Source organism: Ambystoma mexicanum, chromosome 5p (assembly GCF_040938575.1).
Source record: "Ambystoma mexicanum isolate Mex_15411 chromosome 5p, UKY_AmexF1_1, whole genome shotgun sequence".
Lineage (NCBI taxonomy): Eukaryota > Metazoa > Chordata > Amphibia > Caudata > Ambystomatidae > Ambystoma > Ambystoma mexicanum.
This window is the reverse complement of record NC_090930.1, coordinates 1,140,472,570-1,140,544,658: the sequence shown is the minus strand read 5'-3', so window position 1 is coordinate 1,140,544,658 and position 72,089 is coordinate 1,140,472,570.

The following is a 72,089-nucleotide window of genomic DNA, read 5'->3' as shown; positions in this document are numbered from 1 at the left end:
TACTTGTTTTTAAATGTTTGAGTACAAGCACTGCACATGCAGTCAAAAAGTCAGTGGGTACATTGTGGGGTAGAGGACGTTTGTTCAAGGTCTGATGCAGTATTTCAATAGCCTTATCTTGGAGAATATTCATATAAAGTGCCTCAATGTCCATGGTGACAAGTAACTGTTTAGTGGGGTCAAAGGGAAGACCCTCACATCTCTTGTGTAGAAATGTCAGAGTGGCTGACACTAATGGTTTAACAAAAAAGTCAGCACATTTGGATAACGGTTCCAGAATAGAGCCACAATTCGACACAATAGGACAACCGGAGTGACACATGACATTGTTATGCACTTTAGGAAGGATATAGAATAACGGCATGCAACTTTCTGAGGGGTTGATATGTTCATGTTCTTTACAGGCTAGTGTGTCTTCTTCCGGACCTTTGCCTGACAATTCCAAAATGTGGGATTTAACGTCATTAATGGGATTGCTCTGTAGTTTGGTACAATGACCTGTTATGGATAACAGTCTATAAGCTTCATTGTCATGTTTTTCTGCACCTAAAACCACGATTCCCCCCCTCCCCTTATCAGTGGCTTTAGTTACAATTGCAGGATCTTTGTACAGAGATTCTGTCTCTTGGAGTTCTGTACGTTTTAGATTAGGTGAAAAAGCCCTGAATCTATTCTTAGTAATTTTTTCCAAATCAGTCAATCATGTATATGGGTATGGTGGCAACTCCAGGTGTTAACTTTGCTGGTGTCCTAGATGATTCCCTTAATGGATACCAGTAGTGTTTGTCTCCATTCTGAATGTATAGACAATTAATTTATATTCAATGATACCATTGTTTGTACCATTTGCAACTATTGTATATTGAAGGTATGTTTTATTGGTTTTAGATACTGTAGTGTTCTTTGCATCATTTTTAGTAATCTGATCTTTATTCAGCAAACTTGCCATTTTCTTTTAATGTCCATATCCGTTCTCCTTCTGGTTTTGGAGAAGATGCTTCCGTGAGTACCCCTTGTGCTAATCCACTGATGGGGATGATATGCGGTGCACCGGGAACACTTTATTAATTACTTTTCCCTTGTTTTTTTCTATTTGTAGGCCACAATTAATTTTTGCCCGCTGTTTATTGTAAGTATTAATATAATGACGCTTTTATACAATTGGATGGTGTGTAATTTCTGGCAATATGTTTGTTGACATATATGGCCTTTTTGTTTTTCTTTCCCATGTTGTATTTAGTTTATATCTCCCTGACAAAGACGTGCAAAAAATGTGTATACCACGTCGAAAATGGTCGGTAATCCGAGTGGCTTGAGGATGGAAATATGTAACAATTGACCTTCTCACGTATTGAGGCACTTGTATTAGTAACATTAAGCTATTCTGTGGTGGATTCCTGCACACATGTATAGTGCTGCTTATTTAAACCAATTATTATGCCTCTAAGTTTTTCTCTTAAGTTGTTTTCATTATTGGGTGTTCACTGTGTGAGGTGTGGTTGTAATGATGTAATTGATGATTACTAAGTCATTCATGTTGTTATGTTTAATATGTTATGCAATTGTCATCTTGTTTTGTAATGTTCATGTTGCTTACTCTGTCTTTTTGTATAGAATGATTGTTTTAAGTGAATGGTTGAATGTTCTACTTAATTAATTAAATTAACTGTTTTCTAGTCATACCTCTAGTCCTCTCCTTTGTGTACGCAGTTCTATTTACTCTTCCCTAAGGTCGGGGCCGGGGGTTTGTAATCCCTGCTCTTCAGTTGCTCTTGAGGTCAAGAACACGAAGCAAAAATACACACGTGAATGCCATGACAGGAAGACCTGCTAAATTGGATAGAAAGTGGACGCCATTACATTCTGCAAATGCCCAGAGATGTCTTTATGGGAGGGCAAGGGGGGCATTTGCCCTGGGCCCCGAACTTGGGGTGCAGAGGGGTCTTAAGGCTGTCTAATTTAAAAAATTCAGTTCCCATTGTTCGCCAGACCTAAATAACACACGTCTGGATATTTTATGCCATGCTCCTGGGGCCAAACCTTTTGTCTGTCTGTTGTTGATAACATTCTGCTCTGATAAATTTACCCTATAATGCTTTCTGTGTTTACTGTGGTATAGATAGTTTGTGCATTCACTATGGCACAACTCCTGTATCATTCTCACCTTTCTTTGGGGATCATCTTGTTCATGTGCAATACCCACATTTTGAAATGCATATTGATAAATTCGAGTGCTGCGATGATTCAGAATATAGCTCAGAGTGTTAAGCACTTATTGAAGAGGTCATTGTTAATATGCAAGATTCCAAAACCAAATTCCAGCAAAGCCGACTCAACCTTTCATATGTCTGAAGTTGATGAACCTGCATGCAAATGTACTTTGTTTTGTAGCACATCAGGTGCTATTATCACCAATGTACCTGCACCAGATAACGGTAGCAATAAAAAAAAATCAATTTCTTGAAACCGGTGGTTGTAAAACCTAGGCAGCCACCCCTAATGATGAGCAGAAGTGTTAGTCTGAAGAAATTAATAGGTAACCAAATTCAAGACTGTAGTACCAAGGAGTTCTTTTTCATATCCTGGCTTTGCCGCAGACGGTACGGTGACCCTGCGCAAATGATCTTATATCACTGAAGGTGCTGTGCTGTCTTTTGTAAAAAGGTCTGCCTTCTCAAATCTTGCTGTCATTGCTTAGCCCATTACCTGATGTTTCTTTTTATCTATGCTATTTGAGTGGAAGGGGCTCTAGACAGAAGAAACAGACCGGATATCACAGGCCTCTGGCAAATTATATTTATGGTCTGCTCATTTGACACAAAAATGAGATACATATTTAGTACAATTCAAGATTTATCTGTACTTTTAAAAATACCAATTTTGAAAGCATGGATTTTGGGCATATTTAAAAATTTTCTTAAAATACAAAAATTAAACCCAGATAAAATGGGTCAAGATCACATCAATTAGATCCTGTTACTTATATAATTCCCTTCATGATGGAGGAAATGAATCTAGAAGCATTCCCATTTTAAATAATATGCTTCTAAAACACTTTGTATTTCAAAATTGTTATGATGGTTTATATGATTTGTGTGCATTCCTAGTCAGTTCTAAAAAAATTGATTTTTTTCTGCATTTATATTATGGCCAGTATATCTTCCTTGTGGCAGCTGCTGATGGAAAGTACCCTTTGTGGGATATATTGACCCACTCAGATGTGCTTTACCACATCACTTTGCTGCATTGGTGCATGAAACAGCAAAATAGTTGCACTAACTCCTGTGCATGCCAGGATCTAAAAATTGCGTTTTTACAACCACCAAAGAAAATGGCTGTATTACCCTGCCACACACATTTCAGGTGGGGAGGAACAGAGTACACACCACAAGATTGTGCCAGTGTGCTCTGCAATGTTTAACATTGAATTAAGTGAAATAGGCAACATTGCCTTGCTGAAAACCCCAAAATGCACTTTAAAATGATACCTTTTCTAACCTTTAAAAATGCTGTTTTGAGGCTAAATCCATCCATATACTATGAAATTGCTGTGATTGAAAAGGCCCGGCCATGCCCAAGAGAAGTCATTGTGCATTAGCAAAACCATGTTAGTTCCTGAATGACAGGCGCAGTCATCTTAGCTTGGTAAGAAATCAACCAGGGGTTTTGTTTTCAGTTTACACGGTAAACGCGTCTATTTGCTTTGCAAAAGTATCTAAAAATCAGCTGTTCAGAGAAAGACTCTAAATAGCTGAGCCATGCCTGTTTAAATGTATACATGCTGCAGAACTACTCCAGCATTCAAGAGAATAACCATAGCTGCATGACAGTGTATGAATTTGCTGGAGATGAAAATCAAATTTAGAAGAAAGAAATGTTAGCAGTTTTAAACACATGTGGTAAAATGGGCTTTGCTGATTGCCTATTTCAAAGTAAATTGTTGAGTGAAGGCTTGCTTACTTAGCTATGTAAAGGGATTATGTGGCTGGTGATAATACATGCATAGGCTATTTTTATTCCACAGGTTTTTTAAATCAAGACAAAGAAATCAGGGAATAAAGACTTTTAAATCAACTGAGCTAAATTGGCAAGCTCTAAAAAAAACCTGGTATTCCAGTTGTACAAGTTCCAGCCCTGTAACTTCCTTTAAGAAGTGAGGTACACCATAAACTTCCAGGACAACAAAAGTGCTAATTGCCAGCTTGAAACGCTTTGTATGGGACAGGGCAATGGGAGTTCACAAGCTTATCAGACATTCATCTGTGATCCAAGCTGGGACAATAGCACTCTTGGGACACTCACCGGTCAAGTGTGAAGGGCAATAAAACCTTCAATTAAGAGAGAGGTCCCCCATCCTGCTTGGAAGAAACTAAACTGCCAGTTGGTGTTAGCTGGGAAGAAAGAAACGACATATCTCAGCTGTCAAAATTGGTAAAAATGTGGCATTTTCAGAGCGGAAAAGTGGACTTGTGGGCTGTGTTTTAAAACATGTTAGAATGTCGTGACACACTCTGGACAGAAATGGTGATATATGTTTTTTTTTTAATTTATAAACAATACAACTAGAAATGGTGATATATGTTGTATTACCAGAAAAGCATCTATGCTGCAAATGTCAAATTTTGTACATACATCCCTGGGGACAATTCACATCTGTGTATAACATTGGGGAATTGTGGGCCAAATCTTTAATGTGTAAAATTACCAAAATGTTTCTGAAAGACGAAACAAGGATCCACAGACTGGAGGTTTGGACTAATCTGTGCTGCACAAAATATGTAACATGTGTATCTGATTTACTAAGAGGCGTAATAAATATCTGTTTTTGGCAAAATCGGATTTTCAGTAAAGTAAATGTGGGAGTCTCTAGATACAGTAAAAAATCACCTCAAAAACATGACATCCTTTTCCTGAAATCCAATCAGCGAAGAGCTAGGCAGAGACATCTACCCTTGCCCAATCCTGTTAGTAGAGGTTTGGGTAGTGAATCCTGTCGCTGTCATATACTATAATGATGTCATCTGGCATTATAAATACGGTCCCCTGACTAGCACTCAGACACACTGATTCCTGACTGATTCCTGATTTCCTGCCCGGCGTCCTGTCTGTTCCTGTCTTCTTGCAATTATCCATCTAGAATCCAGATCCCAACCACAAGACCAAACCTTGCTAATCTTGCTTCAGCTAAGCCTCATTTTTTTATTATCCCAATAACCAAAGGGAAGCTCTGGTGTTTTGGGAAAGCATCCTGAATTTAACCTGGCTTGCCACTCACTGCATGCTGCTTTCATCCTGCTCTCCTGATGCACTATCTTATCCAGTAACCAGAAGTGCTACCCGGTATCCAGTCCATGCTCTCCTGTGATCCAGAGTGCTGACTGTCCAAAATCCAAATTAAAAGTGGACTGTGAGTATCAATAGGAACCATAGAACAATAGCATAACTTGCCTTCCTTTGTCCTATCCCAATCTCTAAATCCTCCTATCCTTACGTTAATAACTTGTAACATTGTCAGACTACTTATTGCAACCCTGTCATTGATTTATCTTGCTAAACGCCATATCTTTAGTCATTTTTATCTTGTCTTGTAAATCCTAAGCTATCAATCCTATTTCAAGTGATCGGACTGGTTCCGCCACGGCGGGCGCTGTGGAGCTAGGGTTGAACTCATTAATCAACCCTGGAGCTTACTGTGTCCTTCTTTGGTATTCTAGCCTGAATGCTCTAGTATAGAGTAAAACTGTTCTTGTCCAAACTGAGTTTCTTTTCTGTTTTCACTACCCGATTTTTCTAAAAACGCCTCTTATTCTACATTGCATATCTCCTTCAGTTTAATAGCTAGAAACATAATTTCACTTCCTGATTGTACCTAAGATCTATAGCTGCACTGCACTCCAAATTAGTGAATTTGACCTGTTTTTTATCAAAAACGGCTTGGTTAATTTCAGGCGGGAATTAGCCTTTTTGCCAAGTTTTACACGTTATTTTTACTAACAATTGTTTTAAACCTTCCATTCATTTTCAAATTGTATGCTTTGCTCAACCTGTTGCTTATGATTGCTAGTATCTTTCCAATGTTGTTCCAGTAAAGATTTGTACTTATTTAAGGATTTTTGCACACATTCATTGTTTTATTCATCCATTTCCGATTGTCATTTTAACCTTGCAAGGTTTCAAATCTGTTTTTCTCTCTTGTTTGGGGAGGGAAGGTTGCATTAAAATGTTGTTCCTTATTCCTCATTCCTGATTACCTGCTGCTTCCTTATATCTATTTAGAATTGATTATTTGTGGGTTGAGGAATATTGCGGGGGGAAATCCTAACTTGAGAGCTATCTTTCCAAAAATTCAAAAGTATCTCTATTCTCTGGTGTTTTCTATCTGTGTTGCTGAAGGGTTAATTTAAGTGCCTTGTTCACTTTCCTATTTGTTATTGTCACCCCATTGGTGATTGCTGCTCCATATTAAAAGTGTATGAGTTCTTTGAATTTTAAATAAATAAATATTGCCTTTACCAACTAGCCTTGTTCCTGGATCCTTCGTGACCCAGGGTATTTGAAAAAGGTGTGTGATATCAGTGGTGTATTTCTCAAATATTGAATCCATATCTATAAAGAAATAGGCATTTCACTTTTGCGCTGCATACTAGGCTGAGACCAGGGTATATCGCCTGATTGAAATACTTAACACCTTATCGTGAACTAGAATACAAGTACCCTTTATCATGGACTGTGATGTTTTCCTTGAAATGCGACTTATCATTCTGATTACAGCAAGAATAAAGAAGGTAGGAGGACTGAAAGCCAGTACCCATGTTTGGCAGCATATCAAGCTATGGGTGTAAATTACAATGAAGTGGGCACTACTAGCTATTTGGATCCCTTAATTCCTTTGGTTCAGTGAAGGGGGGCCCAAAGGTGTCCGTGCCCTGGGCCCCAAAAGTGTTTAAGATAGCACAGCAAATGCCTGATAACTGCCCGTGAGCGATGGCCAATCAGGCGTGGTCATGATTTCGGACCAGCTCTGTCATGATTAGTAGAGTGGAGCCCAATGTTTGCAGCCCACACAGTGTGCATTTCTCTTGCCACCACTAACCTGCTTCTTGCCTTCAAGCTGTTTTAGAATGTTCCCTCAATGTTCCCTGAAGGCCATGAACATTTTTTGTTTCTTCATTTGTTCCTTTCACCTTTTCATCCAAAGTTGCCCACATGCCAACACATACCCACTGACTCCAAAGAGCTCATCTTCAGTTATGCACAGTGCTTTTAATGCCTTTAACCCACAACAACCCATCCAAATATTCTCCAATAGCTAATCAGAGCCCCAAATACCACGCCACCAAATTTCCATAATTTGTATCCGCTTGCAAGAATGCCTACTCTCCACCTCATTTTACACGTCACCTAGGGAAACATCCCACCAACATCGCTCAGCATCTTAAGTCATGATTCATAGCATATTTAAGAACACCACATATCATGCAGTAGAATGGCTTCTCAGAGTGCCACTAACCGACAGCCACTCCCCATTTGACACACTCTTTTCTACTTATAACATCATCCATACACAACAACATCTATCCACTGCACTGACAGCAAAAGTCATACACAACACCTGCACCCATCCCTGCCCTCGACCTCCACATAGCAAGTACTTTCGACAAGCATAGTACTGAGACCTCAACATTGTATCCCACAAAGAGTCAGGATCATCTCATAAACATCAGTACCCCAGCAATCAAAACCCCAATAAATAGAAAAACATCTCTTGCCTTTATTATAGTCTATAATAAACCCACTAACGCATAGTCAATGAAAGCACCATTCACTAAGCCACTCACAACGCTAACCTCCCCAACACCTAACCCCACAGCACCACCCATACACAGCATCCCTTGCCTCCAAAATTCAAGCACCATCAAACAGTGTTTACATCTTCACCTTTGTTTCAGATGATTCCCCATGATGGAAATGCTCATGCATATCATGGCTGTTTCCACATAGGGCTGACAAATGCAGGCAATGGCCCTCATTACAACCTTGGCGGAGGAAGATGGTGCTATTAGCACCATGGTCCATGCTGCTAAGGTTGCAATTCCGCCATGGTGGATGGTGGAATTACCGCCCCATTCCAAGGTGAGTGGGGCGGTAATTCCCCATTCACCAATGTCCCCCGTCCCCATTCCCATTTTCGCCCCATAGGGCATGATGGGAATGGGGAAAGGCGATAATTACGGCACCGTAAATTACGATGTCGTAATTATCGCCAAGGTCCCTTTGCGGCATGGCTTTTAACGCCTGCAAAAAGCAGGCGTTAAACAGCCATCCCGCAAAGGGAACCTTGTAATCAGGCGTTAAGGGTCGGCGCCATTTACGGCGCTGTAAACCCCATAACGCCTGAGTCGAAATGAGGCCCAATGTCTGTAATGCACTATTCTTTGCCCCTTGCTTCCAATGCAGGATATTATAGACATTGGAAGTAGCTACAGGCACTGCAGCAGTTCAGAGGACAACCAATCTTACAACAGGGATGTTCCCTGTGGTCGGTCCTGTGGCATGTTCCCTACCCACAAATCCAGCCGGTAGGAAGAATCTGCCGACACAAATCCATTTTTTCTGGGTTGATTCACTTTAATGAATCCCCCACGTACAGAATGAGAATATTGTGCTCACTCGCAAATGCTTGCAAATGATCTCCGAGGAACCTATTTTCATCCGATCATGAACTTCCTATTTCTCATAGCATTATTGATAGAAAAAAAAAACAAGATCACACTTGCTGAAGTAGTAATATATGTATCTGCCTTGAATTTAAGAGTGTGACTATATCAATGGGCAGATTAAAGTCATCACCCTGAAGATACAGAGGACTTGCCTTGTGCTACATTGGTCTCATTGTATTTCCAGCACTGCACACAGCTATGTGCTAGCCTCCATATAATGCCATTGCGTCCCGGGAGGATAGCTCATTGGCAACGTGCTCGCCTTGGAAGCAAGACGACAGGAAGGAACACAGGGTCGCTCCCCGGGTCTGCGCTTAAAAACCTCTGGGTATTTGAGCGCGTAATAAATACACAACTAAGACAAAAACAATTACGCAATGAAAAAAAAAATCCCGTAACAGCGCCTCGATGCCTGTGGGCTGTGTGAGCGCTTTAAAAATGCAAATACATAAATTGTGCATTTCACTCTGAAAGCTGCACACAAAGCCTCTGTTCTAAGGAGAATGGGACTACCATTGGAAATCCTTCTTTCAGTCGAAGGTGCAGATGTAGAGGGTTTAACGTTTGTAAATCTCCTACCATATTACTCAGACACATTTTACTTCCTAAAAGCACACCCCTCATCCGATTTTACACAGAGAATGCCAGACAACCTAATAAAGCAAAAAGCACCGAGGTCCACACACGTTTCTTCTCTCCCCCTAATATGAGAGTGTGCAATCTGTTTCCCCCTATTTAATTAGCAGGTTACCTGTAGATCCCTTGGTGCCAAATTGCCAGCCCTCCCCCGTTGTTAGCTTCCCGCTCCCTTGCATTGACCTCTTGTGATCTGCTTCCCTCTTTGTGTGCTTCCGGTCATGACTAGTAAGCGCTCCATTGCTTCCCGAATCTAGGTCATCATTCAATAATAATAATAATGATAATAATAATTATTATAAAAATCATGAGACACTGAAAACATGTGTTTTGGGTCACTTAGTATGATCGCTGATGCTCTTGTTTGTATCCTAGCTGCATATTGTAAGTACATTTCTCTGGCTCAGTTTGTAAATAAATCACTCTGTATAACTCATTCGCTACATACACAATTAAAACAATGATTAAATCACCCTCATTTTGTAAATAAATCACTATGTGGAAGGGTATAGGTGTAAATGGCTGCTTTGCATAAAATCAAAGAGCATTTTGGGAATATAAAATTGACATGGATTTTTATATTTTACACATTTGTCTGTGATAATGATGTAAGCATGAAACTATTTTGAGCACATATTGCATAGTGGGCTTGGTCTTCATCTGTCACAATACTCACCCTAACAACAAATTGTCTGCAAAATATGAGTCTTTTGGGTGGGAGAGGCTGGTGCACATCATCCTTTAGGATGGGGAAGCGCCTGCGTGGGTCCGCCCACGCCTCCGATAATTGAGAAGAAGATTGTGCTGAGTAAAAGGTGAATTCTTGTTTTGCTAGTGGCATTTGGTAGATACAGAAATCACCCTAATTCACGGGAGGACAGCTCAGGGGAAACGTGCTCCCCTTGGAAGCAAGATCACACGGAGCAACACAGGTTCGATCCCCGGATCGACGCTTAGGAACCTCTGGGTATTAAGCGAGTTATAAATAACCTATCATATCAAAGTCACTTTGCCCTGCAAAAATGACTCCACGGACTTTGCACTGACTCCAAAAATAAACTTTGCACAGTTCCATGAATCAGGGTGCATGTCTCTGGTGAAGATTCGTTAGAGAATGCCGCTTGTTACTGTAGTCCCACTGCTATGCAGTGGACATGGCACTGGGCAGTTTCTGTGACAAAGTGAGTGATATGGGACACATATCTAGACAGCATGACAGGGAACAAGGCGGTTCACATGTCAGAGGTAATGGGAAAATCCCAGGAATAACGTGACATGGTTTCAGGCAATTCAAGGGGTTTGTGTGAAGTAGCAGGAGTAATTATGGGGCTAATGTTAGTGTCATGAAAATGGGCAAAACCTGGGGTAATGTGAAAACGGAATGAGGCTATTGATATGTTATGTGAAATACGTGGCAATGTGAGTGACGTGTGGTGATTCTGTTGGGCAATTACATGAAGCAGTTCTAGGGCAATGTGTGTGTCACTGCAACATTGCATATTTATGGGGGCAATGCGAAGTGGCATGGAGAACCAGTGGGGCAATGTGAACGTGCAATGAGAATGCGACATGGTGTAACCCCCGGGGCAAGGGAAAGTGGAATGTGAAATGTGCTTAGGGCAAAGGCATGTGTTTTCTTCTGCAGGGCAGAGTGAAAATGATATGGTCATTTTCTGAGGGCAATGTAGTTAACCAGGGTACAACACACATGGAAATGTGGGGACTGTCATGTTTTGTGGGGATGAGGGTGGGTGTGGATGTTTTAACACAGCGCACTGAGCTAAATACTGATATTTTAGAGAATTCCAAGGTGTGGTTTAGCAGTCACTGCAGGATGTTGGCAAATTGAGCATCACAGTAATAGAAACGTATTTGCATATCGGGAGAGCACCCCGATATTATTGGGCACTCTTGATTGTTTGATCAATGCACTGCAGTCACCTGGCATCTGGGGGCAGCACCACTTTTAGCAAATCTGATTGTAATTTGCTCTTCCCATTCTGATTTGTATTCCGGATTCTTACATAGACACAGTAGCATGCATGCTGACTGCTGGCACAGTATTTAGAACCAGCAATGTGTAAAACAGTTATATTTTTACTGGCACATTATTTATGATTGGGATGCTTCCCTGTGGGATAGTGGCTCACCGTGTTTCAATCATAATTCACAAATATGGATCTGACATCCACTCGATGTTTCAAAAGACTGCACATATTTCTGAAAGGCATTTAAATCATCTGTTGCACTCAAATGATCGTGGGCCCAGTTGCACACCTGGCATCTTAGAATATGTTTTTATTTTACTTTTTAGAACCACCTGAAAATGTGATAACCTGTTACACAACTTCTTACACACTTGTGTCGAAAGCACAATTTTGTCCCATTTCTTAACATGCATGTTTGGGGAGAATCCGATAGATGGAGTCAAATGTGATTGTTCCAGGAACCCTGGACATAAATGGAAAGAAAGGTGTGTTCCTTGTTTTATTTTAGTTATATAAGGAGGAAATGTCTTAATGCAGAGGGCCAAATGTCTGTGGGATTTTAAAAAGGGCTTACATAATGCTTATGATCCAATAATATGGATATATAATAGTGAAACGTAAGGGAACCAACTCTGTGCGTATCAAATGGTAGCCATGTTCCTTGTTTGATAAGTATCTGTTTTTTCACTTCTAGCATGGTTTCATGTCTTGGTCCATTCCATAAATGGCCAGCTATTGTTTCACAGTATCGTCCTGATTTACTTACTAGCTGTTATATTGGTCGATGTAAGAATCACAAACCACGGTAGTGTGCAAACTAAAATTAAGGTCTGAATTCAGGAGGTGTGAATTTAGTCTAAAATGTATTCCCTGAATGTAGATATATATCTACAGTGGTCGCTGATGAATTTTTGGAAGTGGAGGGAGGAGAGTAAATGTTTGTGCTGAATATGCAGGTGCGACTGAGTGCAGCGAGGGAGCTCAAACCAAACAAGGACGTTTGTAAAACAAACATGATCAGCATTATTACATGGCTGGACTGGCCTACTTTCAATGTAGTCTAGCCACGTAATAACACTTATGTTTGGTTTACCCTTGATGTTACCATTCATCAATGATGAAGCAAACATGATAGTGTTGTAAAATGTCTAGACTGGCCTACAGTTAATGTGTGCCAGTCTAGCCACATAATATCACTTGACTTATCATGTTTACTTTACACTTGATGCACAGTTATTTATTATTACTAAAAAGGTCTGAATTCACAGTTTGCTAATTTAGTCTAAAATGTAGAGCCTGCACATGGAGATGTATCAATAGTGGCAGCTGTTGAAGTCTGAAGACCGTGGTGCCTACCGCTCAAGTGGGGGCTGTCACCTAGGCAAGGTGTTGGCACCCCCTGCCCATAGTGTCAGGCTGCCACTGTATATCAAGTTCCTAGAGAGATTACGCCTGCAATGAGGTGATTGTCTATGTGAAGCAGTTTAGAAGGGCAACAGGAATAACACATAATGTTTGACTGTGTGTTGAGATTTGGCTGTGTTTCAACCACCCTGTTGTACTGTGGTGGCTTGCTGGCCTGAAAATACCTTTACAATGATCTCAGAGGGTAAACTCTCAAAAAGTAGTTTGGGAAAGCAAGTCAGAGGCTAGTTGTGGCTCTGTCTTAGACTGAATAAAGGTGAAAATGGTTGGAGAACAAAAGGGTGGGACCGCTCATATGGATCTGTTGAGAAATTCTAGGCTACGTTACAGACCTGCCACTCATGAAGATGGCAGAATCCTTTGATATTCTGTTAACATATTGTCTGAGAGGGCAGTCACGACAGAGGTCGGGGTTCCTGAGCAGGGTGCTGCAGGCAGCCGAATCTAACACATTACTGTTATCATACAGCTATGGCATGTTTTGTTTTGTGCTTTATGTCACAGCACTCAGGAGTAGAGACACAGTATTTGAGTCTGCAAGCCAACAGCAGGAACACCAGTGTGTCCAGAGATATGCATTGAAGGGACCCGCAGCCAGCGAGCCCCCGAAAGTGCAGAGAATGGGCTTAAAGCAGAAGTGAGCATGCTCCAAAGAGTGATCTGAATAGCTGTTAGGAAGGATTTCTCTTTACTGCTCATTTCCTTCTATTTCTGTGGACCCCGAAAATTGTGCTTTTTTGTTGTTACCGAACTGCTCTTTTTGAAGTGCAGTGAAGCCTTAAGCTTCACTACACTGGCGTTTGGCTCATATGTCATGGGGAACCTGACGTGTCCTTCAGGATGTCAGTACTGGGAATCATTGTTTCTCTTAGTCCTGTTACTATGTTACTACTTTTGGCAACTTGTTATGACGTGTGGTAACTTTGATCATTGTACAATGCATCTTACAATGTAGTACACTTTTTGTTTTGCCGTAGACTAACACTGACAGGATTTTTGGTTACTCTCGGTGTGCTAAATGGACGTGCTGGTGGCAGCAGATACTTTTTACTACTTTTTGGTGCATTTTGTTTTAGCCGTACCGTGTTTACCGTGTTTGGGTACTAACAGCGGCTAGTGTTCAAACCAGGCCCTGCCACAATGTTTTTTACTTGTCCTTTGCCCATCTTGTGTTTTACCCTTCTTCCTGGCAGGAGCGGCCAGGAAATCCTTATTTGGACTTTCAGTGCCCAGGAAAGCAGAGGCTTTTGACGGGATATTGGAGGACTATGTGTGTTTGCTGCCAGGAAGTGGGTGGGGGCTGCCTGTTCCCAATCCACAAACTGGCTTCAGTGTGTCTGAGTGGTATGCATGAGTTTTGCCACCAGTGATCCTGATTGGACCACTGTTGGGGTGTGTGTGTGTGCCAGATCTGTCACTCGCTAGTGGGATTTTCAGCTCTTACCTAGCTTTTGGGATAATAAGAGAACCCTGCACCCACTCTAGAGAGATCTGGGAAGAAACCGAAGGAGCCATTACTCCTGTCCAGCTGCAAGAGTCGCAAGGAGACTGGAGACCCATTGGTAGAAGGCCTGGCAAACAATGTCTGCTGCTGTCTTGACAGAACCCTGTCTTGTAGGTGATCTTCAGTAGTCCTGTGACGGAGCCGCAACCGTTGGGTTGGTTGCAACATCCATTCTCGACATCAGCTCAGAGTACCATGAAGAAGAGTCTGTCGGAAGTGCCCCTGGACCGCCCAGTGGCTGACCAGCTCTGAGTTTCATCTAACGCGCTGCAGAAATTACCATTCCTAATTGAGGGCTAGATCTGAGGGGATCGTAAACTTGCGCAACAAGACTTACCTCTGTGAAATGTCATGGTCCAAGCATCAAGGGGATCGGAGAAAGGAGGCAAAGTGTGACCGCAGCAAACAAATCCTTTTGCGTTGTTGCCGTGCAATGGTGGCCCCATCTGAAACTGCTTACCTGCATCCAGTCCTGTCCTGAGAGGGGTTCTGCTTTGTGTTCTACTGTATCTTTCGACTGGAAGACCTTGCACCAGCATTAGTCGCCGACCAGAGAAGTGCATGCACCCTCAACCCCTGGAGATCATGGGCTGAGACTGACGGCAGGAAAAGTGACCCTGGACCCTTTTCTACCAACCTGCCAAGTCTCATGAAGAATCAGAGTATGGGGGTGAGTTGTAACAATACTTACCTGAGCCCCTAACGCCCCTTTAAATGTTTTAATAACTTTTCAAAACATTTGTATTACTTTGGCTGTGCCATTGCTTGTTCACACAAGCGCTCCGAAAGTTGGGGACATGTTTGTTAATTAGATTAACTTGTCCCCTAACACTTCGAACTGTCCATTGGACCCCAGAGACTGTACCTTCATGTTTTCCAGCACCACAAAAATGTATGGAACTTTGCTGAACCTGTGGGCGCGAGGCCCCAAGCATTTTAGGGATGGACATCTCTGTGTACCAGTAGTGCTTATACTAATCTGTAAATTCCTTTTCAGGGGTTTGATTTGTACTTTGCCCTACTCCAGTGAGTGTGTATATGTATCTATTATTGGTGTTGTGTGACAGTATTACCTGTTTATAGACATTTTAAACTGTGTTATTTTGGCCATATGTAAATAAGTATTTATTTTTATACATGTTTTCTAAATGTGTTCCTTGACTGCTTAGTTCTGTATGCTCATTGTGGACCTCTTACAAGCTTACCACCTCTTTAGGCTTAGCCTAGACCATTCACCTTGATTCACCTTGCCACCTTGAACTGGTTTGCCTACAGCCCCCAGAGTTCTGCCTGTCACAATACTAGGTTTGCCTTCTATTTATCTGCCAACCAAGCCAGAGTATAGGAAACCAGCCCCAACAATAGCTTGAACCCCTGGAAACCGTTTTAATAACAGCAGTTGGTTGTGGCTGTATATCATGTTTGTGACCTGATCAAAGGTGAGCAAAATACACATTTTCATTTTTGCTAAATTTTCAGCTTCTATCTTTGTCTTACAAAATGTGTTGACTGTGCCAGATTACCACTGTGTACCACTGTGTTAGTCCCAGAGAACCTGCACTTGTCCGTTTTATTTCAAATGTTTAATGACATAAGCATGCCTTTGGCTCAATAGTGTGCAGAATCTGAAGCATTCCACAGTGCCAGAAAACAGGAGAGCAATAACCTTCAGCTTATTACCCTAAGCTCCAAATGGCCATGAACAGCCAGGGTCTATTCCTCTGCTCCAGGAAGACTCATCTCATTGTGTGTGCATGTGTGGCATCGGGGGCTGGGAGGCTGATACGGGTTTGGTAGTGGCATATCCTTCAACTAAGAAGATTTTCTCAATTTCCCTTCAAGAGCTCTGCACCGATGGCAATCAATGGTTTTGGATAATTAGTTGTAGGATAATTAGGCTCTAACATAAGAAGCTAGCTGTGCAGTGGAGCTCTGGCCCCACAGTCTCTCTGAATCTATGCAAACAGTGTAAGATAGGACCTGTGTGAAAGACAGCAGACATCGGCCAGCCAGATGCCAGTATCTATCAGAAGTCAGGGTTGGTCAGACATGCACTAATTCAAAAACCTACTGACTCTATTTAAGCCACTGGGGTTTGAATGCGAGCTTTGCAGGGGTGGAGCTGACACATTAGCTTTGTTCATGAGCAGGTATGTTGTTGCAAGTGCTGGAGTTGGAGCAGGAGGATGATCCCCGCTGGCGCAGACCTGCAGACCCAGAGGTGAGTCTCTCACTGCAAGTGCCAGCATGTATGTTACATTCCCTCGTCTGAAGGTAGGTGGTGACCCTGGGGCTGACGATGATGTGTGTCTTTGATAGTTGTGACCCCGGAAGGATTATTGTGCAAGGTTGCACATTTTATCATTTTAGGATCTTCAGCATTGTTGGATGTTACCTAGATATTGACTACCGCACGTGTGAGCCGCAATGTTGGCCTCCTGGGCCGGCATTAGCATCATGCTGCTTGGGATCTTGTTGCCATGGGCACAACATTATGTGAAATGTCACATGCTGATTTTGCCTCGGCATCTTTTAGGGCAGTATGATATTTTCTTTTGGGGTCCAGGTGACATCAATGCTAAATGGGCACTTGAACAGAACACAGGCGATCCCATCTGGAAGTGAACGTGCAGGGCACACTCAGTCACTTAAACAAAAAGGATTATGCACGATGCATTCCCAGGATTGTGGATGATACATCCATGCCAGATACTACTGACTGATGGGCGTGTCACCATTCAGCAACGTTGTCTAGGTAGTTTATATCAGTGCTGACTGCTGCAAGAAAAAGGATTGGATCGCTTGAGTAAGCCAGTTATTTATTTTTAATCTGTGCAACATCACATTGCAAAGTTGAATCTTTATGTTTAGATAACAGTGATACACTTAACATGGGAGGTTGTGTGATGTTCTGTTCTAACACCGGTACAGTTTTCGTGAAAGCCACATGGCACCAGATAGCACAGGAATAAACCAGGAATCAGCAAACAATGTTTAGAAAAATAAACAGTGAAACACTAAAGTAAGGTGATTTCAAATGTTAGTGAGTCTGCTCTGTGCACTTCTAAGATTATGACAGATGATCAAAGGCAGGTAAATAAAGCAGGTAAACACACAATACCATTAATACCAGAGAAATGATGGGCTTGTATGAAAATTGTGCCTGGAAACGAAGGCAGTGTTTCTAGGTCAGTGCTAAAATAGCTCAGCAAGTGCTTACTCCAGAGGTGTGTATGTAACCTGCAGTAACTGGTTTGACATTCATCATTGTGGACACACCCAGTGGGTTAGATAACTCCTCCCTGGGTGACTGTCAGATGTTGGCGGGTCACACAGGTTTCTTGTCGCTGTTGTGGGGCAAGGATGCAGGGGACTTATTAAGGGCGTCATTCCACTGTTACGAGTCAAGAGATACGTTTGCATTGGAGTGAGTGTTTGGGCGAGAGTTGTCTCGCTGTCCCATTGCATCTCTCTGCAAGACTGCCAATATCCTTACTTCCTGGAAACCTTGCAACAAATCCCTCTCTTGCGGTATTGGTAACTGATGATTTTGAATTTGTTGAACCGCTTGAATGTACAAACCCTAATGTCATGCGCATTCATTGTAAGAACAGCGAAACTGTGGTGATGATCCGAAACTACTGTATGCAACTGTGGGGTCTGGGTTTGAAACTGGACGTGGTTGTGGATAAAATTCATCCAAATGTGCTAATGAGTTGTTCTAATTTCAATCCACTTGGCCAACCCCTGCCCAGCAATTCAATCAAAATGGGGGAGGGGGCGCAAGATTAGAGGATATCCAGCAGGTTTTGAAATGGTTGGCAGAATCGCTGCCTATACTCTCACCCAATGCGCAATGAGGATTTTCTATGACATCCTGGAACATTCGAGGATTCAGGCACCTCCTGGACTCCAGGGAGTCACATAAATTGATGCTGCAAAGACAAATATTTCTGTTGCACGAGATCTGGCTGACGACAAACATGTACGTCGATGGCTATTACAGCATCTAAATCCTAACTAGAAAGTGGGATAAGGGTAGATCCTATGGGGGGGGTAGTGGCTGATGATAGGTATAAAACAATAATTCTCTGCTGGAAGGGGCAATAGAATGAATGTGTGTAGACCAAAATGACTACCCCCCTCCTTTGGTGATGGACATATAAAGATGTCACCCAGGGCTCTTGCCTTTTCCCCGGTCTAAAATTGCAAATATGAGAAAAGTAACTCACTTAAACAACTGTATCACCCATACCCTAAGCAGAGACAGCGAGGATAAACACGGTTTGAGCCAAGGACGACGTAATCAAGTGATGTCATCTCACAAATATGTATTTGTCACGAAGTTACACAGACATTAGGTCAAACTGTGTTTAGACTTAAAGAATCTTACCTACACTCAATAGACACTAGAACAACATATTATAAATAAAGTTTCACACTAATGTAATGCTGAAATATATGATGAATATAGCCTGTGACATAAAAATGCTACAGCAAAAGTTGCCCATTCTTTTTAAAATAGATCCCGTAGCATGCATTACAATGAATACAGGCCTCAAAGCCTCATGGAAATTCAAATAGCTGAAAGCACAGAAATACAGAATTGTGTAGAGTTCAGCCAAATAGCTAGCAGCTCAAGCCAAGGTTATTGGGATTAGTGGGGGATGGGCTAGGCAAAAGCCAGGTGCATACTCTTAGCAGTATTAAATGGTAGGGAAATATGATTCTAGCAGTGCCAAGTTAGAAAGGGAGTCTTAGACTAAAAGTTGGCAGTAAGTTAGAAACAGGTAAGTACGAAGTAGCCAATGGAAACCCGACAGCAGGCCTTATGTTCTTGGCAGAGTTGAGCAATAGCCTGCATTATCCCAAAGCTGCTTCTAACCAGCTCTAAGTTGTAACACACATTCCAGGATTCATTTGAAATTGGGAACAACAAGTTGTATGCTGATCAGCAGAGTATGAGTCAATGGAATAAGGAAATAATGAACTATTTCAGGAAGCATTTATGTCCAATGTAAAGGGGCAATGCATTTTATTCATAGGAACCTGACCAAATATACTATAAGGTTCATATTAGAATAGAATTGATGTGTCATCTATTTTCATTCTACAAATGTGTGCTGGGTGTAGGAGAACTCTTAGCCTTTCCATGCCAGTTGAACCATCTTGTTGTCATGTGAAATGCTCCTTGTTAACAGTAAGAAATACATGTTTTAGTTCTTTGCACTATTGTGTGCGTCTTTCCATGAATGGGTTTAATGGGTTATGGCTGAGAAATTACCTCCTTTACAATTTTAAAATTTGAGGACTTCATGCTAGCAGTAGAGGTTGACGGTGTCTGCCCAGAGGCCGTGGTAGAATGCTGGTAATCAATATCTATGATCCACTAGGAGGTGCTTCGACACAGACTATTTGGTCACAGTAACAGAACTATTGGTGAGATGGATAAAGGGGGATATCATTTTGTTGTCCTGGGGTGCGATCTCAACGCTCGCTGTATGTGCACTAAAGAACCTGAAGGGGACGATGGAGTAGGAAGTAAATGCACAATGAAGCAGGCTACCACAAATATGCAGGGATGGAATTGGGTGAGGTTTTTGGGTGACTGGGATGTAAGTTTGTTAAACGGCCGCACAAAGAACAAATGCTCAGGGAAATATTCCTGGGCATCTGGAGACAAGAAGGTTACCTTGGACTGTTTCTTTGTAAACTTTACTCTTTTACATTTTATCCAAAGTATGGCTGTTAAATTAAATAATCTTAGTGACCATGCTACTCTCACTATCTTCCTCTGTCTAAAAGTAGCAACACATTTTCAGCAGAAAGTTGGCTCATTAGAAGTTAACCATGCGGGCAACCGCATTATTTGGTCAACACTAAATATGGAGAGTGTAACTCATTGCTTTGGCCAAGTATGTTCTGAAATGTATCCTAAAATAGAATCCCTAGATATTGATGATATTGAAAATTGGTTCAAACAGCTCTCCAATGAAGTTGCGGTTCATAGGGCTGCTCATGCTGTATCTGAAACTGGCAGTAGCAAGCTCTAAGATAAAACCATAAAGGAGAGAAAGAGTGGAATGCAACATGAAATCTGTGTCGCTAACTGTAGTGGATTGGGCCCTTCTGTTTTATTAGTAACTATAAAGACTATCAAAAACAAATACAGAAATTAGGTCCAGTATTGGTGCTCCTCCTACAGAAGTGCTGGTTGGCAAAGAATGACAGCTGTTCTTAAATCCCATGATTAACGAAAATAGGAGTCCTAAACTTAAGGACCTTCACACCCCATGCACACCTTTAAGCTGAAAACAGAGGCCAGTGGTATAAGAACCACTAATAATTTAATAGACACAAAATATATATTTTTAGCAATGGGTTCAGATCTCTACACGTTTTGGGGAAGTACCCTTCGTCAGGAGCGAAATTTGTACATCACAGATCCTGAATCTTCAATTCGATGTCTATAAATAAAAAGTTAAATTCAATAAATGATCTATCATATCAATACCCCAGCTCTCAATATCTTGTTAACTATATAAGAGGTACACTCTCCCTTTTTAGGGTGTAGTCATTCACCTGGATTTGGTTGTTTTGGATATCCAAAAGTCCAACTGGACAGATTTGTATAGAGACAGATATTAGCCACTCATAAGTGGTGTGGGGTCATTTGTTCACGCTAGAAATAGGGAAAAATGGTAAAGTGATTTAAGAAGACCTAGATTAAGTGTAGAACAAGGTGCCGTAGTGTTGTCAAAAGACTCCAAGCCTTACGTTCCAATCATGATAGACTACATTCATTGAAGTTATCTTCATAAGGTAGGGTCCCACACCAATGGTAAGTAGTAAGTTAGTAAACTCAAATGATCAGACCAGTAAAGAATTCTCCCTCTGTGGGATCAACATAATTAAAATATGTCATGCGAGGTACTTGGTCAAACAGAGTTTTTAAATGGATTCTGGGCTGTAAGGTTATATGACTGCATATAGGAAGTGCTGTCTTATATATATTCCCAATGGTTTTGTGTCCTTAACATAGTTGATGAATTTAGATGAGAAATGCCAGCATCTCGCAAAGGAGGCAGCATTTAGAAAATGGCTTCCATTTATAATATGTGCCGTGTCGTGTGACATCATCACATCCATGCACAATGACATCCTATGTCAACAATGTTGTGCGCAACGGCGCACAAACCTTTTGTAACCTCGGCTCAATATTATTAAATATTAGATCTCCGTGGACAGTTTAGTTGATCCACCTCATACTCGTTTCCACATACATGCCAAAATTGACTGTAGGTCAATAGTTTAAAGGTAAATCAAGAAGGAATAAAGCGCATCACAAATCAATAGATCTGGCCCGATTTTCAGTTCAATTCCACATCCATACTAATGTTGAGATATACCACAATAGTTGTTAGTGTTTCAGAGTCGATCCAATGCATAGTTTGTGTCATATATAACTAGTAAATAGACCAATACTTCTACAGATCAATCAATCTGGCTCTAATTCCAAACCAAATCTGCATCAATGCCAGGTTATGGGCATATGATTATTAGTACTTCAAGGTCAATATAATGTTTTAGTCAGTAGGTAGAGCAGCACTAGCACTCATGTTTGTGTCTAGAAAGGATGGCCTAGCTGTATACATCCTCATTTGTATATGAGGTAGAGGAGATGGAGTGTATAACAAATAAGCACATCTAACTCTGATCAAGATGCTAATGTGAAATATTAGTAATCTTGTAAATCCAGTTGTATGAATGCTCCCTTCACATGCTCACAATCTTGCAGTCGATTTGAGGATAATATTTACGAAATGATGATTGTATATCGTAGCCTCCTCTGAACAATATATCAAGTGTAAACATTTTAAAAGGCATCTCACATCTCATAAAGGACTATCATTCGTAGGTCGTAGTTATCTGTTCAAACAGTCATAAAACATTGATGTGGCTATAAGCATCAATAGCTAGAGTTGAAAACATGGTAATGTCTCTTCTGACATTGATATACAGCCAATAGACATCATGGGTAGGTTGTATGACAGGTAGTTGAAAGTCAACTGATTGTACAGGCAAATAAATAGACTTAGAAAGTCTCATAGGTAAGCTTGCAAGTAAAACTCTTCATTCATCCCAGTGGGATATAGAGAGTCCAGCTTATATATGAAAAATAGTTCTCTTTGTGTTATATTCTTATTCGGATCACCAACTCGTTGGGGTCTACTCAACACTTTGAGTATTACACATCATAATTGGGCTACTGTATGTCTTTTATCAGTGAAACGTCTAGCGACTGGTGACTTATTGCTATGTGTGTGGATGTTACTTTTATGTTCATTCCACCTTTCTTCTGCATGCCTGGTGGTCTGACCCACTTAGAATTCATGGAATTAATTCCATGAATTCCACCCACGATTCATGGAATTAATGTGCGCTGAAATTTTCAGCGCAAGCGTGCGAAAGCGTGCGAATCGCAGTGCAAGTGTGAAAATCGCAGCAAAACCCGCGCACAGTGATTCATGGAAGTCCGTGCACGTGTAAATCCCTGGATGTGCGCTAAAATTCTGCATGGCGCACACTGGTGCACACGTCTCCAAACAGAGTGCACTAAGCGCACAGCGAAAGCGCACATAGCGCAGCGCACACAACAAAAGTAGGCGGAACAGGGAGCGTAACACGCGGAATGGGGAACAACGCGTGAAAATGTGGGCGTCACGGGGGAAGTACAGGAGGCAAATGCGCGTTCGCCCACACGCGCATCTACAACACGTATTCATGGAATCGAACGGGGCTAATGCATGCACCAAAAAAGACGCGCTAATTCGGAAACACGTACGCCAGCAGGAAGCAGGTGTACTTGGACCCGTGCAGCATAAAACGAACAACAAACAAGCTCAGACGCCAAGATGAATATGCCGTTCCTAGCAGCAGTGGTCGTGGGATACCGCAGGAGGAGGAGGAGGATAGTCAGGCCCAGAATTTTTACACCCAGAACCAGTCTTTTTGGGATGCCTGATACCAGGTGTGTGGGAGGTACAGGTTTCCACCTGATATAATACTCGACCTGGTGAGTGAGTGGGAGGATGACCTCACATCACCCACCCTGTGCTCCCAAGCACTCAGCTCCCTGGAGAAGGTCCTCAATGTACTGCACTTCTTGGCCACTGGATCATTTCAGCGGACAAGTGCTATAGTGGGGGGGTGTCACAGGCCACACAGTCACGCTGCCCACACCAGGTGTTGGCCATCATGACTGCACGCCCATCAGTCCGCAGGCACATATACCTGCCCAGAACACCTGCAGAAAGGCAGGCTGCCGTCCAGGATTTCTATGGGGTGGCACAATTCCCCAAACTGCTAGCTGCCATTGATTACACCCATGTGGCTCTACGTCCCCCCAGGGCATCTGAGCACATCCATAGAAACCGCAAGCACTGGCATTCCATCAACGTGCAGGTAGTATGTGATGCCAAGGGAATCATCACCTCAATATATGCCAACTATCCAGGGTCCACCCACGACAGTTTCATTTATAGAATGACAAACCTAAACTGGGACCTAGAAGCTGGGTGGCATGGCGATACCTGGCTGCTTGGTGAGTATAAATGCCACTGCACATGCATCCATGTCAGATACTGAGTAATGTCACAACCCCACTAATGATACCCATCACCACCTCCCCAGGGGACAGTGCCTACCCTCTGAGCACCCACATGATGACGCCAATTCGGCACCCCAACACGCCACCCGAGGTAAGATACAACACAGCCCATATTGCAACCCGGGGCATAGTGGAGCGCACATTCGGAGTGCTCAAGTCACGCTTTCGCTCCCTTGACCGCTCTGGTGGGCAGCTGTCATATGCTCCCCCAGTAGTGTGCAGGATCATAGTGGCAGCATGTGTCCTGCACAACGTTGCAACACGCCGGGGCCTGCCGGTGGACATGGTGGTGCCCCCACATCCCTAACCACATGCACGCCCGCTGCGCATGGGAGGGGAAAGGGCACGTGGTGAGGCAGCCCGTACGCAGCTGGTGGCTAATTACTTCACATAAAATCACACCCCTGTGTAGTGCACACAGCCCTGGCCCATACCAGCTGACAATCAATGATGATGACATAAGGGACACTCAACTGTCACAACCATACCATCCTGAGATTGGTCACCTGGAAGTGTTACATTGTGTGCATCCCTACCTACCCAAACACCACCAATGCTGTGTCATCAAAAGACATACATCTATGCTGCTAAATTCATTACCCCCTTGCTAAATTCAACATGAGAACAGCGCCATGTCACCCAACCCCACCTCAGCTCCACCACCAAACACACCAAGGCATGTCATGCAATGTGAAAGCAAAAAAAGCAATGCACAAGAATTGACACAAGTGTCACAAAGTACACTGTCCCTAATGGAAACTGCCCACACACAATATGCTCCCAGTAATGTATAACTAACAGCACACATTACCAAATACTTACCATCAACACAATGCTGCAACACACCATGCAAAAATGCAAAAACATGACAGTACTAACTTCAAGTAGTGGTAGTCTTACAACCTGAATACGCCAGCACATCAACCCATTACAATTGTAGAGTGTTGCTGCCACGCAAATGTCTCAGTGTACTGCATACAACATGAACTGCATCTGCAAAGTAGACAGCCTTGTGAAGACATGAGGAAGGAACCTGCACATTAGGAGGAAGACATAGATGCACAAGAACATATCAATACACCATGCAGTGTACAATACAACAATATCCACTAAGGATGTCTACACAGTATTGACTACAGACTGCCCACACAGCTCATGGGAGCCCAAGGTCACTGTGTAATTCACTTTCACTTGGTCACACCCTTTGCAAGCCCATGGAAATGGGAATCAGGAGGGGCGTGTGTCTCACGAACCCAAGCATCTAACCCAAACTCAGGACAAGCCTGTATGTGCCCAGTCTTAATACAGTGGATGCCCAAGGGAGCCACACAAGGCAACACACTGTAAAAAAAAAAATCAAAAATCAAAAATGGCCATGTGGGGATCAGGGGGGTTGGGTGAGGCCACCCAGGAGGTTCGAGGACAGGATGCACACCAACACCCACCTGCGTGGATGTTGCGGAAAAATAAATACCTCCTTGGGCTCTTGGCCTGCACGGCTATGTCATTGTGGGAGAACTGCTGTTGCTCTGCTCATCCTCTGCTGCTGCATCAGGAGGCGGTAGCACTATGGGAGGCAGCCCACGCAAAGCCCTGGTATGGTCCTCCATGGCAGCAAGCATGCAGGTCTGGAAGGTCTGATTCTGGAGGATTAAAGTGCGGAGATCCCCATGCAGCAAATCATGGGTTGCCTGCATTTCTGCACTCATGGCCTCGCTTGATGCCCGGATCTCCTCACGTGTTGCATGCAGCTCAGCTGAGAGCGAACATGTGAGCTGCTCCAGCTGCTGTTCTGCCCTTAAATTACTGGAAGCCTCAAGTGCAACCAGTGTCTGTCTGAGGTTATGTAGTTCTACCCTCAGGGCTTCCCTGTGGCCCTGGAACTCTATTGATATGGATTTGTGCAGAGTCTCCAGTGCTGCCCGTCTGTCCCTGTTGGATGCCAACATGTCTTCCCTGTGTGATTGGCAAATGGAGTCTGTTGCCTGCTGTTGTTGCTCCATCTGCCTTTCAGGGGGGATAATGGAAGTGGCCACCCTCTGAGCCATCATTTCTACTGATGCTGCCTGTTGGGTTGCCATACCGTACATGGAGTTTTCCCATACAGTATTGCCTGGTGGCGCACGGCCACCGCGTCGACGGGCTCCACACCTGTTTGGGGCAAGGCGATCTGCACCTTGCTGTGCTGGCACTGCCTGAGGCTGCAGGACTGCATTCCCCCTCTGATCTGCTGGCCCAGGAACAGGATCAGATGCTGTGGAGTGTGACCCTGCATCCGTAACCACCAAAGGTGGACCTACCAACACTGACATCCCCATAGAGGGTTCTACCCCTGGTGTAGGTGGGTTGGACACAACAGAATCCCTTCCAGAAACACTTACCTGCGACTGCACATAAGTCTCATCATCCGATTCAGCACCTGAATAGAGGTCTGGGGAGGTGCACCCAGAGACACCCCTGGACAGTATGGTCTGCAGTAACATTGGGTTTTCACCCACCACCTGTCATAAAGTACCAAAGTATTGACTGAAAAGGATACGGTACTCAAAAGGATACAGATAGTAGGGTCTTCTGGATCCCTGTTCACACGATTTGATAGTTGTGAAGTCAAGTTTAGACCTTCCAAATGATACAACTCTCTGACTGATAAAACAGGCAGAGAGATGGATCACTGGAAAGGGCGTGGGTAAGGTATAGGAAGTCAGCCTAGAACAAAATAAAGTATCATAAGAAACTGCCCCAAATTGACTATGATAGAACAGTATTTGACATTAATGCACACACTGACTTTAAGTCTAGGGCAGAAGAATCCAGCAGAAGTCTCTTGAGGAAAATCCAGAAGTAGAACAAACGACAAGGAAGGGGAGATTAGTAAGGGAGACTTATCCCGAACGGAACGAGGCTCACGCTAGATACCGGGTTGATGCACCACAGGATAGCGTCCAAAGTACTGTTCACTGTCACCTTCCAATAATCCTTGAAAAGCTTCCTTTCCACGTAGAGAAAAGTATAGAAATGAATCAATCCCCCTGTTAATATCACAGGTGCAGGAGTTGGAAATAGCGCCCTTTTTGTAGTATAAACAAAGTACACGCGGTTCTGAACAGCCGCGAAGAAAATAGCGTGCGCGTGTGAAAATACACGTGAATAGGATTCACGCAGTCTTGAAGCCGCTCTTGAAGATAACGTGTGCGTGTGGAATTACACGCGAACAGGATTCACGCAGTCCAGGCCAGCCGCGCTTGAAGATAGCGTGTGCGTGTGGATTTGCACGCGAACAGGATTCACGCAGCCCAGGCCAGCCGCGTTTGAAGACAACGTGCGCGTGTGGATTTACACGCGAACAGGATTCACGCAGTCCAGGCCAGCCGCGCTTGAAGATAGCGTGCGCTTGTGGATATGCACGCAAACAGGATTCACGCAGCCCAGGACAGCCGCGTTTGACGACAACGTGCGCGTGTGGAAGTACACGCGAACAAACAGCTCCAGGAATCAGCGTGTGGCGGAAAACACGCTATAGAAGGCCCAAGAAGCAGCTGAGGAAACCTGCAGGGATGCAGATCGGAGGTTCAGCTACACAACGCCAAATGATTCGATCAGAAGCAGCAAGTGAGGTTTCCACGCTGCTTACATACGTAATGCTGTAGTTCACGTGACGAAGCAGAATACACGTGAAGTTAGCGACATGAAAAGTGCAAACGTCGTTTTCCCGGCAACGTATCGAACAGCCGCCATTTGGAATAGAACTATCTAGCTGTTCTATGAGCGTAAGAGGTAGAACCACGTCCAGCATGCATGACAGTGCCATCCCCCAAAGGGTCAACCTCTCCCCTTCTCGTGTGGAAACGCTTCAATAAAGCAGGAGCATGTATATTGGAAAGAGGTTCCCAGGATCTATCTTCGGGACCATAGCCCTTCCAATCCACCAGATAAAACGGACTACCAGAACGTAGTCTCATATCCAGTATGTCCTGTACCTCGTATTCATCTGAACCCCTCACAGAAATACCAACAGGCCGTACAGGCAATCTGGTAGCTTCAGAACATGCCTTAATGAGTGACACGTGGAATACGGGATGCACTCGCCATCGTTGTGGTAAAGCCAGACGGACAGCAGCCGGATTAATTACTTGGAGTACTGCATACGGACCAATGTATTTAGGCAATAGTTTCTTTTTGCCTGGAATCCTCAAGTTCTTAGTGGACAACCATACTTTCATACCAGCCTTGTAGACAGGTGCGGGTACTCTATGAGCATCGGCATAGAACTTGTCGCGTCTTTTAGCTTGCTCCAATTGCTGCTTCACTTTCCTCTGTAGATTCTTCAGATCACGAAAAGTACGGCCTGCGGCAGGAGTATCCAAAGACAAGCTGGAATCCAAAGGTATTGATCGGGGGTGTTGTCCATAAAGAGCATAGAATGGTGAAGTGCCTATGGCACTATGATAGGAGTTGTTATAGGCGAATTCTGCTGCCGGCAGGACCTTGAGCCAATCTGATTGAAACTGCAGACACAAACACTGCAGATATTGTTCCATAGTGTTATTGACTCTTTCGGTCTGTCCATCAGTTTGAGGGTGATAAGCACTGGACATTCTGTCATCAATCAGTAATGCTGATGTTAGTGCTCTCCAAAAGCGTGACGCAAACTGTGAGCCCCTGTCCGTAATGATTACTGACGGTAGACCAAAGAAACGGAATATATGTTGAATGAATAGGTCAGCCAGAACAGCAGCTGTTGGTAAACCAATACAGGGAATATAAAGAGCCAATTTAGTGAAGTAATCCACTACAGCCCATATGGTATCGTACTCCTGGTTTTGTGGGAGTTCTACCACAAAGTCCATAGATATCATGTCCCATGGTTTGTTAGGGACAGGTAGGGACTGGAGTAAGCCCACTGGTTTACCAGGAGTGTTTTTGCATTGGATGCATACAGAACACGTTGATACATGTTTTATGACATCTTTTGTCATGGATGGCCACCAGCACCATCTTTTGAGCAGCTCTAGTGTTTTCTTCCGTCCAGGATGGGCTGCGATCAAGGAATCATGATTCCACTTGAGGGCCTTATTCCGCGTCGAAGTCGTTGGTAAGTAGAGCACTCCTTGTGTGAATGGTAAACTGTTATGTTGTCCAGATTCATGTCCTGGATAACTTGTGGATGATTTTTCACCCACTCTTGTACTTCGGTTTTTAAGGATGGTTGAACAGAACAACTACATATTACATGATCTGCCAACAACTGATTTTGCACTTGTGCTTCTTCCTTCGCCTCCTCACCAATACGAGACAACGCGTCCGACTTAACGTGTTCTCTGGCAGGACGATATGTGACCTGGAAATCGTATTGGGCAAAAAAGACATGCCATCTGGCCTGTCGACCCGTAAGGCATTTCATAGATTTGAATGCTTGAAGATTTCTATGGTCAGAGTACACCAACACCTGATGTTTGGCCCCAAGAAGAGGATGACGCCATTGTCGGAAAGCATCCTTGATAGCCAGCAATTCCCGCTCAGTGACGGTGTAATTTCGTTCATATGGGGTAAGTTTGCGAGAGAAGAAAGCCACTGGGTGCTCCTCCTTGGTTTCTGTGCAAACTTGTGAGAGTACCGCTCCAGTAGCGACACTGGATGCATCCGCTTCAACGATAAACTGGCGATCTGGATCTGGATGTTGAAGCACGGGTGCAGTGGTAAATGCTTCCTTTAACATTTTGAATGATGCTTGGGCATTCTGGTTCCAACAGAAAGGAACTTTGGAACTAGTTAAAGCCGTCAAAGGAGCTACTGTTTTGGAGAAGGAACGAATAAATCTGCGATAAAAATTTGCAAAGCCTAGGAAAGACTGTAATTACTTGACATTGTGCGGAACAGGCCAATTCAATATGGCCTTCACTTTGGATCGACTCATTCGAGCACCTAGATTGGTAATGTCGTAACCCAGGAATTCCACTTCCTGTGAATGAAAGACGCATTTCTCGGCTTTCACAAAAAGAAGATTCTCCCTGAGTCTTTGTAAGACTGTAGAAACGTGTTTGATGTGTTCCGAAAAAGATGATGAATAGATCAGGATATCATCCAAATAAATCACCACGAACTGGTCCATTATGTCCCTGAATATATCGTTCATGAAGAACTGAAAAGTAGCGGGAGCGTTGCACAGACCAAAAGACATCACCAAATACTCGCAAAGACCATACCGTGTCTTGAAAGCGGTCTTCCATTCGTCGCCCTCACGAATGCGAACTAAATTGTATGCTCCTCGCAAGTCCAATTTGGTGAAGTACCTGGAAGTACCTAATTGATCCAATAGAACGTTTATCAGTGGTAAAGGATATTGATTTTTTATGGTGATGTCGTTAAGTGCCCTGTAATCAATGCAAGGCCTTAGATCTCCCTCTTTCTTCGGAACAAAGAATAGAGGAGACGCAGCAGGTGATTGCGATGGCCGTATGAATCCCATCGCTAAAGCTTTGTCGATGTATTCTTTCAACACAATGTCTTCTTTTGGAGTTAGTGAATATAAACGACCTGTAGGTATTTTAGCTCCAGGAATCAATTCAATTGGACAGTCATACTGTCGATGTGGAGGCAATTGTTCTGCCTGGCCTTTATCAAAGACATCAGCGTACTCAGCGTATTCGCATGGTATGGTAGTATCGCTTAGATGTACCACGCTAATAGTTGAAACTCCCCCCATAGAGGCCAATATGTGTTGAGTGTTTGACACCTCCTGACTGGTAAAGCAATGTTCATTGCAATAAATGGAAGGATACTGGAGCAATCCCGAAACCCAGTCAATGGCGGGATTATGAAGGGTTAACCAGGCAAGACCAAGTATGATTTCGTACTGCGGAGCAGCTATGACATCGAAGACGATTTCTTCCGAATGATTATTCGATAATGTCATCTGAACAGGTACCGTCTCCTGGGTTACCATACCAGAAGTCAAAACAGATCCGTCCACGGTATTAACCGTTTCAGGTTTGTTCTTGTTTACAAGGGGTATGGAACAATTCTTGGCATATGTGATGTCTATGTAATTGTAGGTGGCTCCGGAATCAACCATGGCCTTGGAAACCAATTCTCGGTCATCACAACGTAACGTCACCTCAACAGCTATGGGTGCGTGATTAGGAATAGTACTGGAGTCCGAGGAAACACTCGACACAGGGACTCCTGCTACCGTCGAGTTTTGGCGTTTCCCGAACGCTTGACAGGTTTCTTAGGACATGTCGCTAATAAATGCTCGGATGAACCGCAATACATACATAAATGGTTCTTTCTTCGGTTCTCTCGTTCTGCATTGGACAACCGGCCTCTCACGGCGCCAATCTGCATTGGTTCAGGGTCGTTCGAGGGGACTGCCGGTGTCTCTGAACGAACCGAGGCTTGTAAGAAGGGTTTTTTCTCTCCTTTCCGAGCATTTCTTCGGGCATCGATTTGTAGAACCAAATCGAGAAACTCTGTGAATCCCGTAGGAACCACCGGAACCGTAGATAAGGCATCTTTCAGTTCTTCTGAAAGACCCTTGTAGAAAACAGCCGTTTTCTTGCCTTCAGGCCATTGAGTTTCTGCTGTTAGTTGATTGAATCTGGCAATGTAAGGCAAAAGAGGTTGACTGCCTTGTTGTAGATTAAGTAACTCCAGATCCATGGCTTGAGTAGCATAACGCATGTCAAAGACTTTACTCATAGCAGCCAAGAGATCGTCACAGTCGTATAACAAAGGGCTATTTGTTTCCAACAAAGAGTTAGCGCAAGCAGCAGCTGTACCCCCTAAATGGGAAAGCACGAATCCTGCTTTTGTGGTTAGGTCAGGAAATGATGTAGGACGACAAAGAAAATGGAGTCGGCACTGATTAACGAATGTTCTATAGGTTTTGGAATCACCAGTGAACCGTTCCGGGGGGGTCAAGGGAAACTGAGTGGGCATAACCACATTAATAGTTTCCTGTCGGGGTGTCATAGTCCCAGATCCAGATGCAGTGGCCATTGGAACCTGTGCTCCTTGAGGACTAGCGTGCATGGCGTCTTGCATAACGTCCATACGGTGCCGTAACATGTCCGGTGCCGTAACCATTTCATTTCTCAAATCGCTGATCAACTGAGTCAACACAGCTAAAGGATCCGTACCCTCCATGGCTTCTGATTCTGTCATAAAGTACCAAAGTATTGACTGAAAAGGATACGGTACTCAAAAGGATACAGATGGTAGGGTCTTCCGGATCCCTGTTCACACGATTTGATAGTTGTGAAGTCAAGTTTAGACCTTCCAAATGATACAACTCTCTGACTGATAAAACAGGCAGAGAGATGGATCACTGGAAAGGGCGTGGGTAAGGTATAGGAAGTCAGCCTAGAACAAAATAAAGTATCATAAGAAACTGCCCCAAATTGACTATGATAGAACAGTATTTGACATTAATGCACACACTGACCTTAAGTCTAGGGCAGAAGAATCCAGCAGAAGTCTCTTGAGGAAAATCCAGAAGTAGAACAAACGACAAGGAAGGGGAGATTAGTAAGGGAGACTTATCCCGAACGGAATGAGGCTCACGCTAGATTCCGGGTTGATGCACCACAGGATAGCGTCCAAAGTACTGTTCACTGTCACCTTCCAATAATCCTTGAAAAGCTTCCTTCCCACGTAGAGAAAAGTATAGAAATGAATCAATCCCCCTGTTAATATCACAGGTGCAGGAGTTGGAAATAGCGCCCTTTTTGTAGTATAAACAAAGTACACGCGGTTCTGAACAGCCGCGAAGAAAATAGCGTGCGCGTGTGAAAATACACGTGAATAGGATTCACGCAGTCTTGAAGCCGCGCTTGAAGATAACGTGTGCGTGTGGAATTACACGCGAACAGGATTCACGCAGTCCAGGCCAGCCGCGCTTGAAGATAGCGTGCGCGTGTGGATTTGCACGCGAACAGGATTCACGCAGCCCAGGCTAGCAGCGCTTGAAGACAACGTGTGCGTGTGGATTTACACGCGAACAGGATTCACGCAGCCCAGGCCAGCCGCGTTTGAAGATAGCGTGCGCTTGTGGATATGCACGCGAACAGGATTCACGCAGCCCAGGCCAGCAGCACTTGAAGACAACGTGTGCGTGTGGATTTACACGCGAACAGGATTCATGCAGTCCAGGCCAGCCACGCTTGAAGATAGCGTGCGCTTGTGGATTTGCACGCGAACAGGATTCACGCAGCCCAGGCCAGCCGCGTTTGAAGACAACGTGCGCGTGTGGATTTACACGCGAACAGGATTCACGCAGTCCAGGCCAGCCGCGCTTGAAGATAGCGTGCGCTTGTGGATATGCACGCGAACAGGATTCACGCAGCCCAGGACAGCCGCGTTTGACGACAACGTGCGCGTGTGGAAGTACACGCGAACAAACAGCTCCAGGAATCAGCGTGTGGCAGAAAACACGCTATAGAAGGCCCAAGAAGCAGCTGAGGAAACCTGCAGGGACGCAGATCGGAGGTTCAGCTACACAACGCCAAATGATTCGATCAGAAAAAAGCGAGTGAGGTTTCCACGCTGCTTACATACGTAATGCTGTAGTTTACGTGACGAAGCAGAATACACGTGAAGTTAGCGACGTGAAAAGTGCAAACGTCGTTTTCCCGGCAACGTATCGAACAACCGCCATTTGGAATAGAACGGTCTAGCTGTTCTATGAGCGTAAGAGGTAGAACCACGTCCAGCATGCATGACAGTGCCATCCCCCAAAGGGGCAACCTCTCCCCTTCTCGTGTGGAAACGCTTCAATAAAGCAGGAGCATGTATATTAGAAAGAGGTTCCCAGGATCTATCTTCGGGACCATAGCCCTTCCAATCCACCAGATAAAACGGACTACCAGAACGTAGTCTCATATCCAGTATGTCCTGTACCTCGTATTCATCTGAACCCCTCACAGAAATAGCAACAGGCCGTACAGGCAATCTGGTAGCTTCAGAACACGGCTTAATGAGTGACACGTGGCATACGGGATGCACTCGCCATCGTTGTGGTAAAGCCAGACGGACAGCAGCCGGATTAATTACTTGGAGTACTGCATACGGACCAATGTATTTAGGCAATAGTTTCTTTTTGCCTGGAATCCTCAAGTTCTTAGTGGACAACCATACTTTCATACCAGCCTTGTAGACAGGTGCGGGTACTCTATGAGCATCGGCATAGAACTTGTCGCGTCTTTTAGCTTGCTCCAACTGCTGCTTCACTTTCCTCTGTAGATTCTTCAGATCACGAAAAGTACGGCCTGCGGCAGGAGTATCCAAAGACAAGCTGGAATCCAAAGGTATTGATCGGGGGTGTTGTCCATAAAGAGCATAGAATGGTGAAGTGCCTATGGCACTATGATAGGAGTTGTTATAGGCGAATTCTGCTGCCGGCAGGACCTTGAGCCAATCTGATTGAAACTGCAGACACAAACACCGCAGATATTGTTCCATAGTGCTATTGACTCTTTCGGTCTGTCCATCAGTTTGAGGGTGATAAGCACTGGACATTCTGTCATCAATCAGTAATGCTGATGTTAGTGCTCTCCAAAAGCGTGACGCAAACTGTGAGCCCCTGTCCATAATGATTACTGACGGTAGACCAAAGAAACGGAATAAATGTTGAATGAATAGGTCAGCCAGAACAGCAGCTGTTGGTAAACCAATACAGGGAATATAAAGAGCCAATTTAGTGAAGAAATCCACTACAACCCATATGGTATCATACTCCTGGTTTTGTGGGAGTTCTACCACAAAGTCCATAGATATCATATCCCATGGTTTGTTAGGGACAGGTAGGGACTGGAGTAAACCCACTGGTTTACCAGGAGTGTTTTTGCATTGGATGCATACAGAACACGTTGATACATGTTTTATGACATCTTTTGTCATGGATGGCCACCAGCACCATCTTTTGAGCAGCTCTAGTGTTTTCTTCCGTCCAGGATGGGCTGCGATCAAGGAATCATGATTCCACTTGAGGGCCTTATTCCGCGTCGAAGTCGTTGGTAAGTAGAGCACTCCTTGTGTGAATGGTAAACTGTTATGTACGTCCAGATTCATGTCCTGGATAACTTGTGGATGATTTTTCACCCACTCTTGTACTTCGGTTTTTAAGGATGGTTGAACAGAACAACTACATATTACATGATCTGCCAACAACTGATTTTGCACTTGTGCTTCTTCCTTCGCCTCCTCACCAATACGAGACAACGCGTCCGACTTAACGTGTTCTCTGGCAGGACGATATGTGACCTGGAAATCGTATTGGGCAAAAAAGACATGCCATCTGGCCTGTCGACCCGTAAGGCATTTCATAGATTTGAATGCTTGAAGATTTCTATGGTCAGAGTACACCAACACCTGATGTTTGGCCCCAAGAAGATGATGACGCCATTCTCGGAAAGCATCCTTGATAGCCAGCAATTCCCGCTCAGTGACGGTGTAATTTCGTTCATATGGGGTAAGTTTGCGAGAGAAGAAAGCCACTGGGTGCTCCTCCTTGGTTTCTGTGCAAACTTGTGAGAGTACCGCTCCAGTAGCGACACTGGATGCATCCGCTTCAACGATAAACTGGCGATCTGGATCTGGATGTTGAAGCACGGGTGCAGTGGTAAATGCTTCCTTTAACATTTCGAATGATGCTTGGGCATTCTGGTTCCAACAGAAAGGAACTTTGGAACTAGTTAAAGCCGTCAAAGGAGCTACTGTTTTGGAGAAGGAACGAATAAATCTGCGATAAAAATTCGCAAAGCCTAGGAAAGACTGTAATTACTTGACATTGTGCGGAACAGGCCAATTCAATATGGCCTTCACTTTGGATCGACTCATTCGAGCACCTAGATTGGTAATGTCGTAACCCAGGAATTCCACTTCCTGTGAATGAAAGACGCATTTCTCGGCTTTCACAAAAAGAAGATTCTCCCTGAGTCTTTGTAAGACTGTAGAAACGTGTTTGACATGTTCCAAAAAAGATGATGAATAGATCAGGATATCATCCAAATAAATCACCACGAACTGGTCCATTATGTCCCTGAATATATCGTTCATGAAGAACTGAAAAGTAGCGGGAGCGTTGCACAGACCAAAAGGCATCACCAAATACTCGTAAAGACCATACCGTGTCTTGAAAGCGGTCTTCCATTCGTCGCCCTCACGAATGCGAACTAAATTGTATGCTCCTCGCAAGTCCAATTTGGTGAAGTACCTGGAAGTACCTAATTGATCCAATAGAACGTTTATCAGTGGTAAAGGATATTGATTTTTTATGGTGATGTCGTTAAGTGCCCTGTAATCAATGCAAGGCCTTAGATCTCCCTCTTTCTTCGGAACAAAGAATAGAGGAGACGCAGCAGGTGATTGCGATGGCCGTATGAATCCCATCGCTAAAGCTTTGTCGATGTATTCTTTCAACACAACGTCTTCTTTTGGAGTTAGTGAATATAAACGACCTCTAGGTATTTTAGCTCCAGGAATCAATTCAATTGGACAGTCATACTGTCGATGTGGAGACAATTGTTCTGCCTGGCCTTTATCAAAGACATCAGCGTACTCAGCGTATTCGCATGGTATGGTAGTATCGCTTAGATGTACCACGCTAATAGTTGAAACTCCCCCCATAGAGGCCAATATGTGTTGAGTGTTTGACACCTCCTGACTGGTAAAGCAATGTTCATTGCAATAAATGGAAGGATACTGGAGCAATCCCGAAACCCAGTCAATGGCGGGATTATGAAGGGTTAACCAGGCAAGACCAAGTATGATTTCGTACTGCGGAGCAGCTATGACATCGAAGACGATTTCTTCCGAATGATTATTCGATAATGTCATCTGAACAGGTACCGTCTCCTGGGTTACCATACCAGAAGTCAATACAGATCCGTCCACGGTATTAACCGTTTCAGGTTTGTTCTTGTTTACAAGGGGTATGGAACAATTCTTGGCATATGTGATGTCTATGTAATTGTTGGTGGCTCCGGAATCAACCATGGCCTTGGAAACCAATTCTCGGTCATCACAAAGTAACGTCACCTCAACAGCTATGGGTTCGTGATTAGGAATGGTACTGGAGTCCGAGGAAACACTCGACACAGGGACTCCTGCTACTGTCGAGTTTTGGCGTTTCCCGAACGCTTGACAGGTTTCTTAGGACATGTCGCTAATAAATGCTCGGATGAACCGCAATACATACATAAATGGTTCTTTCTTCGGTTCTCTCCTTCTGCATTGGACAACCGGCCTCTCACGGTGCCAATCTGCATTGGTTCAGGGTCGTTCGAGGGGACTGCCGGTGTCTCTGAACGAACCGAGGCTTGCAAGAAGGGTTTTTTCTCTCCTTTCCGAGCATTTCTTCGGGCATCGATTTGTAGAACCAAATCGAGCAACTCTGTGAATCCCGTAGGAACCACCAGAACCGTAGATAAGGCATCTTTCAGTTCTTTCTGAAAGACCCTTGTAGAAAACAGCCATTTTCTTGCCTTCAGGCCATTGAGTTTCGGCTGTTAGTTGATTGAATCGGGCCATGTAAGGCAAAAGAGGTTGACTGCCTTGTTGTAGATTAAGTAACTCCAGATCCATGGCTTGAGTAGCATAACGCATGTCAAAGACTTTACTCATAGCAGCCAAGAGATCGTCACAGTCGTATAACAAAGGGCTATTTGTTTCCAAATTTGTTAGCGCAAGCAGCAGCTGTACCCCCTAAATGGGAAAGCACAAATGCTGCTTTTGTGGTTAGGTCAGAAAAAGATGTAGGACGACAAAGAAAATGGAGTCGGCACTGATTAACGAATGTTCTATAGGTTTTGGGATCACCAGTGAACCGTTCCGGGGGGGCCAAGGGAAACTGAATGGGCATAACCACAGCTAAAGGATCCGTACCCTCCATGGCTTCTGATTCTGTCATAAAGTACCAAAGTATTGACTGAAAAGGATACGGTACTCAAAAGGATACAGATGGTAGGGTCTTCCGGATCTCTGTTCACACGATTTGATAGTTGTGAAGTCAAGTTTAGACCTTCCAAATGATACAACTCTCTGACTGATAAAACAGGCAGAGAGATGGATCACTGGAAAGGGCGTGGGTAAGGTATAGGAAGTCAGCCTAGAACAAAATAAAGTATCATAAGAAACTGCCCCAAATTGACTATGATAGAACAGTATTTGACATTAATGCACACACTGACCTTAGGTCTAGGGCAGAAGAATCCAGCAGAAGTCTCTTGAGGAAAATCCAGAAGTAGAACAAACGACAAGGAAGGGGAGATTAGTAAGGGAGACTTATCCCGAACGGAAACGAGGCTCACGCTAGATACCGGGTTGATGCACCACAGGATAGCGTCCAAAGTACTGTTCACTGTCACCTTCCAATAATCCTTGAAAAGCTTCCTTCCCACATAGAGAAAAGTATAGAAATGAATCAATCCCCCTGTTAATATCACAGGTGCAGGAGTTGGAAATAGCGCCCTTTTTGTAGTATAAACAAAGTACACGCGGTTGTGAACAGCCGCGAAGAAAATAGCATGCGCGTGTGAAAATACACGTGAATAGGATTCACGCAGTCTTGAAGCCGCGCTTGAAGATAACGTGTGCGTGTGGAATTACACGCGAACAGGATTCACGCAGTCCAGGCCAACCGCGCTTGAAGATAGCGTGCGCGTGTGGATTTGCACGCGAACAGGATTCACGCAGCCCAGGCCAGCAGCGTTTGAAGACAACGTGTGCATGTGGATGTACACGCGAACAGGATTCACGCAGCCCAGGCCAGCCGCGTTTGAAGATAACATGCGCTTGTGGATATGCACGCGAACAGGATTCACGCAGCCCAGGCCAGCAGCACTTGAAGACAACGTGTGCGTGTGGATTTACACGCGAACAGGATTCATGCAGTCCAGGCCAGCCGCGCTTGAAGATAGCGTGCGCTTGTGGATTTGCACGCGAACAGGATTCACGCAGGCCAGCCGCGTTTGAAGACAACGTGTGCGTGTGGATTTACACGCGAACAGGATTCACGCAGTCCAGGCCAGCCGCGCTTGAAGATAACGTGCGCTTGTGGATATGCATGCGAACAGGATTCACGCAGCCCAGGACAGCCGCGTTTGACGACAACGTGCGCGTGTGGAAGTACACGCGAACAAACAGCTCCAGGAATCAGCGTGTGGCGGAAAACACGCTATAGAAGGCCCAAGAAGCAGCTGAGGAAATCTGCAGGGACGCAGATCGGAGGTTCAGCTACACAACGCCAAATGATTCGATCAGAAGCAGCGAGTGAGGTTTCCACGCTGCTCACATACGTAATGCCGTAGTTCACGTGACGAAGCAGAATACACGTGAAGTTAGCGATGTGAAAAGTGCAAACGTCGTTTTCCCGGCAACGTATCGAACAACCGCCATTTGGAATAGAACGGTCTAGCTGTTCTATGAGCGTAAGAGGTAGAACCACGTCCAGCATGCATGACACCACCACACCACGTCCCCCACTGGTGCCCGGTCGTGCCTGAGATTCCTCCTGGGTCTGCACCATCTCCTCAACCTCAACAGCACCAAGTGCGTCATCACCTGCAAAAACATGAAAGACAGCAAATGGAAACAGGCATGAGCACCATAGCACACACATAGGCTGTGACAAGCCAGAGATCCAGTACATGATTTACACATGTCCCACATGACTATAACCCTGCCATGCATGCACTGTCAAAGAGTTGTAAGTGGAGTCAAAAAGGCAGACACTGGGGAGAGAAAGATGGAAATGCAACTCATTTGCAGCATGTTGGGTAGCACTGGCATCACACATCAGGCTGTGAGTGGCATGTCCAATACACACACATGACACATGCCACCACACAGATGTCATGTAGCATAGCCACGGTAAATTACAAAATTACAGCAATATGTCAGTGAATGAGTACTGTCACACATCCATGTCACATCGACATGATGCGAAGATTGATGCTGAATAGTGTTGCAAAATATGCATGTGCCACACACTGAAACACATCCAGTGTCCAATAATACAGTCATTGTGGGCTGATCAATGGTTGGTCACTTTAACATTAGAGGAAACATCTGTCATCTTCCACATGCAAACAGGTCCTAATGAAAAATTTCTGCAGCCCAATACTCCATCGGCCTGAATGGTGTAATCATGAACATAACCAGGTAAAAATAGTGGCCCAGTGTGGGCTGTAACCAATGACCGAAGCATATCACATATGTTGCAATAGGGCAGAATAATGCGTAGCAAAAATGGGAGAGTGGAAACAATCAGCCTGAATGAACACTTACAAAATCTGAACAATGTAGTTGCAAGATGACAGTTCAAGGTAAAGTGCACCTATATGGGCCTAATTGGCAACTGTGAGAAGAAGGGATACAGTCATACCCAAATCCAAGGCACGTGAATGTATGGGAGGAAGCAAATGGGTGACCCATAACACTCAGGAGTACACACCCTCACCTGGCACTCAATCAGAACCCGTCACCTAAACAACATACACATGGATTACACACACACGCATGGGCACTCACCGGACAATGCGTAGTAATCAGGTAGTTCTCCTACACCTTTGATTTGTTCCTCTGTGACGAAAGTCCCAGCAACAGACTCATGTTCAGTGAGTTCGTTGTCCTCTTGTGGAGACCCACTGCCAATCACCAGAGTAGCGGCATGATTTGAGGCCAACTTGTTCTTTGCTCTGCGTTTCAGGTCATTCCACCGCTTGTAGCAATCATCAGCTGTGCGCCTCACAAATCCAAGGGCACTTATGCGGTCCACGATGGTCTGCCAGTGTGCCCTACGTTGACCAGGTGTGGTCTTGCACCCTGCAGTCACCAACATTTCACGGCTATGTGCCGACACATAGCTCACAAGTGCATCAAGTAAGGGGTCATTAAAGGTAGACTTCCTTGACGTGCCGGACTGTGTTGCCGTGTCTGGGGTCTCAGCCTGTAGTGCCAGAGCACCCGTCTTCCTCTTCTTCAAAGGTGGAGCTGAGCCTGAGTGGCTTGCGCCACTCTGGTCAGTAGGGGCAGAAGCGCAGGTGGACTGGGTACTGGGAGTGTGCAAAGGCACAATGACCATAGGTCTTGGTGCAGGCATTGGCTGAAGTGTGATGTTGGCAGGGGCAATGTCAGTTTGATGGACCAGGACCGACACTGTCCCGGCTGGGAGACTCAGACCTGGTGTGGATAGAGCTGCAGCTGCCCCTGCAGCCTCCCCACCCTGCCTACTTGGGGCAGCAGATGACATCGCTGCCCCAGATCCACGTGGCCTGGTGACACCAACTTGCACCGATACACGTGGCTTAGACTTGCTGACCTGAAGAAGGTGGCACAATGGGCTGGTCCAACAAGGGCTGAGCTGGGATGGTGTCAGCCACATTTCCCTCAACCAGGGGGGGGGGTCATGGGTGTCCCTGATTGGTCCTCCACACAAGGGGGTCTAGGGGCACCCTGCAAATCCTGGTCATGTCCTCTACCACGCCCACCACACCCACCTTTTGGAGGTCAGCCACCTATGCCTCCCTTACCGCTAGGTCGCCTCCTAACCATGGCACTGATGTTGTTGTGCGTATGGGAGTTGCAGTAAACAATTGTCCTGGGCAATTGGGGGTGAAAGGCTAGGGTACTAGATGGAATTAATACCCTAGTGCTCTAGCAAGGCTGTCTGTGACCCCTGGGGGAAGATGACGGGTCACACAATGCACAGGCACCCCAAATACAAAAAGTAACGTGCACGCAACCCCTCGTAGACCACGTGCGTGGAAAAATGAACCTGCACTACGCTGTGGCACCCAGAAACACAAAAACAAGCGTACGCGTGTTACATGCAGCCTACAATGACCTCTGAAGGTGTACGCGACACACGGGGCAAGCACAGTTGGTAAATGCGTGCGCGACTCACCGTCTGCCTAGAAAAAGAATGTGAAAAAAACACGTGTGTGCACCCCCGCCGAAAGAAGAACTGTACGCTGTCTGAGGAGAAAGGACAAAAGAAGAAGTGAACGTTGTTTGAGGAGACAGGCCCAAAAAAAATAAAGAACGCTGTCAGAGGTAACAGGGAGTACGAACTTGAAATGCTGTGAAGTAATCGCGTGTGAACCGACAAGAAGTACAGAATTCACCCACTCGCTCTCCACGAAAAGCACGTACAAGGGAAAGGGGTCCTACATGTACCTTTTAAAGCAGCCCACACATACAGCGTCACTTACACATGTACGCGCTAAGGCCCTTTCCTCCAATTACACAAGCTGACACTCGGACGTGCAGTTTTTGGACGTGTACGATGAACATGCACCCGTGTTGATTGAAACGCCTGCGCGCATCACGTCACTTACGCGCGTAGGACCTTTCCTTGAATTACATGCATCCATACGCAGACGTGCAGTCACGTCACAGAAGCGCTTACACGCTAAGGGCCTTTGGTCCAATGAAACCGCGTACGTGTGCTGACGCGCTTACGCGCGAAGGGCCTTTCCTCGAATTACACACTGACGTGCAAGATTTCCACGTGTCAAATCACTCCGTATCAAGCTGGCCACGCAACAACACACGGAAGACCACGCTCCTAACCAGAGGGCCGAATTACTGCCCCACAGAGCCCCGAGCACACTCCCACCTGCCATCTGCTGCTGCCTGCTGCTCACATGCCCTGCTATTTGGTGCCTGTACGTCAGCCAGGGTTCCAGTTGCTGTGTCCCCCCTGCTGGAACAGAAGACTCCCGACTGGGATACCATCGCTCCACAGCCCAGCCCCAGGACCCAGTTGCCCACCTACACCTGCCTCAGGGGTCGCCATGTCAGGGCAAACACCATCTGAGACCACTGGCGACCCCCAGCTAGAGAGGCAGAGGGCCACCAGCTTCAGTGTGAAGGAAGTTGGTGTCCTGGTGGAGCATGTCCTGGGGCATTTTGATGCCCTCTTCGGAACATCACGTGCCAACAAGGAAGGACGGGAGAGGATCTGGGACGGCGTAGTGGTTGCCATCAACACGGAGGGGGTGGCAACCTGCAACATCAAGCACGTCAAGAAGCGCTGGGAGGACTTGAGGTCCAGGACCCTCTACAAGGCCCGGCGCCTCGCGGAGGGGGGCCGGGTCAGCATGAGTGACATCCAGATGAGGGTCCTGGAATGCGTAGGCCTAGCGCTCCACGCCCAGATCCTGCAGAGGAAGACCCGTCTGGAGTTGAGCGCTAAGTGGCCAAGCATTGGTGTGTGAGACAGGGCATGTTGCAGTGTGCTGGTAGTCTGATACTTGCCTGTCTGCCTGACATAGGCCATGTATGGATGTGTGTGTGTGCAGGGACATCATGGTCATGCATGTGAGACCAGTAATATGTGAACCACATGGTTGGTGCATGAGTTACAATGCAACATGGGTAGCTGTATGGCAAATTCACACATGAAAGCATGCCAGTGTCTGTTCTTGCACATGGTGGGGGTGTGAGGGATGGGTGCTGCTGCCATGTACATGTGTTTTGCACATGTGTGTGTGTGTCTGAGAAGTGTGTGTGTGACTTAGGTACGCCATGTATTCATGACACATGTCTGTGATGATGTGTACATTCACTCATGCAGTGTGGTCACCGTTGTATGCACTGTGTCTATCCACTATGTCTGTGGTGTGCAAGGCATGATGCATGACCCTCCGGTGATGTGTGTGCATGGGATCAGTGTGAGCCATGATGCATGTGAGTTTGAAGGCAAGATTTTGGTTAATCGAGGCCCTTGTACATGGATGCTGGTGTTGATTGCAGACGCCTTGCCTGTTCATGCATGTGTGTTGCGTGCATTCACCCATGTGTTGTGGAGGGACAGGATGGAAGTGTTGTTAGACACTGCAACTCATGTGTTATTGCTTCCTGTCTAGGGGAATGTTGTACTGTACCCTGATGCTTGTGTTCTATGTCTCCCTCTACGCAGCGTCAAGTGAAGAAGAGGGCGGAGACGGCGCTGTGGAGCCAAGCGGCGGGGATGCCTCCTCCGGGCGGCGACGCAAGGTCCAGCCACCCTCCCAGGACTTGCCATCATCCAGGAGCAAGGGGGCTGGTGCCGTGTCTGCCACTACGGCTGTCGCGGAAGGGCCGGGTAAGCCCCCACATGGGCTTGCAATGGCAGAAGACGGTACGGAGACATCCAGGTTGGTAGTCTCCACATAGGAGGAGGAGTCCGCTACTGAGCTGCACATAGGGTCTGGTGGGGGTAGTACCACTGGTGCAAGTGGTGCAGTCCAGGGCCAGTGTCAGGAGGCAGCACAGATCACCGCAGAGGGGCCTGTGCATGTCCCTGTCCTTGACCCTGTGACTGCACCACCATGCACCAGCAGGGATGCCCCGTCCCAGGCCCATTCACAGGTAGGGGAGAGTGCCATGTCATCTGCCTCTCCACTACCTGCGGACGAGAGGTCCCATGACCGTATGGGCTCCGTCCTGATTGGTGTCGCGTTGCGCACGCGTGACATTCGTGATGACGTGCATTCGTCCTGGGTAGAGAACGCACACCATCACGAACAGCAGCATCGCGACGTGGCACTGTTGGGAGGGGCCCTGGTCGGTGGGTTCCTGCATGTGTCGCGCACTCTGGTGGACCTCTCCTCCTCTGTGGAGACCATGCACCAGTCGTTGTCCCTGCCGTCTTCCGGCCCAGATTCCACCAGGGCCCCCTGTGGACCTGGCCCACTAACACAGCCAGCTTGGTGGAGCTCACATCCCTGCCACAGTCGGGAGTCGGCGGTCCAGCAGGGGTGGACATCACAACCGGAGACCAGCTGACGGAGGATGAGCAGGCACCATCAGACAGGGTACATGGACAGCAGCAGCAGCAGGAGCAGGCTATAGGTGGGAGCAATGATGGCTCGGGGCCATCAACCTCGGAGGGGCAGGCATCGGCCAGAGGGCAGGAGGACCCAGGAATGGGAGTGCTTTCCGTGTGGCAGCGGTTGGGCCAGCGGATGGATGCAGAGCAGCGGCGGGCGGAAGAGGCGTGGCTCACCATGGTCAGGGCGGAGTTCTCCATGCATCGGGCGTTGAGGCAGGCAGAGTGCCTCGAGGCAACTCGCAGGGAGTTGGAACAGGCCATGAGTGCCTCCCTGCGAGACCTTGGGGCCAGGGCAGAGGCACGCCTCCGGGACATCGACATGGAGTTCCATGATGCCCTGGCCCGGGACAGCACAGAGTGAGCCACAGGACTTGCCCGCCGCCATTGTATATAGTTAGATAGTGTTAGGTTTCCTTTCTGTTTTTGTTTATTTTGGGGCGATTGGACAATGCACCACGTTTTTGTATAAAGTTCTTTATTAGGTAGTCTTTTTTGTAGGTTTCATTTCATTTGTTGAGCTCATGGACCCTGGATTGATGATTTGTATATAGTTGAACAGTGGATGTATTCTTTTTTTTTTCATTTCACCATGGAGCAATGGATTTCACTTATTTTTTTACCTTGGATTTGCTTTGTTGGACTGAGACTTTGGACACATTTTCATTTGGATTTCTTTGGATTCTGATTTCATATTTTTGATTATTTTCTGGACATGCTGCGTTTTATTTCTTCTTAACATTATTGTGTGTTTTCTTTTCATTACATTCATTTTGGGTTCAATACATTTTTGTTTCATACTTCGATTTGTGGTATTCTCTCATTGATTTCATGCATGTCATGATGTGGGTTTTCACATTCACTTGCACCCATTGTGTGTGTGTGACGGACATGTGTTCATTTACATACTTGCCATTCGGGTTGTATCATGTAATGGGCATTTCTATGTGGGTGGATGCAATACTAGGTTGGGTCTTTGGGCTGGGGTGGGGTGTGATGTGGCTGGCCATTAGGCCCATGATTGAGGATCGTCATGACGTGGGGGCAGGGGGACTTGTGTGGGGGCCTGCTGGCAGGTGCCCCTGACTGCTGGGGCGTGGGGGTGCTGGGGGACATGAGTGTGGAGCTGCTGGGGACATGAGTGGGGGCCTGCTGGCAGGTGCCCCTGACTGCTGGGGGTTGGGGGTGCTGGGGGACATGAGTGGGGGCCTGCTGGCAGGTGCCCCTGACTGCTGGGGGGTGGGGGTGCTGGGCGACATGTGGGGGACATGAGTGGGGGCCTGCTGGCAGGTGGCCCTGACTGCTGGGGGGTGGGGGTGCTGGGGGACATGAGTGGGACATGAGTGGAGGCCTGCTGGCAGGTGCCCCTGACTGCTGGGGATGGGGGTGCTGGGGGACATGTGTGGGACATGAGTGGGGGCCTGCTGGCAGGTGCCCTTGACTGCTGGGGGGTGTGGGTGCTGGGGGACATGAGTGGGACATGAGTGGGGGCCTGCTGGAAGGAGCCCCTGACTACTGGGGGGTGGGTGTGCTGGGGGACATGAGTGGGACATGAGTGGGGGCCTGCTGGCAGGTGCCCCTGACTGTTGGGGGGTGGGGGTGCTGGGGCAGATGTGTGGGACATGAGTGGGGGCCTGCTGGCAGGTGCCCCTGACTGCTGGGGTGTGGGGGTGCTGGGGGACATGAGTGGGGGCCTGCTGGCAGGTTCCCCTGACTGCTGGGGGTGGGGGTGCTTGGGGACATGAGTGGGGGCCTGCTGGCAGGTGCCCCTGACTGCTGGGGGGTGGGGGTGCTGGGGGACATGAGTGGAACATGAGTGGGGGGCATGCTGGCAGGTGCCCCTGACTGCTGGGGCGTGGGGTGATGGGGGACATGAGTGGGGGCCTGCTGGCAGGTGCCCCTGACTGCTGGGGGGTAGGGGTGCTGGGGGACATGAGTGGGACATGAGTGGGGGCCTGCTGGCAGGTGCCCCTGACTGCTGGGGGGTGGGGGTGCTGGGGGACATGTGTGGGACATGAGTGGGGGCCTGCTGGCAGATGCCCCTGACTGCTGGGGGGTGGGGGTGCTGGGGGACATGAGTGGGACATGAGTGGGGGCCTGCTGGCAGGTGCCCCTCACTGCTGGGGGGTGGGGGTGCTGGGGAACATGAGTTGGTGATCAGTAGTGCAAGGTGACATGTGGCTTGGCTGGGGGACATGCCCATAGTGGATGGGCTGCCTGCGGGACATGACCAGGGGTGCAGGGTAGTCCCCTGTGGTGTGGGCTGCCTGCAGGGGCCGTGGAGGGTGTAGAGGGAACACCTGGGAGGACCCACACTGCCAATTCACGTGTATAACTCCCTGCGCACCCCCGAAAATCACATACCCCGCTCTGAAAGCAAAATCACATGTGAAACTTCCCGCGCACCCCCGAATTACACGTTCCCCTCACCAATCGCGTGTGAAACTTCCAGCGCACCCCAGGAATACACGTACCCCACTCGCACAGGGCCTATCGCATGTGAAACTTCCCGCCACCCCAGGAATACACGTACCCCACTCGCACAGGGCATTTTGCATGTGATACTCCCTGCGCACCCCAGGAATACACGTACCCCACTCGCACAGGGCATTTCGCGTGTGATACTTCCCGCGCACCCCAGGAATACACGAACCCCACTCTCACAGGGCCTATCGCGTGTGAAACTTCCCGGGCACTCCAGGAATACACGTACCCCACTCTCACAAGGCATTTTGCATGTGATACTTCCCGCGCACCCCAGGAATACACGTACCCCACTCGCACAGGACATTTCGCATGTGAAACTTCCTGCGCACCCCAGGAATACACGTACCCCACTCACACAGGGCATTTCACGTGTTATACTTCCCGCACACCCCAGGAATACACGTACCCCACTCGCAGAGGGCATTTCGCATTTGTGATACTTCCCGCGCACCCCAGGAATACACGTACCCCACTCACACAGGGCATTTCACGTGTGATACTTCCCGCGCACCCCAGGAATACACGTACCCCACTCGCACAGGGCATTTTGCGTGTGAAACTTCCCGCGCACCCCAGGAATACACGTACCCCACTCGCACAGGGCATTTCATGTGTGAAACTTCCCGCGCACCCCAGGAATACACGTACCCCACTCGCACAGGGCATTTTGTGTGTGATACTTCCCGCGCACCCCAGGAATACACGTACCCCACTCGCCCAGGGCATTTTGCGTGTGAAACTTCCTGCGCACCCCCGAATTACACGTTCCCCTCACCAATCGCGTGTGAAACTTCCCACGCACCCCAGGAATACACGTACCCCACTCGCACAAGGCCTTTCGCATGTGAAACTTCCCGCCACCCCAGGAATACACGTACCCCACTCGCACAGGGCATTTTGCATGTGATACTCCCTGCGCACCCCAGGAATACACGTACCCCACTCGCACAGGGCATTTCGCGTGTGATACTTCCCGCGCACCCCAGGAATACACATACCCCACTCGCACAGGGCATTTCGCGTGTGAAACTTCCTGCTCACCCAGGGAATACACGTACCCCACTCGCACAGGGCATTTCGTGTGTGATACTTCCCGCGCACCCCAGGAATACACGAACCCCACTCTCACAGGGCCTATCGCGTGTGAAACTTCCCGGGCACTCCAGGAATACACGTACCCCACTCTCGCAAGGCATTTTGCATGTGATACTTCCCGCGCACCCCAGGAATACACGTACCCCACTCGCACAGGACATTTCGCATGTGAAACTTCCTGCGCACCCCAGGAATACACGTACCCCACTCACACAGGGCATTTCACGTGTTATACTTCCCGCACACCCCAGGAATACACGTACCCCACTCGCACAGGGCATATCACGTGTGAAACTTCTTGCGCACCCCCGAAATACATGTATCCCGCTCCAATCGCGTGTGAATCTTCCCGAGCACCCCAGGAATACACGTACCCCGCTCGCACAGGGCATTTCGCATGTGATACTTCCCGCGCACCCCAGGAATACACGTACCCCACTCACACAGGGCATTCCACGTGTGATACTTCCCGCGCACCCCAGGAATACACATACCCCACTCGCACAGGGCATTTCGCGTGTGAAACTTCCCGCGCACCCCAGGAATACACGTACCCCACTCGCACAGGGCATTTCATGTATGAAACTTCCCGCGCACCCCAGGAATACACGTACCCCACTCGCACAGGGCATTTTGTGTGTGATACTTCCCGCGCACCCCAGGAATACACGTACACCACTTGCACAGGGCTTTTCGCGTGTTATACTTCCTGCGCACCCCAGGAATACACGTACCCCTCTCGCACAGGGCATATCACGTGTGAAACTTCTTGCGCACCCCCGAAATACATGTATCCCGCTCCAATCGCGTGTGAATCTTCCCGATCACCCCAGGAATACACGTACCCCGCTCGCACAGGGCATTTCGCGTGTGAAACTTCCCGCGCACCCCATGAATACACATACCCCACTCGCACAGGGCCTATCGCGTGTGAAACTTCCCGCGCATCCCAGGAATACACGTACCCCACTCTCACAAGGCATTTTGCGTGTGATACTTCCTGCGCACCCCAGGAATACACATACCCCACTCGCACAGGACATTTCGCGTGTGAAACTTCCCACACACCCCAGGAATACACGTACCCCACTCGCCCAGGGCATTTTGCGTGTGAAACTTCCTGCGCACCCCCGAAATACACGTTCCCCTCTCCAATCGCGTGTGAAACTTCCCGCACACCCCAGGAATACACGTACACCACTTGCACAGGGCATTTCGCGTGTTATACTTCCTGCGCACCCCAGGATTACACGTACCCCTCTCGCACAGGGCATATCACGTGTGAAACTTTTTGCGCACCCCCGAAATACATGTATCCCGCTCCAATCGCGTGTGAATCTTCCCGATCACCCCAGGAATACACGTACCCTGCTCGCACAGGGCATTTCGCGTGTGAAACTTCCCGCGCACCCCATGAATACACATACCCACTCGCACAGGGCCTATCGCGTGTGAAACTTCCCGCGCATCCCAGGAATACACGTACCCCACTCTCACAAGGCATTTTGCGTGTGATACTTCCTGCGCACCCCAGGAATACACATACCCCACTCGCACAGGACATTTCGCGTGTGAAACTTCCCACACACCCCAGGAATACACGTACCCCACTCGCCCAGGGCATTTTGCGTGTGAAACTTCCTGCGCACCCCCGAAATACACGTTCCCCTCTCCAATCACGTGTGAAACTTCCCGCGCACCCCAGGAATACACGTACACCACTTGCACAGGGCATTTCGCGTGTTATACTTCCTGCGCACCCCAGGAATACACGTACCCCTCTCGCACAGGGCATATCACGTGTGAAACTTCTTGCACACCCCCGAAATACATGTATCCCGCTCCAATCGCGTGTGAATCTTCCCGAGCACCCCAGGAATACACGTACCCCGCTCGCACAGGGCATTTCGCGTGTGAAACTTCCCGCGCACCCCAGGAATACACGTACCCCACTCGCACAGGGCCTATCGCGTGTGAAACTTCCCGCGCATCCCAGGAATACACGTACCCCACTCTCACAAGGCATTTCGCGTGTGATACTTCCTGCGCACTCCAGGAATACACGTACCCCACTCGCACAGGACATTTCGCGTGTGAAACTTCCCACACACCCCAGGAATACACGTACCCCACTCGCACAGGGCATTTTGCATGTGAAACTTCCCGCGCACCCCAGGAATACACGTACCCCACTCGCAGAGGGCATTTCGCGTGTGATACTTCCCGCGCACCCCAGGAATACACGTACCCCACTCGCACAGGGCATTTCACGTGTGATACTTCCCGCGCACCCCAGGAATACACGTACCCCACTCGGACAGGGCATTTCGCGTGTGAAACTTCCCGCGCACCCCCAAAATACACATTCCCCTCTCCAATTGCGTGTGAAACTTGCTGCGCACCCCAGGAATACACGTACCCCACTTGCACAGGGCATTTCGCATGTGATACTTCCCGCGCACTCCAGGAATACACGTACCCCACTCGCACAGGGCATATCACGTGTGAAACTTCCCGCGCACACCCGAAATACACGTACCCCACTCCAATCGCGTGTGAAACTTCCCAAGCACCCCAGGAATACACGTACCCCACTCGGACAGGGCATTTCGCGTGTGAAACTTCCCGCGCACCCCCAAAATACACATTCCCCTCTCCAATCGCGTGTGAAACTTCCTGCGCACCCCAGGAATACACGTACCCCACTTGCACAGGGCATTTCGCATGTGATACTTCCCGCGCACTCCAGGAATACACGTACCCCACTCGCACAGGGCATATCACGTGTGAAACTTCCCGCGCACACCCGAAATACACGTACCCCACTCCAATCGCGTGTGAAACTTCCCAAGCACCCCAGGAATACACATACCCCACTTGCACAGTGCATTTCGCATTTGTGAAACTTCCTGCGCACCCCAGGAATACACGTATCCCACTCGCACAGGGCCTATCGCGTGTGAAACTTCCTACACACCCCAAGAATACACGTACCCCACTCGCACAGGGCCTATCGCATGTGAAACTTCCCGCGCACTCCAGGAATACACGTACCCCACTTGCACAGGGCATTTCGCGTGTGAAACTTCCCGCGAACCCCTGTTATACACGTACCCGCTCCAATTGCGTGTGAATCTTCCCGATCACCCCAGGAATACACGTACCCTGCTCGCACAGGGCATTTCGCGTGTGAAACTTCCCGCGCACCCCATGAATACACATACCCACTCGCACAGGGCCTATCGCGTGTGAAACTTCCCGCGCATCCCAGGAATACACGTACCCCACTCTCACAAGGCATTTTGCGTGTGATACTTCCTGCGCACCCCAGGAATACACATACCCCACTCGCACAGGACATTTCGCGTGTGAAACTTCCCACACACCCCAGGAATACACGTACCCCACTCACCCAGGGCATTTTGCGTGTGAAACTTCCTGCGCACCCCCGAAATACACGTTCCCCTCTCCAATCACGTGTGAAACTTCCCGCGCACCCCAGGAATACACGTACACCACTTGCACAGGGCATTTCGCGTGTTATACTTCCTGCGCACCCCAGGAATACACGTACCCCTCTCGCACAGGGCATATCACGTGTGAAACTTCTTGCACACCCCCGAAATACATGTATCCCGCTCCAATCGCGTGTGAATCTTCCCGAGCACCCCAGGAATACACGTACCCCGCTCGCACAGGGCATTTCGCGTGTGAAACTTCCCGCGCACCCCAGGAATACACGTACCCCACTCGCACAGGGCCTATCGCGTGTGAAACTTCCCGCGCATCCCAGGAATACACGTACCCCACTCTCACAAGGCATTTCGCGTGTGATACTTCCTGCGCACTCCAGGAATACACGTACCCCACTCGCACAGGACATTTCGCGTGTGAAACTTCCCACACACCCCAGGAATACACGTACCCCACTCGCACAGGGCATTTTGCATGTGATACTTCCCGCGCACCCCAGGAATACACGTACCCCACTCGCAGAGGGCATTTCGCGTGTGATACTTCCCGCGCACCCCAGGAATACACGTACCCCACTCGCACAGGGCATTTCACGTGTGATACTTCCCGCGCACCCCAGGAATACACGTACCCCACTCGGACAGGGCATTTCGCGTGTGAAACTTCCCGCGCACCCCCAAAATACACATTCCCCTCTCCAATTGCGTGTGAAACTTGCTGCGCACCCCAGGAATACACGTACCCCACTTGCACAGGGCATTTCGCATGTGATACTTCCCGCGCACTCCAGGAATACACGTACCCCACTCGCACAGGGCATATCACGTGTGAAACTTCCCGCGCACACCCGAAATACACGTACCCCACTCCAATCGCGTGTGAAACTTCCCAAGCACCCCAGGAATACACGTACCCCACTCGGACAGGGCATTTCGCGTGTGAAACTTCCCGCGCACCCCCAAAATACACATTCCCCTCTCCAATCGCGTGTGAAACTTCCTGCGCACCCCAGGAATACACGTACCCCACTTGCACAGGGCATTTCGCATGTGATACTTCCCGCGCACTCCAGGAATACACGTACCCCACTCGCACAGGGCATATCACGTGTGAAACTTCCCGCGCACACCCGAAATACACGTACCCCACTCCAATCGCGTGTGAAACTTCCCAAGCACCCCAGGAATACACATACCCCACTTGCACAGGGCATTTCGCATTTGTGAAACTTCCTGCGCACCCCAGGAATACACGTATCCCACTCGCACAGGGCCTATCGCGTGTGAAACTTCCTACACACCCCAAGAATACACGTACCCCACTCGCACAGGGCCTATCGCATGTGAAACTTCCCGCGCACTCCAGGAATACACGTACCCCACTCGCACAGGGCATTTCGCGTGTGAAACTTCCCGCGAACCCCTGTTATACACGTACCCGCTCCAATTGCGTGTGACACTCCCCGTGCAGCGGGGTACGTGTATTTGGAGGGGTGCGCGGGGAGTTTTACAGGCGTTTTCGTGGTTGGGGGCCTGTGCGCCATGTGTGGGATTTGTGCGCTGTGCATGGTGCACGGGGAGGGCTTGGGGGCGCCACTCTGCGCCACGGCTGGTTTTGGAAACTAAAATCCATGAATATGCTATGCGCGGAAATGGATTTTAGCGCACGCGGCTGGCGCAGAAATTCGCATGTGCACACTGTGCACCAGCCGCGTGTGCCATTTGTGCGCTGAATCCTATGAATTACCCTCATTATATTTCATGAAGTTATTTCACAAGGATAACACGGTACAGTCAAGCTGAAGGGTGGCTGGGCTTAGACGGGCCAATTTACCATGCTTAGAGGGGTTAAACGGGGTTATGTGTTGGCCCCCTTGCTCTTCAACCTGTACCTGGCCCATTTGCCAAAGTATTTTAGCAGGGCTGTGGCTTGCCCCAAAGATTGAATCCCACCATATTGTATGCTTAGAATTTGCGGATGATCTTGTCGTATTTGACCATATCTTCTCTGGCTTAGTAAGATCTGCCAGAGAGTTGTGGCCATACGCTAAAGTCAACCATCTAATTATTAATAGAAAGAAAACCCAGATCATCCTATTCTCTAGTGGGAAAATAATGAGACCCAGATTGTCAATCATGGAAGCTGATGTAGAATACGCTGATTGTTACAGATATCTGGGTTTTGAATTTGAGTTGCAGCACGGCTTTGCCAAATGTATTACTGTACGTAGAAGAACGATGGCATGATTAACGGTACTCACAGCTAACTTTACCAGCTGCATAGGGGGAGGGCTTTAGCCTTGACCGTACTATTCACCTATATAAAAAGTGCTTTTGCCCATCCATTCTATATGTATTGGAATGCCTTTCTATTTTGAATTTAGCATGGCTGCAAATACTGTAAATACTGTAGGCCCACTTCTGGAAAAAAATGCTGGGTCTCCCAATGTGTGTCCCAATGGAGATACTTTCTCAGGAGGATAGCTCAGGGGCAACGTGCTCGCCTTAGAAGCAAGACGACACAGAGCACCACAGGTTCGATCCCTGCGTCCGCACTTAGAAACCTCTGGGTATTAAGCGCGGTATAAATAACCTATCATATCATATCATATCATACCATACTGCGACTGGAATTAGGTCTTATCTACATGGTGGCCACAGTAACGAAGACATATGCAGGCCGATTAATGGAAATACAGTCAAAAGTATCGCACGCGGCTGGCGCAGAGTGTTCCCGTGCGAATGTCTGCGCCAGCCGCGTGCGATAAAATCCATTTCAGCGCACATCGTATTCATGGATTAATCCTCCAAAACAAGCCGTGGCGCAGAGTATCGCAGCGACCCTGCAGCAGCGCCAGTTACACCCCCAAGAACGCCCTCGCGCAAGGAAAAGGCATCAAGATCGCAAAACCATCGCAAAGGGCTGCGCCAACCCTGTACCACTGCGAGAAGTAACACACGCGACCTGTGGGAGCGTGTGCGTGTAATTCAGGCGTGCGTGAGAAGTTCCACACGCGATTGGCCTGGGCGCGTGTATTGGAGGGGCTCGCGGGTGGTTTCACACGCGATTGGGCTGCGTGCGTGTATTTCAGGGGTGCGCGAGAAGTTCCACACGCGATTGGCCTGGGCGTGTGTATTTCAGGGGCTCGCGGGTGGTTTCACACGCGATTGGCCTGGGCGCGTGTATTTCAGGGGCTCGCGCGTGGTTCACACGCGATCGGGCCTGGGGGAGCGTGTGCGTGTATTCCAGGGGTGCGCGAGAAGTTCCACACGCGATTGGCCTGGGCGCGTGTATTCCAGGTGCTCGCGCGTGTCTCACACGCGATCGGGCCTGGGGGAGCGTGTGCGTGTATTCCAGGGGTGCGCGAGAAGTTCCACACGCGATTGGCCTGGGCGCGTGCATTTCAGGGGCTCGCGCGTGTTTCACACGCGATCGGGCCTGGGGGAGCGTGTGCATGTATTCCAGGGGTGCGCGAGAAGTTCCACACGCGATTGGCCTGGGCGTGTGTATTACAGGGGCTCGCGCGTGTTTCACACGCGATCGGGCCTGGGGGAGCGTGTGCGTGTATTCCAGGGGTGCGCGAGAAGTTCCACATGCGATTGGCCTGGGCGCGTGTATTTCAGGGGCTCGCGCGTGTTTCACACGCGATCGGGCCTGGGGGAGTGTGTGCGTGTATTCCAGGGGTGCGCTAGAAGTTCCACACGCGATTGGCCTGGGCGCGTGTATTTCAGTGGCTCGCGCGTGGTTCACACGCGATCGGGCCTGGGGGAGCGTGTGCGTGTATTCCAGGGGTGCGCGAGAAGTTCCACACGCGATTGGGCTGCGTGCGTGTATTTCAGGGGTGTGCGAGAAGTTCCACACGCGATTGGCCTGGGCGCGTGTATTTCAGGGGCTCGCGGGTGGTTTCACACGCGATTGGCCTGGGCGCGTGTATTTCAGGGGTGCGCGAGAACTTCCACACGCGATTGGCCTGGGCTGTGTATTTCAGGGGCTCGTGCGTGGTTCACACGCGATTGGGCCTGGGGGAGCGTGTGCGTGTATTCCAGGGGTGCGCGAGAAGTTCCACACACGATTGGCCTGGGCGCGTGTATTTTAGGGGTTCGCGGGTGGTTTCACACGGGATTGGGCTGCGTGCGTGTATATCAGGGGTGCGCGAGAAGTTTCACACGCGATTGGCCTGGGCACGTGTATTTCAGAGGTGCGCGAGAAGTTCCACACGCGATTGGCCTGGGCGCGTGTATCTCAGGGGTTCGCGGGTGGTTTCACACGCGATCTGGCCTGGGCGCGTGTATTTCAGAGGTGCGCAAGAAGTATTACACGCGTTAGGGCTGGGCGAGTGTATTTCAGGGGTGCGCGAGAAGATTCACACACGATCGGGCCTGTGGGAGGCGTGTGCGTGTATTTCAGGGGCTCGCGGGTGCTTCCACAGGCGATCGGGCCTGGGGGAGCGTGTGCGTGTATTCCAGGGGTGCGCGAGAAGTTCCACACGCGATTGGCCTGGGCGCGTGCATTTCAGGGGCTCGCGCGTGTTTCACACGCGATCGGGCCTGGGGGTGCGTGTGCGTGTATTCCAGGGGTGCACGAGAAGTTCCACACGCGATTGGCCTGGGCGCGTGTATTTCAGGGGCTCGCGTGTGTTTCACACGCGATCGGGCCTGGGGGAGCATGTGCGTGTATTCCAGGGGTGCGCGAGAAGTTCCACACGCGATTGGCCTGGGCGCGTGTATTTCAGGGGCTCGCGCGTGGTTCACATGCGATCGGGCCTGGGGGAGCGTGTGCGTGTATTCCAGGGGTGCGCGAGAAATTCCACACGCGATTGGGCTGCGTGCGTGTATTTCAGGGGTGCGCGAGAAGTTCCACACGTGATTGGCCTGGGCGCGTGTATTTCAGGAGCTCGCGGGTGGTTTCACACGCGATTGGCCTGGGCGCGTGTATTTCAGGGGCTCGCGCGTGGTTCACACGCGATCGGGCCTGGGGGAGCATGTGCGTGTATTCCAGGGGTGCGCGAGAAGTTCCACACGCGATTGGCCTGGGCGCGTGTATTTCAGGGGTTCGCGGGTGGTTTCACACGCGATTGGGCTGCGTGCGTGTATATCAGGGGTGCGCGAGAAGTTCCACACGCGATTGGCCTGGGCGCGTGTATTTTAGGGGTTCGCGGGTGGTTTCACACGCGATCTGGCCTGGGCGAGTGTATTTCAGGGGTGCACGAGAAGATTCACACGCGAAGGGCCTGTGGGAGCATGTGCGTGTATTTCAGGGGCTCGCGGGTGCTTCCACACGCGATCGGGCCTGGGGGGAGCGTGTGCGTGTATTCCAGGGGTGCGCGAGAAGTTCCACATGCGATTAGCCTGGGCGCGTGTATCTCAGGGGTGCGCAGGAAGTCCTACACGCTCGCCTACAACACGTATTCATGGAATCGAACGTGGCCAATCCGGAAGCACGTACGCCAGCAGGAAGCAGGCGTACGTTGACCCGCACAGCATAAAAGTGCGTGCAAACAACAAACAAGCTCAGACGCCAGGATGAATATACCGTTCCTAGCAGCAGTGGCCGTGGGATATCGCAGGAGGAGGAGGATAGTCCGGGCCAGAATTTTCACACCCAGAACCAGCCTTTTTGGGATGCCTGATGACCAGGTGTATGGGAGGTACAGGTTTCCACCTCACATCATACTTGACCTGGTCAGTGAGTGGGAGGATGACCTCACATCACCCACCCTTTGCTCCCAAGCCCTCAGCCCCCTGGAGAAGGTCCTCAATGTACTGCACTTCTTGGCCACTGGATCATTTCAGCGGACAAGTGCCATAGTGGGGGGGGGTGTCACAGGCCACCTAGTCACGCTGCCTACACCAGGTCTTGGCCATCATCACTGCACGCCCATCAGTCCGCAGGCACATATACCTGCCCAGAACACCTGCAGAAAGGCAGGCTGTCGCACAGGAATACTACAGGGTGGCACAATTCCCCAAAGTGCTAGGCGCCATTGATTGCACCCATGTGGCTCTACGTCCCCCCAGGGCAACTGAGCACATCTACAGAAACCGCAAGCACTGGCATTCCATCAACGTCCAGGTAGTATGTGATGCCAAGGTAATCATCACCTCAGTATATGCAAACTATCCAGGCTCAACCCACGACAGCTTCATCTACAGAATGTCTACCCTATACCGGGACATAGAGGCTGGGCGGCATGGCGATACATGGCTGCTCGGTGAGTATCAATGCCACTGCGCGTGCATGCATGCCAGATACTGAGTAATGTCACAACCCCACTAATGATACCCATCATCACCTCCCCAGGGGACAGTGCCTACCCTCTCAGCACCCACATGATGACGCCAATTCGGAACCCCACCACGCCACCCCAGGTAAGATACAACACAGCCCACATTGCAACCCGGGGCATAGTGGAGCGCACATTCGGAGTGCTCAAGTCACGCTTTCGCTCCCTTGACCGTTCTGGCGGGCAGCTGTTATACGCTCCCCCAGTAGTGTGCAGGATCATAGTGGCAGCATGTGTCCTGCACAATGTTGCAACACGCCGGGGCCTGGCCGTGGACATGGTGGTGCCCCCACATCCCCAACCACATGCACGCCCGCTGCGCATGGGAGGGGAAAGGGCCCGGGGGAGGCAGCCCGCACGCAGCTGGTGGCTGATTACTTCACATAAAATCACACCCCTGTGGAGTGGGCACAGCCCTGGCACATACCAGCTGACAATCAATGATGACTCATTCTGACAAAGATGATGCCTCAATGGATAGTCACCTGTCACAACCATACCAGCCTGAGACTGTACAACTGGAAGTGTACCATTGTGTGCCACCCTACCTACACAAACACCACCAATGCTGTGTCATCAAAAGACACACTTCAATGATGCCAATATCACTACCACCATCAAAGATAGTACATGACAACAGTGCCATGTCACCCAACACCTCCCCCCCAGGCCCCCATCCATGTCCCCCTGCACCCCCACCCCCCAGCAGTGAGGGGCACCTGCCAACAGGCCCACACTCATCTCCACCATGGCATGTCATGCAATGTGAGAGCAAACAAATTCATACCCCAAACATTACACAAGTGCCACAGAGTACAGTGTCCCAAATGGAAACTGCCCACACACAGTATGCCCACATACATGTACAAATAACAACAAACATGACCAAATACTAAAGGATACGTTGACCTACAACCTGATGATGCCAGCACATCGACCACCCCTTACTGTACAGTGTTGGTGCCAGCCACATCTGCGAGTGCACTGCTAACAACATGAACTCCATCTCCAAAGTAGACGGGCTTGTGAAGACATGAGGACTGACCCTGCAAATTAGGAGGGAGACATGGAAGCACAAACACACATCAATACACCATGCAGTGTACAATACTACTACAATTTGCACTAGGAATGTATACACAGTATTGACTACAGACTGGCCACATAGCTCATGGGAGTCCAACGTCACTGTGAAATTCACTGTCACTTGGGCACACCCTTTGCAAGCCCATGGAAACGGGAAGCAGGAGGGGTGTGTGTCTCACAAACCCAAGCATCTAACCCAAACTCAGGACAAGCCTGCATGTGCCCAACGGAACACAGTGGAAGCCCACGGGAGCCACACAAGGCAACACACTGCACCTCAAAAATCAAAAAGCAAAAATCAAAAATGGCCATGTGGGGGCCAGGGGGGGTGGGGGAGGCCACCCAGGAGGTCCGAGGACAGGATGCTCACCAACAGCCACCTGGGTGAATGTTGCGAAAATAAAACACCTCCATGGGCTCATGGCCTGCACGGCTACTAATTTGTGGGAGAATCACTGCTGGATTCGCTCTCCTCGACCTCTGCTGCTGCCACAGGAGGTGGTGGTGCAATGGGAGGCAGCCCACGCAAAGCCCTGGTGTGGTCCTCCATTGCAGCAAGCATGCGGGTGTTGAAGGCCTCGTTCTGGAGGGATATGATGCGGAGATCCCCATGCAACACCCGACGTGTTGCCCGGACCTCCGCACGAGTTGCCTGCATCTCTGCCGAGAGCGTACGGGTGATGCGCTCCAGCAGCTGTTCTGTCCTGGTGAGAGTGGAAGCCTCAAGGTCCAGTAGAGTCTGCCTGAGGTGCTGGACCTCCCCCCTCAGGGCTTCCCTCTGTCCCTGGGCATCTAGAGAAATTGATTCCCTCAGATTGTCCAGGGCCACCTGTCTGTCCCTGTTGGACGCCAACATGTCCTCCCTTACTGATTGGCAAATGGAGGCTGTTGCCTGCTCAAGTAGCTCCCTCTGCCTTTCGGGGGGGACAATGGAAGTGGCCACCCTGTCCATGGCTTGAGCAATCATTTCTGATGATGCTGCCTGTTGGTTGGCCATACAATATATGGATTGCTCCCATACGGTATTGCCAGGTGGCGGACGGCCACCGCGTTGGCGGGCACCACACCTGTCTGGGGCAAGGCGAACTGCGCCTCGCTGTGTCGGCACTGCCTGAGGCTCCAGGACTGCATTTCCCCTCTGATCTGCTGGCCCAGGAACAGGATCAGATGTTGCGGAGTGTGGCCCTGCATCCGTAACCACCACAGGCGCACCTACCAACACTGACATCCCCATTGTGGGCTCTACCCCTGGTGCAGGTGGGTCAGACAGAACAGTATCCCTTCCATGAACACATACCTGCGAATCCACATGGGTCTCATCCGAATCAACACTTGAAAAGAGTTCTGGGGAGGTGCACCCATATACAGCCCTGGACAGAATGCCCTGCAGCAAGAGTGGGTTCTCACCCACCAACACACCACGTCCCCCACTCGTGCTCGGATGTGTCAGAGATCCCTCCTGGGTGAGCACCATCTCCTCACCCTCAACAGCATCAAGTGCGTCATCCTCTGAAAAAACATGAAAGACAGAAAATGGAAACAGGCATTAGCACCATGGCACACAAATAGGCCAGACAAGCTACAGGAAATGTACTTGATAGACACATGTCCCACATGACTATGTCCCTCACATGCATGCACTGTCACTGAGTTGGAAGGGGAGATAAATGTCAGACACTGATGACACCAAGATGGAAGGGCAACACATCAGATGCATGCTGGCTAGCAGTGCCATCCCATAGTTGGCATGTACCATAGGCATGTCATATTTGTGAGAATAGGGCAGAGTGATGTGCAATAGAACTGGGGGTATTCCTACAATCAGCCAGAATGTGCACAGCTAAATACGGAACAATGTTGTTGCATGTTGCCACTTCAAGGTCAACTGGCGCAATATAGTGGCAAATGCCTGCTGTGGCCAGAAGGGACACTGCAATACCCAAATCCCGGGGGGCAAAATGCATTGGATGAAGCACATGGGTGTCCCAAACCACTGAGCCACACACACCCTGACCTGGCACCCACCCTGGACCCCTCCCACATGCAACGTACACATGGATCACACACACATGCATGTGCACTCACCGGACAATGCCTCGTAATCTGGAAGTTCTCCCACACCTTGGATCTGCTCCTCTGTGACGTAGGTCCCACCGACATTCTCATGTGGAGTGAGCTCAATGTCCTCTACTGGAGACCCACCTCCAGTCACCAGAGTTGCGGCATGACTTGAGGCCAGCTTACTCTTTGCCCTGCGCTTCAGGTCATTCCATCGCTTGTAGCACTCGGTAGCTGTGCGCCTCATAAACCCAAGGGAACTTATGCTGTCCGCGATGGCCTGCCAGTGTGCCTGACGGCGAGCAGGTGTGATCCTAGACCCTGGAGTGCTCAACATTTCGGCGTCATGATCGGACACATACTGCACAAGTTGATTCAGTTCGGCATCATTGAAGCTAGGCTTCCTCGGCGTGCCGGACTGTGTAGCCGTGTCTGGGGCATCAGCCTGTAGTGCACGTGCACTCTTCCTCTTCCTCTTGTATGGTGGTGGGGACTGTGAGTGGCATATGCCGCTCTGGCCACTCGGGGTAGGAGCACCGGTGGATTGTGTCGTAGTGTGCAATGGCACACTGACCATCTGACTTCCTGCAGGCATTAGCTCGAGTGTGATAGTGGCAGGGGGAACCTCAGACTGACGGACTGGGACCAACACTGTCCTGGCTGGGAGAGTCAGAGCTGGGGTGGACGGAGCTGCAGCTGCCCCTGCAGCCTTCCCACCCCGCCTACTTGGGGCAGCAGATGACATGGCTGCCCCTGATACACGTGGCCTGGTGACACTGACTGGCACGGCCACCCGTGGCCTAGACTTGTGGAGCTGGAAATCAGTCTCGGAGTCAGCCTGTGCCAGGTCAGGTGCCACAATGGACGGGTCCAACAAGGGCTGAGCATCGATGGTGTCAGCTACGTTTTCCTCAACCATGGGGGGGGGCATGGGTCTCCCTGACTGGTCCTCCACACGTGGGGTGCTAGAGGTAGCCTGCAAATCCCGGCCACGTCCCCTACCGCGCCCACCATGCCCACCTCTTGAGGGTCGGCCACCTTTGCCACCCTTACCTCTTGCTCGCCTCCCAGACATGGCACTGATGTAGCTGTGCGTATGGGAGTAGCAGGGAAGTATTGTCCTGGGCAAATGGGGGTCAAAGGGGTAGGGTACTAGATGGTATTCGTACCCTAGTGCACTTGCAAGGCTGAATGGAACCCCTGGGGAAAGATGACGGGTCACGCAATGCACAGGCACCCCAATAACAGAAAATGACGTGCAAGCGACCCCTCGTAGACCACGTGCGTGTAAACAAAAACACGCACTACGCTGTGGCACCCAGAAACACAATAATAAACGTATGCGTGTCACACGCAGCCTACAATGACCTCTGAAGGGGTACGCGACACACGGGGAAAGCACTGTTGGAAAATAGGTGCGCAACTCACCGTCTGCCTGGAAAAAGTGCGTGAAGTACACGCGCGTGCGCGCGCACGCGTTGGCAACACCCCTGCCAAAAGAAGAATTGTATGCTGTCTGAGGAGACAGGACTACAGGAGAAGTGAACGCTGTCTGAGGGAACAGGTCCAGAGAAAAAGAGAAAAAAATAAATCTGACAGAGGTAACAGGGAATACGAACTCGAAACGCTGTGAAGTAATTCGCGTGTGAACCGACAAGAAGTACAGATTTCACCCACTCGCTCTCCACGATAAGCACGTACAAGGAAATGACGTCCTACACGTACCTTTTAAACCGGACCACACGTCCAACGTCACTTCCGCGTATACGTGCTAAGGACCTATTATAAGTGCTGATACTAGGACGTGCAGTTCACGTCACAGACGCGCCTGCGCTGTAAGGGCCTTTGGTCCAATGGATTCGCGTACCCAGCCAATACGCGTGTGGTACTTCTCGCGCACCACTGGAATACACGCACCCAGCCAAAACGCGTGTGAGACTTCGCGCGCACCCCTGAAATACACGTGCCCAGGACAATCGCGTGTGAAAACACCCGCAAGCCTCTGGAATACACGCACACACTCCCCCAGGCCCGATCGCGTGTGAATCTTCTCGCGCACCCCTGAAATACATGCGCCCAGGACAATCGCGTGTGAAAACACCCGCGAGCCCCTGAAATACACGCACACGCTCCCCCAGGCCCGATCGCGTGTGAATCTTCTCGCGCACCCCTGAAATACACACGCCCAGGACAATTGCATGTGAAAACACCCGCGAGCCCCTGGAATACACGCACACGCTCCCCCAGGCCCGATCGCGTGTGAATCTTCTCGCGCACCCCTTAAATACACGCGCCCAGGACAATCGCGTGTGAAAACACCCGCGAGCCCCTGGAAAACACGCACACGCTCCCCCAGGCCCGATCGCGTGTGTATCTTCTCGCGCACCCCTGAAATACACGCGCCCAGGACATTCGCGTGTGAAACCACCCGCGAGCCCCTGGAATACACGTGCCCAGGCCAATCGCGTGTGGGACTTCACGCGCACCCCTGAAATACACGCACACGCTCCCCCAGGGCCGATCGCGTGTGGGCCTTCTCGCGCGTGTAGGACTTTGACGCACATTTTTTTCCTGCGCAGGGATGCTACCGCCTGCTTTCGTGTGGCGGACATGTATGGGCCTGTGCGCGTCTTTGGCTGTGTGCTGTTTTTCCCTATTCGATTCCATGAATACGTGTTGTAGGCGAGCGTGTGGGTGTTCTGTGCACTTGCCTCCTGTACTTCCCCCGTGACACCCACATTTTCACGAGTTGTTCCCCATTCTGCGTGTGACACCCCGTGTTACGCCTACTTTTGTTCTGTGCGCCGCGCTATGTGCGAATTCGCTGTGGCCTTATCGCACAACGTTCGATGACCTGTGCGCCAGCGTGCGCCAGCGTGCGCTGCGCACTTTCTCAGCGCACATCCCACATTTCGTGCGTGCCCGTGCTTCCATGAATGGATGTGCGCTGTTTTCTGTGCGATTTTCTGCGATTTTTTCTGTGCCACTGCGAATCGCACGTTTTCGCACGCGTGCGCCGGTTTTTCCGCGCACATTATTTCCATGAATCGGCCTGATGGTCTCTTATACATTAAAGCCAACACTGATCCTAAATGCCTACTGTTGCACTTGTTGCGATTGGAGATTCAATTTAAGCGGCTGCTATACTCGAGAAATGTGTTGTAGAATTGTTTGCAGCTACTGACTGGTGTCTGGACTGGGATGTGGGTACATGTGACAGAAATGTTATTCACTCATAAGAAACCGCAACCTTAAATGAAAATATGTCCAGGAATTTACGTGGATGTATTCTTATGCTCCGTATTAACCGCCTTCCACTGTTGTCAGTAAATGGCCCTTCATTCAAATTACCTTTAGAAAAAAGGAGCTGCCGCAATGTGTAAGAACAATAATGTGTTAGAGACTGTCAAACACGTCCTAATGGAAGGTCCGAAACTAGGTCCAACTTACATGCACTGCCCTGGGGAATATGTTCACCACCAGAATCAATTAAAGGCATTCCTGTCTGGAGATATTATATGAACACTAAGAGTAACAGTTTGCACTTAGCACGTTATAGCGTTTGGCTGACTGTGGCTCAAAACTTGAATTAGATAATGGTTCTGTAATTGTAATGATCGATGGATTTGATCCTATCTGTGTTTATTAAACTGTATATTGCATATTGTAACGCGTGCATGTTTTATAAATTGCTGTATTTTATGAATTGCGGGGTTTTAGGAATTGCTGTGTTTATTTATATGTATTTAAAATGTGTAAAGTTTTAAACTATAACACTTTACAATTAAATGTAAAACAAATTGAAAAAGTTAATGGTTTGGCTCAGTTAATTTGCATACTCGGCAAAGTCACACTTTTTAATCAGCATCCGTAGCAGGGTCTTGAGGCACCGGGGAGAGGGAGTCCCAGGGCAGTGACCACTCCGACCGCAATGCCAGGTTGATACATTCGTTCCTCAGCCTTCAGTGGCACAAAAGCGGCTGCTTTAGAGCCTGCCATTGAGTAGCATCAGAAGTGTGCAAATGTGCACCACCACCTTTGACTTCATGAAAGATATCTGTAATGTGGCCCCACATCATTACATCACAGCAACGTATGAATACTGATTCTTTTTTGGAGCAAATAAGAAAACTGCAGTTGCAGCTAAGACACACCCTGTGCCTTGCCTGCCCATTGTGCTTGCATTCTAAAAATAGCACATGATGCAAAACCAGTGACCGAGTTCTTCCTATCCATAGGTTGTATGTAGTCCTTTCTTTAATCTGAATACATCAAGCCTGTATTGTGTTCTGACTCATTGATGAAGAATATTAATGTTTCTCTTGCTGCATCCAACTCATGCCTCTAAATGGCAATAATGTGCAGCTACCTCTTTTACCTTCACAGTGAGAGAGTACAATGAAGGTCCTTTGTGCGTAGAGCATTTTAGTAGCAGATATAATCAACATAAAAGTTGCTTTAAAATAATCATTGCACACATCAGAACAATTTGCCAATATTAGTAACTAAAACCTAATGCTTTTTAGGCCATTTTTGTGTGAAAATGTGCAATAATTGCACCATATGGACCCAATTTGTGTACCGATTTGTTGGGGCGGGGGGGGGGGGGACACCCATGGGCAACCCACATGGATTTCGTGCTGTGCTCGTTCACTTGAGAAGTCGGGTTCAAGCATTTATGCCCCACCAATTTACAAAGTCATCAGACGCCATTGCTGTAGAGACAGGCCCTTTGTTTTATTCTTTGGGGACAGCTGGCATGAACACGTGTTGCTAAATGCTCGGGTCTTCTGTTGGTGTCCTGGCATCTAATGGATCATGCCATTTGTTTTGCTACAGAAACCTTTTGTAAAGTTCACCATTTCAACCCTTTATTTTGACAATCTTCTCAGGGCAAGAATAACACAACATCCACCCGGGTTAGTCTGGTCTTCCTTGCCCTGGATCATTAGTTGAAAACATTCACACCTCTCCACTTTACGCATTCAGCTTACACCATTGCTCCAGATAATCATTTCTCTGAGGGGTACAGTGAGCCAAAACATGGTTGTAGAACCTCCAGAGTGAAAGAAATATCCTATAACAGGTTATTTGACCTATGATTGCTCTCAGTATAGGGTCTGCCACACTCTTGTTTAATTGGTAACGCTTGGAGTTTCATCCTAAAAAACCCAGGGTAATCCAGACGTGGAGCCCTTGCTCACTGTGCCTTTGAGAGGCGCAGCTTCACCTCTGTGAGGAGACCCAACTAGGCCAAAACACGTGTCTGGAGTTGCTGCTGGTACTCTTGTTCAGAGGAGATTGTCAAGCATTTTGGTGCTGGACTGCCCTTGTGGGTGAGACCAGACTGATATGCAAATGGTGTTCTTCCTCTGTGACGGGTGCAGTCAGCTAAAACGTGGTTGTACACCCTCCCGAGTGGAAGACATTCGATAGAAAGGTTATTTGAACCATGTTCGTTCTCAATAGAGGGGCTCCCACACTCTTGTTTCACCTTTGTACAAGGCTACACATAAGCTAAGACATAAAGTAACACTGCCTCAGGACACAAGCAGGCTCTCAAAAGCTGGCACGCCCAAGATGTGGTACCAGATGAATGAGTTACAAAGATTTAGTGACATCTGAATTATGTGCATTTCTGATTCCTTTTGTGAAGCAAGATCATTTTACTTGAGTGTAATAACTGGCCTTTTAATGCGTCATTTTTAAACGTTAGACTTATTTTTTTATATTTAGATTTTATGCACTATTGATGCCATACATGCGAGAATGAAAAGGGCATATTATGAAATACCTATCTGCCTGGCAACGTGGCCACGCATAACGTTATGATGTAAACACACACAGTCCGAATGATGTGGAAAGGCAACCTCCCAGGAGACTTTCCAGCCCAGCCATTATATTAAAAGACGACTGGAATGAATACATTTCGAGCATTTGAGAATCCATAAAGAGGGGTGGCCACCCTTCCATTTCCCTTCTACCCATCCTGTGCTACCTGCACCAGCATGCACCGTTTGTAATGCTTCTCTGGTAACATGGTCCTGACATTATTTTGAGGAACTCACAATGGCATTTCATGCTTAGCCACGAGCAGATACATCTGCCGATATTGGATAGAAACAAGCACATGATTTGAATGGAAGTGATTGTGTTACGTGCTCTCACTCGGCTGTTCTGACATCCTGTTGTAGTGTTACAAATGTGGCTACAATCGGGCGCATGGACAAGCACACTCTAAAAAACAAAACAAACTGTTTTGTCTTAGGGAGCGCTGGAAGTGTCATGCCACCCGTGTTTGTTTATACGCATCTTGTACAAAGATACATGGATATGTTTCCTGAAATGAAATTGGCCATTGAGCTAGTGGATCCCCAATATATTGCTATGACATTGACTTTTAAATGTCAAGGTCAGTGTGTGATTGTAGAACCCTAAAGAACAACTCACAAACAACTAATCCTTTTGGAAAATAAGGTTTTAACTAGGCAGAAACATGTTGGGACTGCAGTCGGTAGTGAAGAATGCTTCACATGCTACACTGTGCTTTGTCTTCACGACCGGGGCATTTTTAACTAGAAAATGTGTCCAAATATGTGGCTATGCTAAAGTATGCATAACCATGTTCCTAAATGCTTTGCTAAATGCTTATTTTAAGAGGCATGACTTTCATGCATATTATTGCACTTCTGGAGCTGTAGTAAATATGCCGGAGATAGTTGCTTGCCCAGCTCCTCCAAAATTAAAAGTTGTATGAGAATCCATTTGGCACAAGGGTGGGGATTTCTGATGAAAATACTGTGGCACCAATCTACAACCCAAAAGATGGGCATAAAATGCTTTATTGATTTTCAAGAAAGTTTATAGATTTATTTTAATCCCTGTACAAGGCCATACGTAGCTGCGCAAATCATCGTTATTAGTGCATCAACAAAATGGGGTTGGCAACCACGCTTGCCATCAGGCGTGATGACTGCATCGTTAGAAATGTACTTGCACTGAACTGAGATGTATACATGTGACCCAGTGTCATGATGTCATACAACAATATCACACCTGCACTCTGCCCCTTAAATGCAAAATCGTACAAAGGTGGCATTGTGTGCATTTGGGTTAAATTTGACCACATTCATCCGCACAAATGTAAATGCCTCTTAGTTATGTAAACAGAATTGCAGCCGTGCAAGTGCAACTTTCTCATGTTGATCCCACCAGTGTTGTGTATGCTTAAAATGACGAAGTCCCATCCTGCTGATCTACTGAGTTGTGTGTGGACTGTTGAGGGTTGGGTGAGAGTGGTAGTCAGTCTTTAACACATGCCATTAATATTAAGCTTTGCATGGACCTCAGTCATCTGAAAACCTGCCGCTTCTTCTCTGTCTCTGTTCCCTTCATCCTACCAATGGTCATCCAACCTCAGACAGCTGAAAAGGAGCTGCGGAAATGTGGAAATACCATTGAGTGCATGCTGTGGCCTACACAAAAACATGCTTGAAGGTGAGTCCCTGTCATGTGCTTGACCCTTTGTGGGGATTAATCTAAGTGCCCAAATAAATGAAACTGAGGGGCCACGGGAAGCATGACCTGGCAGCTTTCATCAAAGAAAATAAGAAAAACCTTCACACAGAAAATGGGCCTATTAAGGCAGAATGTTGGGGATTCTGCACGTAACACAAGGATGCACTATTTAAAAAGGCTTACCTGTCATTTCCAGAGAAATCTAAAACAAAAATGTGATCCAAGTGCAGATTGGAAGAGCACATCACATTGCTGACAGAGAAATACATGCAGCATTATTATTTAAACTGCTACCCACCAAAAGGTGTTTGACTGTGACAATTCAGACAGATTTTTCAGCAGAAAAACAAACAGCAGATAATTAAAAGTGTATTTTATTAATTTCTGAAAGAAACAGCGCTGTACTTTCAGCGCAAAAGCAAAGTGAACCCTGATCAGTAAAACACACTCTATGTCAAAGATTCAAGGAGGATGTTAGAACATGCAATATGTGAGTTCCTTTCAGAGAAGGACAAATGGTGGGTCTCTGGGCAAAAATCACAAATGACTCCGCCATTAAAAGCCTGTCTTACATCCCAACTGTTTACAACTGCAGCAGAATGTGGCCTGAGGGGTTTTGAAAACCGAATGTCCCTCAACCTGCTGTCTCTGAAGGCAGTTCTGAGCATGCAAATGTTTTAGCCAGTGCACGACAGGCATGTGGGGAGGGGGATCTCTGTGTTGCCAAGGCCCCAGGTTTTACGACCGGCAGCTACCAACTTCAAACAACAAAGAGACTAATACATTTGTTTTAGAAACTCTGGTCACAGACTGGCCCATAGAGGCAAAGGGTGCTGGGGATGGGAGGGCTCCAATTTGCATAACCTAAAGATCTCCTGTTAATTTAAAACAAATGTTATGATTTAGGCATTCTTCTGAACAACCATAAGTCGTAATTGCTTGATTGATGTGTCATTTTTTAGGTAATTGGCAGGTGATTATGTTGCAATAAAATGCATCCACCTGTGACTTAGGGAATTGTAATGGCGAGCTAAAAGGTGAACGTAGCTGCTATGAACATCTTCTGGATTTTAGGGTCAGCCTACTGGTGCAGTGTAAAAGCAGGTATTTGGAGTGTAAATTACATGGTCATAATCATTATGCTTTTTGTGTGAATGGTGGAAAATTCCTACTTGGCCGTGCCACATGATGTGGAAATGGCTGTCGTTTTATAAAATTCCCTAGGAGCAGCTGAATCGGAATATATGTATATTATGGCAGTTACTAGTAAATTATGACATTTTACTAAACAACTAGATTTTTGGCAAACATTGACATTAAACCAAAAGGGGATTGCAAATGGAAATTGCCATATGTCCATTCCAAACTCCTAAACCAATCGTCAGTGAGGGGCTGAATTTGGGAGGTTAGAGAAAGGTAACTGTCCAATCCTATTTGTGATAACTCTTGCAGGGTACTGCCCAAGATTATAAACTTGGTAGCATCATCATTAGTATATAACATGGATGCACTATGAGGGAGAGAGAGCTTCTGAAATGTTTCCTTCTGGCACCCACAAGGGAACACCAAAAGGAGATTTAATCTGAGAGTGCATCTGGGTGGAGCTGTCCATTGCTGGGTAGGCCAAAAAGCTGACTGGGTCATATCGTAGAGAGCTGGGGACCTTCCTTGAGAGTGTAGTGACCAGGCCCCTGCCCTGTCCTTCCAGAGGGTCCTGAGATGCAGCTTGCTTTCCTGGACCTTAAACAGAGGTTTTCAATGTAAGTAGACTTGGACCCTTTGCAACCCAAAGATGGTGAATCTGCTGGCCTTAAATCCTTTGCCTTTATAGTGGACGGGGGTGGTGGGGCTGGGTAGATCCTTAGCCTATTTAACTAAAATAAATATTAAGTTAATGAATTCCACTTGGCGGAACACCACAGGGTGATTTTTTAACATTCAATATTAACAAAGCTCATTACCAGCGTGCGCTGAAATCGATACTCTGTATTTTAATTTGGCAAACTTTCTGTTCAGCTTCCCGAAAACAGGCATTTAAGTGTAGGGGGGGGTCTGAAATCCAAAATTCTCAAATCATCGCAGGTTTTACCATCCAGCTCCCCCACCACAGGCCTTTAACTGGAGGGGGGTCGGAAAATCCAAATTCTCAAATCATCCCAATGTTTACCATCCAGCTTTCCTAACACTGGCCTTTAAGTCGAAGGGTGTCTGAAATCTATAATTCTTAAATCATCCCAATGTTTCTGTCTGATTTCCCCAAAACAGACCAAAGGGTCTGAAAAACCCACTACTAAATCACCCTGTGTTTATTTACTGCTAGCCTTTTAAGCGCAAAGGAAAACTGAAATTGTACAGTATTTCAAATGTAAAGTGATAAAGTCATGTTATTCAGGAACCAGTGTTTATGATCATTTATTTTAAAATATGTATAAAGGAAAATAGTGTGAATTAAGTTTTCCCAACCAAATTGTGAGAGTTATTTATGTAGTGAGAAGTTTATTGTGTTGTGCCACGGATAAAGTGGTGTATGACATTTCTGTGTCGTTTTCTATTACCTATCATCTGAATGAATACAAATATATTTCCTGCACACCGGCCTTGTTCTTGGCTCATTCGTAGCTCAGTGGGAGGGACCCAAGGGGTATGATATGCATCAGAAATAGGGCTGAATAAAGAACTGACATTAAACCGTTTATTGTGTGACACCTAGATTGGGGAGGGTTGCCTCTCAATAAACTGCCACACATTGGAGGCTTGTGGCTGGGATTTGACTGGCTATTTTTGACTCATGACAAGTGCATTGTGACATACTATTCATTTTTAAATAATTGCATTAAAGTCGAAGGAAAGTCTGTATTGCCTTGTTAAAGTGCAGCGAGGAATTGACCCCTGAGTTCCAAGGATGTGTATAAGTTATACATTGATTTTTGATTTGGCATGGTTTGTGGAAATTAAGTGGCAACAGGGTGATTTTTGCAAAAAGACAATTTATCAGAAAATGAATACAATTGAATTAGATGATGCCAGGAGACACTTTATTACTAAGCTGTTCATTCATGATGGATGGAGGGAGGCAGATGAAGGGAGCTGGCAAGCTAAAATTATGCAGGATGTCACATCAGAAGGTATTGACCTTTGGTGTAAAGATGGGATATGGCACAAAGCATTAGAAACATTGTATCTATGCTTCCACTTGAAGTTAGTGAAAGAGCGAGTGCAGAAAAGCTAGGCCTGTATGCAGAGTCCGACTGAGATTCTAAAAAAGGTGCAGAAATAAATGTTAAAAGATCTAGTTTTCGAGTTAAACAAGAAAGTCTCATTGAACAACTCAAC